We start from the raw sequence: 72,089 nt of genomic DNA on the forward strand, positions 1-72,089 counted from the left end.
TGGTGGGACCAGAGTCCCCATGTTCTGGTTTACTAGTGGTGCCAAAATCCACGAGTAGAGGAGTAGATGTTCTACTACAAGTGGCCTCGTATTCGCGAAGCGCCTCAAGGCAATCACGAAATTTGTCAAGACGAGGGCAACAATGGGAGTAGTGACCATGATGATCACACAAGGCACAAGGGTGATTTGTGCGTAACGTTCTAAGTTTCTTGGGTGGACCTGGTAAGTTAACATGGACTTCAAGGATATTTGACTCAGGGAACGTTTCATGAACCAAAGGTTTGAGATGAGGAAGCTCGGGACAATTATTGGTGGCGTGCCCAACAACTTTACACAAAGTGCATGGAGGTGACGGCTTTGGGGCCTTGGGGGCTGGAGGAGCTTGGGGAGCCTTGTCCTTAGGTTCTTTCCTCTTAGCTTTTCCCCCCTATCCGGATGCTTTTGCAACAAGAGTGGGTTCCTGTTGAGGTTGTGATGGAACTAAAGCAGTGGCAGGGGCCGTAGGGACCGGTTGAACTGGGGTCAAAGCATGATAAGGTCTTAGCTGACCAGGCGGAATGCTTGCAGGGGGATCAATGTACCATACTGGGATCCCCAAAGTCATGTTAGGAAGGACCAGCGAAGCCATGACAGGGACATAAAATATTCCCGGAGGGGGAAATAAGAAAGGTATATGGCCTGCAGGGTAATGTCTCGGCAGAACAGCTCCTGGATGGTTGAGACCTGGAGGAATAGTTCTTGGTGGGAACATAGGAGAGGCACCCACAAACAGAGGAGGACTTAGTGGGGTGGATCCGGATGGCTCGGCTAGGATGGTAACCGCAGGGTGCTAAGGAGCTGGTTGCGGATCAGATGTACCAGACTGCTTGAGAGCAGCCCGTGACGCTTGTAACATGAAAACACTCAAAGAGTTAGGCTCTAAGATGAGAAGGGGAGGACCAAGGAAAGCACCCAACAATGAGGAATATTTGTAGACTCCAAGTGAAACACCGGTGAGAGGGATTGACGATTGCTTATCTGACATTGACGAGATAATGGACTTGGGGGAAGTCACAGATGTCGGCTCGTAGTATGTCAATTGATCGATGGTAACAATATTCCCTTTATGGGGGGAGCACATCTTGCGGAAAACCGCAGATGTGACGGCTGACATGGCATATGTGTAACTACGACCCAAGAGAATGTTGTAATCTAAAGGGGCATCAATAACCTCAATGTCTACATGGATAGTCTTGCCCGCAAGAGTCACTGGACAATTGCGGTACATGTCGAGAGGCTAGGAGGAGTGACCGTCCCAAGCACGCAAAGTGATGGTGGATGGGGATAGCTCAGGTGACTTAAGTTGTTTCCAAATAACAACGGACATCACACAAGTGGATGCATCTTCGTCAATAATGCATCGGGAGATGATGGCATTACGAACTCGGATTGGTATTTGGAAAGCAACGGATGAAGGTAATGGGGAATGTTCTGATGTATCAACTGGGAAGACAATCAAACGATCATCAGAAGGATCTACTGTGCCCAAAGCAGTTAGTAGAGCTTTCTTTTGAGATGGGCACGATTAGAGTACCTCCAGCATCAACATGGCAGCAAGTGATTGTGCCAAGTCGTATACTACATTTTTTTGGTGATAGCAACTACCTCACTATTGAGGTCTTTGTTTTTTTGTCATAAATGTCATATATGTCTCTTGATATAAAGGTCATGTAAAGACCCATGATGTAATCATTGTAATACTTAGTCATGTTTGGATTATTGGGGTCAAGTCAATTATGTATGTAATCCCATTATTTTGGACATTTAATGTAATGTTGAGTCAAATATGTAACCCCACTATGTTGGGTGATTGTTGTAAGCATGAGTCTTTGGTGATAGGAAAGGTCATATTTGATTGAGTCATAGAGTCATGTACTTCATTGAAAATCTTCCATAAGATTCAGCGTATACTCAGGGGTAGCATGGTCAGTGTTCATATCTAGTAGATCAAACCTACAATGATTCTCTCTACAAAGGGAGAAAGAAGTCTTCATTTAGCGTTGGTCAGCGCTTTGTCCTTGATGTCAAAGGGGGAGAGTAGCTTGGTGTTTGGAGAAGAATGCTTGGAGAAAATATTTGTGTGCTTACTAATGTCTTTGCATCTATTTACAGATGGTGGTGACCAAATACCAACGTGGTTGCTATCAAGTCCAAAGGGGGAGATTGTTGACATTATGACTAATGTGTTGTCTTTGATGGCAACCTACTTGATAAAGATTTCAACATTATGGTAGCAGGATGATTGTACCAAGTTGGTATAGATGTGACAAAAAGAATGGACAGAGGAATATCAGTTCAGAGATAAAGGGATGATAAAGGTGAAGTTTAGGAAAGTATATGCGGGTACTATAAAGAAAAGTTGTGTGCATAAGCGGGTATGGTGAAGAAAAGTCGTGTACAGTTTCTACACCATGGTATTGTCAATAACATGGGTCTTTACCATGGTATCGGCCCATAGTAATGAGCGGACAATGGATATTTGATCCCATCAAATAATACCGTCAGCATTACTAAGGGATTGGCCTAAGGTATTGGCTAAGGCCTAAGCTATATAAGGAGATGGAGATCAAAGTGTTAGGTGTGCAAGTTATGGGTTATTGATGAATGATTTGATCTGAAACAGGTGTGCACCAAGGAGCATGAAGGAGTTTCAGATTTGATAGATCTGAAAGCATTGTAGTGACTAATGGACATGCTTGCTTGATCTTTTATGATTATGACTAACTATGATATATTTGTGATGGCAATGATACTCTGACATGAACATGTGACAATAAGGGTTGTGAAGTATGTTTTGTGATTGCAGTGAAGGCACGATTCAGTGATTACAGATTTGTACGCAAATTTGCTTCAGAGAGGTCGCATACATGCTCGAATCTACTTTAGCGGAGTCACGTATATATTATGCAAAAGTACAGAATTTGTACGTAGGTGTCAAGTATTAAAAGCGCATACATACACTGGTGTTCTTTATAAGAGCCGCGTACATCTGCTAGGGCTTTGTAATATGAATTATCAATGATGTTTAATCAATTATGTTATGTTTGTTTTTGTCTATCAATGGTGTTTCTCTCATGAGAATCTGTGTTTGACAGTACTGGTTGGGTTGAACTGATGAAATGTTGATGATATTGTTGGATTGTGATTTGTATTTGGTTCAGTAAATTGTGGTGGGTTCAGCATGTGATTCAATGGTTGATTCAGTGTGGCAATGATTCAGATTCAGGTATCAATGTTTTGAGATCTATACGCGGGTACTCTTTAGGAGAAGCGCGTACATACATAGGTATGATTAAGAACAGTACCATATACAATCTTATGCATGCTTACCCAGGGTTTGTTGTGGCAGCAGTTGGTTTCTGTGATGGGTAACAATGTTTGGATTGGTGTATTGAGTTGTGGCTATTCATTGGTATGATTTGTTCTGATCTAGTTTGATCTAGTTGCATTGGTTACATTAGTAGATTTGATGATTCAGTATTTGAATAATTGATTTCATAATTGTTGGGAGTGGATCCAGTTTGAAACATTCTGAAAAGTGATCCACAAAGAGTTGAGGGTAGCAGTCCTAGGAAAGAGGCTTGTAGCTCCCTTCCAGTAGGAGTTGGAAAACGAGAGAAGGTTGTAGCCTTCTACAGGTAGGATTTTGTGTACTTGTTAAAGTTTGCGTCAGTACAAGCCTTGTAAGAAGATTATTTTTAATAAAAGAATAAGACAGAGACGACAACAGCAATGGTTTTCTCCCGCATTGGGTTTCCACCTAAAAATCATAGTGTTCATATGGTTTTGTGTGTTAATGTCCTATATGCTTCTTAACTGCTCATAATTATTATTTAATTGATGAATAATGGAATAATAATGCACTAATTAATACTACACAAGTGATCAGATAAGTTATTTGGATATACGCAAGTTTCTATAGTAACAGTGGCATACATACGCTAGTTTCCTTTACAAAAGTCACGTATAAAAATCAGAATAAGAAATTGAAATTGAACTCTATAAAATATTGATTCACCTAGAATCATATTCTATTGGTTGTAGCTCCCTTCCAATAGGAGTTGGAAAACGAGAGAAGGTTGTAGCCTTCAGTAGGTAAGAGTCTGCGTACTTGTCAAAGTTTGCGCCAGTACAAGCCTTGTAAGAAGATTATTTTTAATAAAAGAAGAAGACAAAGACGACAACAAAAATGGTTTTCTCCCACATTGGGTTTCCACCTAAAAATCATAGTGTTCATATGGTTTTGTGTGTTAATGTCCTATATTCTTCTTAACTACTTATAATTATTATTTAATTGATGAATAATGGAATAATAATGCACTAATTAATACTACACAAGTGATCAGATAAGTTATTTTGATATACGCAAGTTTCTGTAGTAACAGTCGCATACATATGCTAGCTTCCTTTACAAAAGTCGCATATAAAAATCAAAATAAGAAATTGAAATTATGTAACATGGATACTTCTTGGATGAAGAATTAAATTTTTCATCCAACGAGTACTCCCGCTCGAAAATTGAGTAAAACCTTAGGGAGATAAATTGAAAATACGAGTTGAAAAAAGTAGTTTTATTATTTTATTATTTTTTAATATTTTTACTTTTTCACTCCAAAAATGGTGAATCATCCCCCATCGTCATCTTGAATCTTATTGGTTCTTATAAAGTTTATTTTGGTTGTACATTTTTCTTAGGAGGCCCATCTTAGACCTCAAAATTCCCCTAATGCTCGGTTATCCTTTAGAATTTTGATCTCTTGGATCTGATCTGCAACTTTGGCCCCAATTCAGAAACCCTATTTGAGGTATATGAGAGAGAGACACTTTGATTCCCTTTGCTCTAGATGGAGGTCTTCTCTCCTTCAACTCGGCTTGAGAAACACTTTGTTTTTCTCCCAAAACTTCCTCCTCACTATGATTGTAGTACCTCGGCCCCTTTTCTGCAATGGACAACTCTAAAATCTCGCACATGTGGAAGAGTTTTAGACCGAAAACAAATTCAAAATAACTTGGTTATCTTCCTCCCTCCTTCGCTTGATGATTAACCTTCTTTCTTGATGTTTTTCACACTTCTTATTGCAAACTTGCTTGACCGAATTGCTTGTTCTCAAATGGAGGTCGAGCTGCCCTATTTATAGTGGTTTCCTCATGTAAATAAGTCGACTTGATAGAATCCTAGGCCGACATGTCATTTGGTGTAGCTTCATTATTTCATTTAAGGCCGACTTGATGGAGGTGCTTGAGCTTGGTCTTGGAGGGTGTTTTTGACTCTTTCAATGACTCACATATATATGTAACGGGCCCAAGAAGGGTTTTCCATGCCCAATTTGGTCTTTTAGATCAAATAGACTTTTATGACTTGATGACAAAACCTAAAGGCTCACAATGGGAACCTTAACTAAAATAAAATTCCTTGATCATGAAACCCATGATTCAAGCATTACAAAAATAATTTTACTTTTTTTTTTACATCAATTACATAAAATCACAATTGCACATGCCATTATGAAGACCAAACCTAGTTACATTTTTCAACACCAAGACGGTTGAGGAACTAGTGTATGTTCATTCAAACCTTCACCTTCTATCACACAAGAGTGACGAATACAAATTTGAGCCCACCAAATTATGGGATGTGGAACCAGAGTTTCATAACTTGGATATGACATTGAATGTCATGTCTCATATGACTTTGTTTGATGAGGAAGCACCAATAATTAGATCTTTAAGTGGACATGGCAGCAATGCTCCCACCCTTAGAGAGGATTCAAATGTTGATGTGGATCTTAATAACATGGATGAAGACATATTTGATTATATGTAAATGTAGTTTGAGATAATGTTTTAAACTTTTGAACAATGAACATTGAATACCATAATATGTCATATTATAGTAGACTATCAGTGATATTCTTGTTGTACTTTGTACTATGTAGTGTGCATTATTATTTTTGGTGATAATGTTGATTATTGGAATTTGAAATAGAAACTTGATGATATGTTGAATGTTTGAATAATCATTGATGATGATGACAATGTTTACGTTGTATTTATGATGATGATTTGTTTATGTTGAATTCATGATGATGATTAGTATTTTTAAATATAAAATCTAGATTCTAAAAGATGAATGGTAATATGATTTGTTTATTGTCATATATATATATATTCCTTGCCGTATCATATCCAAATTTCTTGAAAATTTGTCATATCTTTTTCTAACACAATATCCGTATTTTTGTTCCCGTACCCTTTTTAGTACAACTTAGGTTGTAACCATACACCATGTTCATTCATTGCATTATCCTCTCATGGCTATGAGTGCCCTTCTAGAGCAAGGCTATTTATTAGATTACTTATTGAATCATGTTTTACTTTTAATTATTACCTGTGTCACCTTATTCTTACATGTATTGAATTATCACTAAATAAATTGTTGTATATATCTACAAGTTCACAAGAAATGTCCCCTATGTGTCCCCTCTATGGGATGCAAACACCCTAAGGATTAAGGACATCCCTTGTGAATTAGGGGCATCATCATAATGTCCCCTCTCCCTAGGGTCAGGGAAAGCAAGGGAAACATCCTTGTGACTTGTGCAACATAGAAAACCCTTGGATACGGTAGCTCAGCCAAAAAGACTATTATATTTGATAGTGCATTATTTTAGCGCCAGATAGGGAGTGTTTCAATTTCCTTCTGCCAAAACAAAAGCAATCAGATTGAATGAAAGGAAAGAAGGTTTGACCTCTTATACTGCCCTCCCCACATAAGTAATGTAATACACAAAACCTTGATGAATCCAAGGAAATCGCTAAACCTTTTCTATCAAACTGATTTTCATGACCAGGAACAACCACGCAAACAATTAAATGTGCTTGCTTTTGTATCTAAACACATGGATGAAGACAACAAAGATACATATTCCTCCAAGATATAAGTCTGTTTCCAACTTACAATCCATAAAACTCTAATACTCTACAAAATATTCATAAAGGTACATATTATTGTTAAATTTAAGGTAAGATCACACCCTTCCATTAGTATATAATCTTTCAACAATTTATTTGTTTTAATTATTCAACCTGACTATTGTTTTGGCAATCAAGTTTATATCCTCATAAGGAGAGAAAAACCCAAATTAATATGCATGACCAAGCAAGGTAGATATTTGTAGTGTCAAATGAATCACTTGCTAAGTTTCTGTACGTGTGCCTCACCTAAGGCAACGATTGATTGAGTTACTGGAAGTGTTCTGTCTCTCTATGCTGAAAGGAGCACTCAGGGCACTTGTATATATGAGTCATGAAAGTGAAACTAGAATGAGTTACCCGAAAAGACGGTTAAACATGCTTAAAGGAAGCATTAAATCCAATTAATCATAGCATGCTCATCTGAGAAGCACACAGCAATGAAGAAAATCTGATATACCAACAATGATGAAGCTACCTGTCCATGCTATATAAAAATTAAGACAATTTCCGTGCATACAAGAATAATAGCTCAGAGCACTTGTTTCATTTTGATATGTCCACCATCAGCAATAAACATAAATGCAGCATTAAATCCAATTAATCATAGCACACCCATTTGAGAAGCACGCAGCAATGAAAATGATCTGATATACCATCAAAGATGAACCTACCTATACATGCTATTTAAAAATTAAGAAAATTTCCACACATACAAGAATATTAGCTCAGAACACTTGTTTCATTTTGATATGTCCACCATCAGCAATAAACATTCTTGTAAGTAGTGAAATATCGACAATCAATCATTAGATCAGGCATCATAAGCGTGATGCTGAAATGCCAGGAAACTTAACACCAGGTCAAATGCTTATCCATGTTGAAGATGAGAAATTTACATGTTTCAACCTGAAGGTGGTCCATGCTGTGGTACTTGACTTAGCTGCATTATACAAATTAACATATGTAGAGTAGATTAGCACCACGAACATAATAGCAAAGTTGCAAGAATCATAAAGCTAAGTTTGTAAATTCTCAATAGACTAACAAGGATTCACCAACTAGAACAAAATCACCAATGACCCAAAAGAATGATTAAAGAATATTGATGTTGACTGTTACACTTGTTGGAAAATGTAACTAGTTTCAGTCTTCATTATTGTCATTGTACTCATGTCATTATGTATATCTTATGTTACAATAAAAAGAAGATAGAAAAGAATTATTTTTAAGCATGGGTTTCATGCTCCATTTTGTTGGTCAACTAGGTCAAGCATGCATTTCATGCTCCTAGGGTTTGTCAAGTCAAAAGAATATTTTTCTGGAGTCAAAAGAGTCTTTAGCATTTGTATAAGACCCTATTGGGCAAGTTGCAACATGTAAAAGATACTATCTTTGAGTTTATAAAGTCAAATTTGACCTCCACTGGGTTTCCACCTAAAAATATTGGTGTTCATATGGTTGTGTGTGTTAATGTTCTATATGCTTCTTAACTGCTCATAATTATTATTTAATTGATGAATAATGGAATAATAATTCATTGATTAATATTGCACAGGTGATCAGATAAGTTATCTAGATATGCACGAGTTTCTATAGTAGCAGTCGTGTACATATGCTAGTTTCCTTTACAAAAGTCGCATATAAAAATCGGCCCAGTTTGAGGTAATTCAACCTCATGAGAAGGCTGTATAAAGGAAGTAAGTTCGATTCATTTTGACACACTTCAACAAGTTTGATCTGCAACAAGACAAGAAGAAAGAAGAGCAAGAAAGTCAAGAAGAAGAAGGAAGAAGTCAAAGCAAAGAAGAAGCCTTGGAAAAACATCTTTTTTTGTCCACATGTGAAGTTGCATAGGGTTTTTGTGCGAGTTGCAGGGACCAAAGTTGCAGGTCCGAATTGCAGACCTAAAGTTGCAAGACCGAGATTTTGACAGAAGTTTGCTTTGACAAAGTTTGATCCTCGTTGACTTTGGAATACTTTGACTCGTTTGGAAGAGATCTTGTTGGAGGGCTGACTTGGTGCTTGGAGGAGGTCTTGACTTTGGTCTTGAGGTCTTGGATTTCTCATTTGAATTGATTCTATAAGAAGAGAAGAGATTCTTTCTGGGTTTTCCCCTTTGGATGGGTTTTGCCCTGGCTTGGAGCCTACATTTTGTGTTCATTGTGTTCATTAATCTTAATGTCTTATGCTCTTGATAATTGTTTCATGAAAAGAAACTAATAAAGAACAATAAGAAGTTAATATAAGTTCACAAGAAATTATCAAGGATAAGGAGAATTGTTTGAATAGCTGCCCTACTAGATACTCCAACATGGTATCAGAAGGCAGATTGAAGATCACATTATTGTTGGCATATGATATGTTCTTGAAGGATCTCTCTATTGCACAAACTCTTGAGAAATTACTATGAATTTAACAAAGCCCTGGATCTCTTGTGGATACAATTTAATTTCTATGACTTGAACAAAAACAATGATCTATTTCATGAAAAGAAACTAATAAAGAAGAAGAAGTTAATATAAGTCCACAAACAACAATTAAGAATAAGGAGAATTGTTTGAATAGCTGCCCTAGGAGATTCTTCAGCATAATATCAGAGCTAAGGTTGATAGAAGAAGGCAGAATGAAGATCACATTATTGTTGGCATATGATATGTTCTTGAAGGATATCTCTATTGGATGAACTCTTGAGAAATTACTATGAATTGAACGAAGCCTTGGATCTCCTGTGGATACAATTAATTTTTGTGACTTGAACAAAAACAATGATCTATGGCTTGCACTACTATGGAGGCACCAGAAGTTTATTCTTTGAACCCGTAGCTTGTATAAAACCTAGAGGATTGTGAAACATTGCATTCAGTATCGGGATCATGGCATGCAGTGACATTACACTATAGTCCTGAGATTTGTGTATGGCATCAAACAATACTTATATTAGTATGAATTCTACTATGTAAGAAGTTGTGACAGGGATTCTCATATGACTCATCTCGGTGATTCTTTGGGACAAGAATCATTGTCAAATCCTTATAGTCCTGTAGCTCACATTATTCCCATGACTCAGATCAACATCTTTGTGATAGCTTGTTCAAATAAATCTGGTGTTCTATATAACTGCAACAAAGACAGTCATGCGAGTTTCTTTATGAAGACTATTTGATGCAAATACTCATGGAAGCTTACCACGGTTAATGAAAGCTTCCACTAATCATCTTTGTGATAGCTTGTTCAAATAAATCTGGTGTTCTATATAACTGCAACAAAGACAGTCATGCGAGTTTCTTTATGAAGACTATTTGATGCAAATACTCATGGAAGCTTACCATGGTTAATGAAAGCTTCCACTAATGATCGATGCAAGGCTTTGGTCACCATTCCTAAGGAAAGTCATTATCAATGTATCTTAAATTTTTATCATTGTGGGTCTTCTCAAAAGTATGCATAATGGGTACTCGTTGGACATGGAATTTAATTCCGCATCCAACAAGTGTCTACACTTGAAATTCGAGTAAACTTGTAAGGAGATAAGCCAAAAATACCATTAAAAAAGTAGTTTTCTTCTTTTCCCTCCAAAATTCATAACTCTTATTCTATTATTTTAACTATTATTTTATTAGTTTTCCTTAGGAGACCACTTTTAGGCTAGAAATTTCCTCTAAAGAAAATATTGTATACATTGATTTAAATTGTGTTGATGTTTTGGGTAGCATCAGGAGTATTCTCACGTGTGGGGCAAGTGGGCTAAGTGTTGGGGCTTTGCACCCATAGACCCATGGTATAGACACATATTCTAGTGACCCATGGTATTGCACCCTTTGGAAAAGTATAAGTACAAGGGTGAGTGATTCATTCTTGTGGTTAGCAAGAGAGCATCTTGTGGAGGAGAAGATTGAGTAGACCTCAAACCCCTTGAGGGTCAAGTAGGCCTCAGATCTGTCATTTGGATGAGAGGGCCGAGTTGGGTCGAGAGGTGGCTTGTGGTCGACAATAAATCATCTTGAGGAGGAGAAGGTCGAGTAGGCCTTAGACCCGAGAGGGCCAACAAGGCCGAGTAGGCCTTAGATCCGAGAGGGATGAGAAGGTCGAGCAGGGCCGTGAGAGTCGCGAAGATCTGTGGAGGATCGAGAGTTCCTGAGCAGGGTTGTTTTGAGGAGGTCGAGTAGGCCTTAGGGAAGCCAAGTAAGGCTACTAAGTTTTCCCTTGTTTGGACAACAAAGAAGGGCTGAGTTTGCCCCTATTTGGACAACAGAGAATGGTTGTGTTTGCCCTTGTTTTGTAGCATTGATTTGACAGCTTGGAGGGTTGAGTTTTCCCTTGACTTCCATTGGTTGGACAACTATAGGAGCAACCAATAGTGAAGCAGACTGTAGCATGGAGACTGAGGACGGTTTCAACAATAAAGACAAGGGTTTTTATGTGGAAGACTTCACTTGTATTTGGCATTTTATTAAGCATTGTAAAAGGGCCATTTTCACTAGTATGGGAGCCTAGATTATTGTTCAAGGACTAATAAGAATTGTGTTTTGGGGCTGAAATTTTGTGTTTACTATGCATGATCTAATTGTTGGTTTTATAGGTTTTGTTATGCAAAATTTGTTTTTGTTTAGGCACATCTGTGTGTTTTAGTTAATTAGTTAATTTGAGACTATTACCAAATATGGTGTCTGCATGCACTGAGTCTAGTGCCCAAAATCTAACATGGTATTAGAGCTTGGTCTCTCATAAGAGCATTTGGATATGAGATTTGCACAGGTGACAACTCTAAGAGGGAGTTGTAGGAACTGTTGCAAGTAACAACAATGTTTTGAAGACCCAAGCCAAGAGAGTTGGCTATGTATGGTAGATTGTTTGTATTAGCCATGAAGGCCAGGATCAGCAAGCCTTGTGAGACATGGAGCAAATCTTTCACACAAGTAGTTGTGGATAGTTGCAACTTGGTGCGCAGACAGAGAGAAATGAATGAGAGATTCATTATGATCTAAGTGATTCATTATGATCTAAGTGTGAAGGTCTTGTGAAGAGAACTGAGCTTGGAGGGATTGAGTAAGGGCCAAATCTATTCTTGTGATAGAAGAGGGGCTGGGAAGGAAGAATCAAGATGATCAGGGGACTGAGATAGCCATTGGAGATACAAGTGAGAAATTTGGAGTGAAGATCAAGCATAAAACTTGAGGGTTGAGAAGGCTTGCGATTTGGAGTTAGGAGGAAGTTAGTCTTTAGAGGGAGCTAGCAAGCTCAAGGAAGAAAACCCTCAAGTTTAGAAAATCATGGTACGAGATGGCCATGCAGGTGGGAGAGAGTAGTCTTCCAAGATTGTGTCATGGTACAAGATGCCCATGCAAGATGCTCAAGAGCGGGAGGCTTCTAGGAGCAAGGTGTCTTCGAAGAATGGTCCCTGTCATATAGAAAGAATTGCTTTTGTGTCATATGGAGCAGTTGTGGTAGCAGATCAAGAGTGGATATGTGTTCCAGGTTCGACGGCAGAGCCACTTTGAGGTGGTGTTGTAGAATACATCCCTCGCTAAGAGTGAGTGTTGATGTTTTGGGTAGCATTCAGACAATTCTCACATGGGGAGTAAGTGGGCTAAGTGATGGGGCTTTACACCCATAGTATCCAAAATTGGAATCGGTGACCAAACCAGTCCACCTAATAAACCAGGCTTCAAAATAGAACCGATCAAACCGAGATTTGTTAGATCTCAATGAACCAGTTTTAAAAAAATACATGAAATCATTAATTTTTAATCAAAAAGAACTATTTTCAAGATTTAGAACCATGATTCCAAACCAATAGAGACAAAATATGCAAAGTTTGCTCATCTACTTACCATGTAAAGGTGAATATATCAAAATGGCACCGAGTGCAATACATATCAACAACAAAACACATAATCAAAGAGGCTCTAAATGGCCTCTAGAGTCCAAAAACAATGCTACAAGCTATGGGGCTTGAGGTAGCTCAGAACAGGAGACTGAAATTCGGTCAAAGACTCAATCAAACATGTCGTCAACCCAAGTCAACGAACCCAGAAATAGGAGCAAAGTCATGATCAAATAGAGTCAAAGTATCCCTGAAATATTCGACCTTCAAGACACTCAAAGAGCTCGGTTAAACAAAAGCAGTCTCTCCAAGTCAACATTGGTCAAACATAAGAATATATGGATAGTCAATGTAGAACAAAAACTTCCTTTGACTCCTTCACACGTGTGGATGTCTCTTGCTATTTCAGGTCAAATGATGTGCGATGAGATGATGCCAAATGAAGTCAATGAGCTCTTATTTATGGGTTTTTAGGAGGTGGCTTTTCCACATATGGGGTTGACTTGGTCAAACGTCAAAAATATAAACATGTCTCCATGATTTTCCAATGAAAATACCGACCGTAGCAACTACCCATTTTTCAACAATTTTTCCACCCCTCTTGTGCGCCTTTTACTTTTGTTTGTTTTTTCTTTGTATTATTGTTCGTAGCTCAAAGTATTAGAGCTTGCTTTGAATGATATTGCAGTTGTACTACCCCTTAACATTGATTCAGTTTATCCCTCATCAAGGTTGGGACATGCAAGTTTTCACTTTTATGATGTAATGGAGCAACATGTGCTCAGGAACCAGGTGATGGCTATGTTAAATTTCCATGAAACTCTACAACTACTTAGATGAATATCTGAAAACTGAAATCTAGTTTAATCTCACTAAGATATAGAGCCTCTTAACAATTCATAAGCAACGGAATAAAAACACTAGAGATATAAAAACACAAGCACAAATCGACACTTATTTTTCCTCAAGAAACCCAACAAGGAAAATATGCTTGCTTGATGTGGCTAATTTATTGATTGTTCTTGAGTACTTGGATTTATTACAAAGCAATTAGTCTATGTTGAGAAAGCATTATGCTTCTCACACAAATCCTCGTCGATACAATTGACCTTGGTTGGCCTTGATCCTGCGTAATCTCGGCCCCTCTAGCACACAATTCTTCCTCTACTGCCTCCTTGACTGGCTCTACAAAACTTGCTCACTTCTGCTTGATCTTGCGCACTTGTGACTTCCTACTCCTTCGGACACAAGCCCTACGCACATCAATCTCCCATTTCCTAGCACTCTTGTTCCTCATATTTCTTCGGACACAATTCTTGCGCTCTCCACAATCATGGCTCCTCTTACATACTCGTGAGTTGTCTTTTCATAAAAACCTTTGTGCACAAAACTTATTATTTACTCGTGCCTCTGTCCTTTCTTTTATAGATTTGATGCATGCTAAATTAGGCTAGTTCAAATTTAGAACTCATGTTGTGATAGCAAGTTAACTGGGAGCGTTACTCGCTCTCCTTCCAATCATCACTAGAGTTGTGCTCTCTCCAATCAACATTGGAGATCTAACTCGCTCTTCCTTCAATCAAGACTAACACACTCTAGTTGAACTACTAACTGCCACCTTTTTCTTGTAGTCAAACTGATTTAGACTCCACTTAACTGAAGCTCCAACACTACGCATGCTAAATTGATGATTATTCTAGTAAACTGGAAATAAGTCACCCTAACTAAAGTCTAACTCATGAAGACAAATCAAGGTCTTTACTGGCTAAGGCACAAGTCAAAAGACCTTGCTCACTACATTTTCAATAGGCCATAATGAGTGAGGTAGAGATCATGCTAGGCTTTTTCCCACATGCTAATGTGTATGTCCCTGGCCATTTTTTCCATTTTGATATTTTTTCTTTATTTTTGTTGTGGCCATGATATGCTCTTTCTATTTCTTTTAGCCGCATCAACCTCCTAGGAAAAAGTTTCTAGGCCCTACCCAGATATGAGGATGCATGGGTGTCAAATCCCAAAGAACCAATGATCAGTTGAACCCAAAGAATGGATGTGAGATAAGGGCTTAAAATGCATGATGGAAAGTGGTAAGTATGGAATAGGGATAGATGGAACTACACTATCTCAATCAATGCTTCCCAAGTAGTGCCCCTCCTATACCCTATTGGGCCATTAGGGGAGGTCCCACTGGACTGGGATCAAAGATTATCCCCCCATTTAAGGTGAGAAAACAAGATCACAGTCAAAACCCTCTTTCTTCTAAGTCACCCCATAATCCATGTCAAATGCCCAAATAGAAACAAACATAAGCACCCAAATGCAAAATGAATAAAGTACCTTTTGATCAGATGCCCAGCTTCATCCATGTTCTCTTGTTGCGTGGGTGAGAAGCATATCGCTGATCCAAGTCGTAGAGAAATATGGCATATCATCAACTAGTGGTCGTTGTCAATTGTTGTTAGCTACATGGCTGACCAACTGGTTCAAAGGATAGGAGAACCCATTTTGGTGGGTAACAGTCTCATCAACATCATGAGCTTGCGAGGAAAAGGAATATGTAAAAATATTTGACATGCGATCCCCGAATTTCTATCTCCTAAAAAAGCAAACTGCTAAAAAATAGCAGTGTCTTGGAATCTAGGGCAATGTTGCAGGAAGCGTCCCCCCCCCCCGGTTCCAAGGCCCGAAGCGCATCCCGTGCGGATGCGTCCAGGAAGCGTCCCCGGAAGCGCGCTTCTGCCTGTTTTGGACGCTTCCTGGAAATTTCGGAAGCTTTCCTCCGAAGCGCGCTTCATATGACACTTCGGCAGTACAAAGTGTGGCGCTTCGGAGGGCGAAGCTCACGCTTCCCGTACGATTCCAGAAAAGCGCCACGCTATTTAAAAAATCATTTTTTTTTCAATTTTTTTTTTATTTTAGGTGAGTTTGCTTGCTGGGGGTGGGTCCACCTTGGGTTAGGGTGAGGAATGAAGGCAAAAAAATATATAAATATAGCAGATGCTCCCTCATGGTAATGTTAAATTCTTAAAGTAAAAGTGACATTCTCCTTTATTTTTCATTTTCATCCTTTTACTTAAATTTTTAACATTACCATGAAATGACTCAGGATGTTTGAGAGTGGTTCCAGCCTCATTGGACTTCATATGGAGAAAATAGAAATTCATATCCTATTCAAAATTCAGCAGACTTAACAGTTTTCAGGAATTCAAGATCAATGGGATTGTGGCATTTCATTAAATTATATCAAGTATGAAGGTATGCGATTAGCATTTAATCAAGAGCACCAAGCCCTATATGTACCCTAGTGTTGGTGGTGTTAATTGTTGAACTCCTTTGTCACGCGGCACGCCCTTAGCAAAAAATTACCTTTCAATCAAGTCAAAATCATCGATCAAGCATGTTAAGCTTTTTCTACCATATTTTAAGTCTTGAATTAGGTAGTTTGATCAAAATTGGGCAATGTTGACTAATATCCCTAGACAATCGAGGTAGAGGCAAAGGCTAGACAAGAGGAGAAGAATCTAGATTCTAGATGGTTGATGCATCTAAATGGTTGATGCTCGAATAATTAATCATTAATGTACAATGGATGTTATATCTATCTTGATTTATGCAAAAATATGCATGTTTTCATGTCTTCTACAACTAATTTGGTATTTGGGATGTTTATTTTGAGTATAAATGCAAAAAAATATAAATATATATATAGCAGATGCTTCGCTTCCTAGATTTCTGGAAAATGACGTTTCCGCGTCCCCGCTCCCAAAAAACGTCCCCGCTTCGTGCAACATTGATCTAGGGGCATTGACTTTGAAACAAGCTCTAATCACTAGCAGGAACTAGATGCACCTATAATGGAACTTCCCTAATGGAATCTCACTGGATCTTATCCCTCTAGTTGTATGAGCAAATTTGGGGATTAACACTCTTCCAGTAGAAAGGAATAATAAGAATTATCATATAACCTAATATTATTTTGTGCTAAGGAGTTCACATAAGTGTAACAACCAATTATTTGTCTCGCCCAAAGTTGGTAAAAGCCTTGAAGAAGTGTGAATAGTTCACCAAGTTCTTTGACAGACTCCCTAATCTACCTTTTATGCTTTCGCAAAATTTTATGGGCACTTGGATAGGAGGCATTTATTATACTTGCCCTACATGTCAATAGTAGTTTGACCACCATGGATTACATCATCATGTTCCTTTGCATTGAAACTTCATAATCGTCATAGAGTTTGCTGTTCAAAGACAAAACATCAAAGTATCCAGTGGAATATACCCAAACAAGTCAAGATTTAGATTATATTTCTGAATTTGGATGAATTGTGTAATTTGGTATTCCTTCAATTTAAAAGAGCCTCGACTGTTTTAAGAACTTGCTCGACTTGACTATCATAAAAACATAGGCTCTCATTTCTAAGACAATCCCCTATTTAGTTAGCTTTAACACACTAAACATGATGCCATACCTCTGGTTGAACTTATAAAGTGCTATCTGCAAAGCCTTTTACTTCAATGAGTGACTGCAATTATTCTTGATCCATGCATGAAGGCAGCATTAATGTTATCCATCTCTTCATATCCCTAACAAATTGGCTAACAAATTGGCCTGCATCACATCGAAACTAATATATGCAAGACATCTTATAGTTTTGTAAAAATTTGTGACAAATGCTCATGGGATTTCACTGAGCATAGAGATACAACAAACCTTATGCTAATCAGACTCATATTCTGTACAGAAATTAAGAGAATGACTTTGCATGCTTTATATTCTAGATAAAGGTATACTGACTTGTAAAGTATCAAGCACCTGCTACACTTTCAAACTGCATGAAACTTTCAATCCATTGGAAAAAAATATGATCTATTGTCAATGGGATTGTAGGTCAGTGGTGAAGTATGGGGCAAGTCAGGCCACCCACCGAGATTGAATTCCTCTAAGGACATGAATAAGCAGTTGGAGGCAGGTGCAAATCCTAGGTAAATTTTATGAAACACTACCCTCCCTATTGCAGCAGTCACATAATGAAAGTGCCTGTGATCATCAATTCATCACTTGAGGACCCTTTTGCCCACACAGGCAGACTACTTGTGGTGTCCAACATATTTGGGCCAGTTGCAATGCCTTTGGACTGGTTGCAATGCTTCTTTTCAGTTTAAAGGAAAAGATATCAAAAGAGTAGAAAGATGAACCAAAAGTAATACAAAGTACTACCCTCCTTGCAAATCAATGTACAATGTGGTTTACTAAAAGGTAAAATGTGGTTTCCTGCTGCAACAAATAAAGTTATTCGAAAACATTAAGCCTAAAACAATTAGACAGACTGCTCTCCAAGTGTTCAACAAAACAATGAGAAACATTTCCCTTGCAACGATTCCAAGTGCAATAGGGCAAAGGATGATTACATGTGATATAATGGAAACCCAATTCCACCCCCGTGGCTTCTCTCCGCCAGCACCAAACCGATCAAAGTATCGCCTCTTCTGTGACTTTGACAGCTTCTCTTTCGCATCCTTTTTGCTTGATGCTACATTCTTGGCATCAGGTTGACTCAATGCATCCATGTTTTCACTATCATGATCCTGCAACCAATCCCATGTTCAATTTTAACTCCATTTACTTGATAAGTCTGATCTACTCACAACAATAACTTCTCAAGCCCAATGTTCTGAAAGTTTGCAAACAAAATCAGATATTGGTGAAAACAATCCTAAGTAGAACAGTTACCATTTCTTCCTTGTGAGTTTATTCTGCATATAAATACATAAAGCCCTTTTAAAGGTTTCAGGAAGAAAAATCTAAAAAAATAATCAACCAAATAAACCTCAAGAAGCATTGTTTGGAAATCACTCAAATAAACCTCAAGAAGCATTGTTTATGGTGTTAGAATTCTTAAAAGAATCTGAAAAATAACTAAAAATTGGCTTACCTAAGAAGAGCACTACCTATGAAACTTATATCATATAAAGAACAATTTGTTTGGTTTGACACCAAGGTTGATCCAAGTAGTGAAAAAACATATTAAATTCAACAACAGAATCTTACACCTCATCACAATGCCATATAAATAAAGAGAAATAGGATCCACTTACATTCAGGGATACTATAAGTAAATTCTGGAAGATAAAATTGAAAAAACAAAATTGCAATAACAATCATTGAACAAGAAATTAAAAGCCAAACCATCAATGGATCTGTAGTGTAAACTATCACCATGTGATTTTTCCTCAGGTAATGCAAAAATTGAGTTAGAACTATCAGGTGCTTTAATAAAGACTCAAGAGGTCATGGAGTGGGGGTAAAAGAGAATTTAAAACAAGCAACAAACCATTAGATCACTTTCATTTGAACACGACTTCTGGTAACCAACAAGACTAAAATCAGGAACTGTCAATTCTATCATGACTAGGATATACCAACAGTTAATACTACTATTAAGAGGAATAGAACGTAACTGCAGCCACATTCTTCAGAATAAAGAACCCTGGTAGGTTTTCCTTCAACCATTCTGCAAGATTGTAACACATATTCTCTCCAATCTGATTTGATGCCTGTGAACAAGAAGCAATGAAAATTTAAAATCAAGTTCTCCAGTCTGATGCAATCATTTGATGCCATTCTGTAAAGCACAGTAAAAGAAGGAACATTGTCAGAAAACTCACCTTTCCATCATGACATTAAAGTTCTGACCTATAATTCTGAATCTATCATAATGAACTTATTTTAATTTGAGGCCTCAACTATCCTCTCTAAACATCCTATGAACAAATTGATAGCAGTCAAAAGAAAAGTGATGAATGAAATGCATACACCAGAAAAAAACCAATTAAAAACAGCAAACTAGCTCAATTATATGCAGAAAATTCTTACACCAGACTTACACATATTTAATGTCACAGATATTGCAGCGTTCCAAATAGTCTATGCAGATCTAGAACAACTTATGGTGGGATAGCTAGAGTAGGAAGTAATGAGTCCACTGGTGACTGGGCTCAAACCTACAGTAGGATGCACAGGAAAGATGCAATTACACTACACAGGAAGGGGACAACAAGGTCCTCTTTGCTCAAAACCTGAAAAAACATATGATGTAAATTTGGACATATATTTAAGTTCCTAGTGGAAGCCCAAGGCCAAGGCCCAACTAGAGAACACATTAGACTTGTACATCAAAAATTTTCCTAAGTTGAAGTCCTAAAAAGGGAAAATTAAGGAATGAAATTTATTTTTACGTCTAGAAACCCTGATGAATCTTACTAGTCCTTAATATGTAAACTGTAAAATATTGGTGATATTTTTGTAAAAATATTCAAATTTCAAAGGATTTTATATTGTTTCTATAAAGTTTGGCAATTTTCAAGGTTAAGTAATTTTAACCTCTAGAATTTGGGTGATTATTTTTACAAAAATGGAAATTAGTGAATCCCTTTTTGGGAAAAAGCATGGAAAATTAGCCCAAGGGTGAAATTTAGCCCCTAAAATTTTCCCTGGTATTAAAGTAAGTTTTTAAGTGACAACAATATAAAAGTATGAAATATAATATAAACTATAAAGTGACTGGAATATTGACTTGCCTAGGAGAGAGGGAGGTTATGACACAACAAGAGAGGAAATGGATGTGAGATGAAAAAGTAAATCGTTGACTTTGCCAATTGTCAAACTCCCATACACACCCCCAAACATAGAATTGATTAGTGAAAATGCACTCCATTTAAAGTGAGAAATCTGAACACCTTCGATGCTGCAACATATGTATATCAGGATTGATGTTCCTCCTCTTCATGCATGCTGAGTAACCTTATAATATAATAGTTGTTAAATGGTGGCTAGGCTGGTGTTTATGGAGTACCATAAATCGCACAAGCACCTGGTTGTCATATCAATAATTCATGTCTTGAAGGATTATTAATAAGAAGCGGAAACCCATCATAGCTGATGTTACTGCTTGCTACAAGAGAAGCAAAGGTTATATAGTTCACTTCTGAACTAGAAGTGATTATCATGGTGAAAAAATAATTCAAAATTTGAAGAGTTGAGGAAGGATTTGGCTGATCAAAATGCCTTAGGAAAAAGAAATGGTAGCTGCACCTTTGGGAGTAATTTCAACACTTTTCTATTTGCAAAATACATTTTAAATTTACAGAAAAATATTTACAAAAATTGTACAAAGAAAAGATGAAAGGGTATATATACTGGGGATCATATCCTCTTCCTCAAAGCAACAAGAGCTAAAAGAAAGTCAAAATACTCAGCTAGGTCCTATTATCACACAAACTCACACTTATTGTAACGAACAAAGTCCAACAAAGCTCAAGTGGGATCGGAGAGAAACTAAGAGGGGGCCACTGTTACCTCACCAACCTTCTACACTTCAAGTAGGCTCTCCTCCAACTCAAGGGGGGTTTCCCTAGCCTAAGGTTGCTAGGGTTAAGGCAATGAATATTAACGTGATATGAAGAGTAAACCCAAAAAAATAGTTTTAAAAGAATTTAGAATATGAGAAGTCATGGGAGGACCAAAGAATAGTGTATTTTCATTAGGCATATAGGATCAACTAGGTCTCTTGAAGAAGGTAAAGAAAGGATATTGAGCTAAGGTTGTCCACTACTAACCTTAAGAGATCCTCCTATAGGGTGATAACTAAGGTTGTCCACTACTAACCCTAGAAGATCCTCCTATGTCCTTTAACAAGGTTTTAAGACAATATCAAGGGAAGGTTCTCCACTAGAAACCTTCCTAGGGTTTACAAGATAGGATCTATTCAAGAAAAATACAAGGAAAAAGCACCTTCACCACTTGAGAAGCACATTTGCACTTAATACCTCCAATAAATGAATTCACAAAGACTTGAAAAGGCCACTTAATACGTACATCAATGTTCATCCATAAAACCTAGCCATGAATCATCCACCAAACTTGAGAAAGCATCCACAATTAGTCTCCTCAATAAGGGTGCCTTAGTCTTCCATCCAAAGCACAAATTCAAAACAAAAGTACTCCAACAAATTTCAGAAATTTCAAACTTGTTAAGGATTTCTCCCCCAATCCAACCATGAGAAAATGAGAGGGAGTGCATCTCTATTTATAGAGGAGATGCTCAACTTCCTTTGCATTAAAATATTAATTTCTTAGACTAAAAACCCCTAGTCTAGCATATGGAGGGTCAAAAGACCCTCTTCATCAATTAACTAATCTAAAATACACAAAAAGTGAGTTTTTCATGCCACATGTTCAATGATTTGCACCCAAAACCCCTCACAAAGAGGGACACTTCCACAAATGATGGAATCAAAGGGCTTCATTGTGTAGCATCCAGCTTCCAAATGCCCTTGAAGGTGGCAGTGTCCAGCCTCCAAAGGCCCTTCCAAATGTAGATGCCCCACCCATGCTTCACCATGTGCTGATGTGTCCCCTTAGAATCTCTCCAAAGTGAGCCTATCGACATCAAGAATCTTCAAATGACCCAAACCTTCTCCACCTTAATTTCATGAACCATGTATGAAGCAACCTGAAATTTATTTAATTATCCCCTCAATATCAGCTCCACAATCAAGAAATCCAAAGGTCAACCCTAACCTTCAATATAGGTCAGTCCAGTCAATTTTTTTTAAAGTGTACAGTGACATTAAAGCCCATATCAGGTCAGCAAGGTCAAAACTTTGTTTCAGTTTGGCCCAATTCAATCCTACATTTTTTACATGTGCACCTTGAACTACATTAGAGCTACTCTGAAATACCTCACACAGGAGCGTATTATAAAGCAATGGAGTATTGTCCTGGACGGTGCTAATCTCCAGTGGTTTCACGTTGTAGTTTCTGCCTCATGTGAGCTATCCAATCACCATGAATCTCAACCAGACCAAGAAAAAGCCAGCCAGGCCCAATTTCCCTCAGATTTCTGTTCACTTCCTTCAATCAGCACACTAGGGCACAGTCACAGTCAGGGTGACTAGGGCACAGTCAAAGAGAACAAAAAAAAACTTATTTGCAATCAATGTCAACAGATGCTCAAAAAATACTCAGCTTAGGAAACAAAGATATGCAATCTATTACAATTCCACGACAAAGTACTTTAACAATTACTTGAAAATATTTGCAAAATATCTAACATATAACACAAATCAAATAATTCAAGCAATGACGATCAATTTCAATAGATGCAAAATATTCTAGCAATTAAATTTCTAGAGATCCAAATATTTTAAAAAACCATGAAATTTAAATGCTAATCAATTCACAATCCTAAAATTAAAATGGTTTATGCTTAGTGACCCAAATCTAGGGAAAAATTCCACCTTCCTATAGTCAATCTTTAGATACAAAAAATTTATGTATGTTTGACTATGGAGAAGTTAAAATGCTTTATACCACCAAAGTTTTCTTTAGATTTTTCCCTTAACACACAAAAAGAACACCAAGAAGGAACTATAGATTAACAATTTAATTAGCCCTTAGGAAAAAATTTCGATGTGCTAAGTTTTATGAAGCAAGACTAATGTGGTAAATGATTAATAAAGATTTTTTTTTTATGCGACCAAAACAAATCAAAATGGTTTAACAATTTTTAAAAAAATTTAATGGGGCAGAGGCCGCATAAAAAAATTAAAATCTTTTAATGCAAAAAATTACTTTTGATTTAAATTTTTTAGAAAGTCTCAAAGTCACATGAAAAATAAAAATGGAAATGAAGCCTTTTTTATTTTTAGGGTTTTTGATTTATATTTTTTATTTTCAATAAAAAATCCAAATCAAAACAAATTAAAATGAAATTTAAAAATACAAAAAAGGTCTAGGTCAAAAATAAAAAAGAATTAATTTTATATTTATTTTAAATAAAGAAAATCAAAACAAATAAAAACAAAAATGAAAGCTCATAAAAAAAGATCGAACTATCTAAAAGAAACCTAAACTAAATGAAGTCAAAACAAATTAAAACAATACAAAACAAAGGCAAGTCGACTCTCATTTGGTTGTGCAGTGCAAGACAGCGGGAGAGAAAACGGTGACAGCAGCGACAAGGAGAGGAACAGGGATGGTGGCAGCAAGGAGATTCGAAGAGGCAGCGACAGAGCAGTGTGGGAATATAGCGAGGGCTTACAAGGTTTAGGCAGTGAGAAACACGCGCGGAGGGAAGAAGGCATGCGAGAATGAGGCAGATATCGGGCAGTGAGGGAGCACATAGAAGGGAAAGGGGATAGGGTGCGATGGCAGTGTTTGAGGATGGACTGACAGTGAGGAGGGTTTGGAAAGGCTGCGGATAGGTAGATGGAGCTCGAGCAACAAGTAGCAAGAGAGAAACGACAAGGGGGCAGATGCAAAATTTATTGTAGGTTGAAGGAGCTGCGAAGAGGGAGGCTACAACAACGTATGGCAAATAAATAAATAAATTGAAATCTCCCAGAGAAGAGAAAAACGCAGCAAGAGAGAGGAATAAACCCTATGCAACAAACAAATCCAAGCAATTTCTGTTGGAAAACTACAGGCAACGAAAAAACTGTAGCCCAAAACTCAAGATGAACCCAGAAAAACGAATTTCATAGCAATGCATTTTTATGCTTCAGATTTATCAATGAAACCCTTATAAGATTTTTTCCAGAATAAGAACAACAACAACAATAACAATAACAAAAATCCAAACCCTTGGACTGCAAAAATAATGCCCCTGCAAAAATTGTTTTGAGACTAGATCTTACCCTCCAGGGCATAAGATCTGGCTTCAAATCAAACTTCACCTTCAAATCTACAACTTGTAACTGAAACAAAAAACACCTAGAACCCAGATATACAAAAAACAAATAAAACCCCAAAAACCCAAGTCAGAAAAAAACAAAAAAAAATTACAGATCTATGCACAGGAATGGCAGATCTATTAGATCTTAGGAGAGTGAGTTCAACTCCGCTCTCAGATCTGATAATCTACGGCTCTCAACAGTCAGATTCATCAACTTCGCACATAGAAAATTTAATTGATAAATTTTAAAGGAGGTGCTTAGCCCAAAACCCTTCATGTCTCACCAATAAAAATCTTATGATAAGCTCGGGATTAAATTAAGTTGGGCTCTTCAGAAAACACAGATCGGGAGTTGGCTGGTCCAACTGAAAACTTCCCCTAACGCCCGAGGATCTAAAAAACAAGACTTTCCTACAAAACTCAATTCAGCCATCAAAATAGAGCGAGAAAATAATAATAAAATTCAGATAAATAGAGATACCTGCTATTACATTCAAAATTTAAATTATCACTTAAACCCCAACGACTGAGCAAGATACCTGTACTCAAATCACTCTTCAGAAGCTATTATCAATGGCTAAAAAAAATTACGCATAAAAAAACGACACATCTTACAGTATTTCCATGAAGAGTAACACTAGCAAAGATTAACCCCAAGGTCTTTCTTTATTATTCAAAAAAGATTACACGAGAGCTTTTTGCTTAGCACACGACTCAAAGATCGGATGGATCAACTGACAAACGACCTCCTATTTAAAGATAAATCCTCCAACAGCGAGTTCAAGTGATCCTCATTAAAGCAATCTCGACCGTTGATGAGGATTAAAATTTCTTTTAATCTCATCCATCGAAATATTAGATTCATGAGAAAATTCAAATTTTTCAATTAAATGCATTTTAATTAACTCAAAAGTAAAAAAATTTGAGTTAATTTCCTAAAAAAATTGACTTTGAAATAAACCCCAGGGACCAAAGGCTTAAAATTTAGCAAAATAATTAATTTACCTTAGTCCCGAGACCTTTTAAAATTTGATTTTTAAGGAACGACGAATTTTGCCTTTGAAGAATTTAAATTTACCTAAAACTTAGAATTAATTAAATTTCTGGCTTAGGATTTTAATTAATTTTTTGCCAAAAAATTTAATTAATTAACCTATGAGAGGATAATTTATTTTTCCAACTCTCAAGACACTTTATATCATGATTTTCATATTTTTTACATCATAAGGGAGAAAATTAGTTTGTGATAGACCCTCACAAACTACCCATTTCTGCGACACAAATATAATCCAGCAAACCAAGCAATTTGTAATAAAATAACCTAACCAAATAGTTAGGATTATTCCCAAATCACTTTTACATAGACTCGATCTATAACACTAGGACTCGCCTAAGATCCCAGTGACAAGATACATTCTGGCTTTGGGGTGAGACTGAAGGAAAACTCTGCCGACCATTCGAGAATGAATCAGTGAGACAAAAAACCTCCCAGAATGTATATCATCACCAGAAAAGTAGGTTTACCTAGGCCATTACATACATGACACAGTTCTGCTGAGATTAATTACATCATTTACATGCAGAATAGATTTACAACTTTACATTATAACATGATAATCAGGCTGATGATGATAGTTGAACGGTATGGACACATCGATCAGGTGCTATCCCTTTTGCAAAAAAATGGGGTGTACTGCTATGGGTCGTTGACACGTAATGGTCAACAGGCAGAAGTAAAGGTCTAACAATGCTTCCTATTTTTGCCTTGACCCTGATCATTATCACTTCCAGTTTCCTATTTATCCATGTTACCCACAATTTGTCAAGCACAAAATTGTGCCTAAAAGAAGCATCCAGGGTACACAATGATGATGAAAGAGTAGGTACATTCACCAAAAAAATTTGACAGGAGCTATTTTAACTACAAGGTACAAAGTTGAATATGAACACTACATATCTCCTCAAACGAATGGTCAAACAGGATTGGTCAACAAATGCTTAGAAACCTAATTGAGATGCTTTGCTTCTGAAAAGCCACACCAATGGACACAATGGCTTCTTCTTGCAGAACGGTGGTATGAAACCACTTATCCTAGAGAGACCAAATTAACACCATGTCAAACTGTTTATGACAAAAACCCTTGTCAACGACATCCTATGTGACCAAGCATATCCAAGGTTCATGCAGTAGATAGAACACTTCAAACCAAAGAAGCCATCATCTGTACCCTCAAGGACAACTTGGTTGTGGCCTGAGTTACCAGGATCCACATATGGATCCATCAGTGTTTTGAAAAACTAGGATCTAGATAAAAGAAGGAAATGGCAGGTACAAACAATATAAATATATTTTTATAACTCCTAAAAATAAAATTTACATCAAAATAAATAAATATATATAGCATAATTAGGATATAACTCTTATAGATACTTATAATTAATATTGTTAAGATTTAAAACATAACTTATATATAATTGAACAAGGAAGCAATTGAGTTCGGACTTAAACCAAGCACACAAGATATCTCAAGAGACCCCCTCTATATATATATATATATATATATATATATATATATTTGTTATCAAAATCGGACCGGTCATCGAACTGGTAGACCCCCTGAACCAGAAACCGTTAAAAAACAGACCAAAAAACTGGTCTACCAAAAACACATAAAATATTCAAATTTTAAAGAAAACCACATATATTCATGTGCATCCATATGAATCCAAACCATTTATACATAAATAAGCAGAAGTTTTCATTTATAGAGCATGAGTGCACATAACCAAAATAACACCAAGTGCAATCCATATTTGAACAGAAAATACATCAAAAAACAAGAACTAGATGGCCTATTGCATCCAAAAAAAAACCATGATACAACAAATATCTACATATCATCAAAATATTTGCCTATATTGGAATCTTCGTTATGAATATCACCCACTAAGCATTAGAATAAGATAAAAATGCTTAGCATGTCAATCAAGATTTTGTTTATGGGTACATTTTTAGTAGGATCACAATAGAGGATTTCAACAAACAATGTCACTAACATCAAGGTACATAGAGGGATTGGTGTTCTTGATTAAATGCTAGTTCAATACCCTCATACATGACAAAATCCAATGGAAACATTACGATCCCCCCAATCCTGAAATCCTGAAAAACTGTTAAGTCTGTTGGATTTTGAGTAAGATCTAAAATTCTACTTTCTCCATATGAAATCCAATGAGGTTAGAACCTCTCTCAAACATCCCAAGTCATTTCATGGTATGTTAAAAATTTAAGTAAAAGGATGAAAATGAAAGATAAAGAAGAATGTCACTTTTAATTTATGATTTTAATATTACCATGAATTGCATAGCAATATTAGGACCATAGGTTTGAATATTAAGCACCTAGATCCTACTATAGGCTAGTACCCAACCAAGACAAAAATTAAAAGAAAAACAAGCCCCACTTGTTGCATTCTACACGGCTTTACTGAACTAGTACCGAACTGGATGGTTCGGTGAAAATGACGAGTTTGGTATCGAACTGGCTGGTTCCATTACAAAACTGGACGGTTTGGTACCGAACCAGCCAAAATGGTTCAAGTCACAAATTCGAACCGGTTGTTGCCTCAAAACGGTCGAATCGGTGGGTTCAAATTGGTTCGCTCTAGTCCTAATAACATTGATAATTAATAAACATAACTTACAAGGGAAGTAGGAACGGGAGGGGTTATCATTTGCCCCGACGAAGAAATAGAGATACAATTTGCATGGGGTTTAAGGAGTGCCACTAACAACCAAGTTGAATTTTTAGCCTTGTGGCAAGGGTTAGAATTGGCTATTTCAAGGAGAGTTCGGCAATTAATGGTGTTTGGAGATTCGATGATAGTCATCCAACAGGTGTGGAAGCTCAAAGAGAATTATAATCAGGCTCAATCTTTAATTCTGCAACGAATAAGCTTGCAAATAGCAAAGTTTGAGGTGGTCGAGTTCTATCATGTCAAGAGACATCTCAACTCAAAGGTGGATGCATTAGCAAATAAAGGAGTGTCCTTAGAACAAGGTATATTGTCCCACAACGAAAGAAGCATTGAGTATAAACCTTTACCATGAAAATCACAAACATAAATCAGAGTTCAAGAGTATTGAAAGTTTTAAATAGTGTTAGAAGAGGAATAATTTGGTTGGCGGTCCAACAACCTTATGTCAGGCCGCAACATAGTTTTTCGATCCCTCAATTTCTCTCTTTAGTGTTTCAGATCCTCTATTATGCTTGTTTTTGGGTCTGTATGCACACTTGGCCTCCCCATGCGATCACATTCAAGGTCTAAGACAAATGGATGTTTGATCAAACACTTAATAAATGTGGGGGAAAGTTGGGAACCGTTATTTGCATATCAGAGAAGCAGCATACACACCCAGAGTACATGGCTTTAATGGCGAGGGAGGTAAGTAACAGTGATAATAATTATGAATTTGATTGTTTGGTTAGGAGAATGTACAAGGCATTCTGTCACATTAAAAATGGTGTGAGAAGTGATGACCTGGTGGGGGTAGGCACATTTGGTTATAAGGCGAGGTTGCTATTCACCAGCGCATCTGGAATTCGACTCTAGCTCTTCAAAGTCTCTACAGGAAAGAAGGTTTTGTTGAAAAATGTAACTAGTTTTGGTCTTCATAATTGTCAATGTACTCATGTCATTATGTATATCTTATGTTACAAGAAAAAGAGGAAAGAAAAATATTATTTTAAGCATGGGTTTCATGCTCCATTTTGTTGGTCAACTAGGTCAAGCATGTTCTTCATGCTTCTAGGGTTTGTCAATTCAAAAGAATATTTTTCTTGAGTCAAAAGAGTCTTTATCATTTGTATAAGACCCTGTTGGGCAAGTTGTAACATGTAAAAGATATTGTTTTGAGTCTAGAAAGTCAATATAAGCCTCCAAGCACAAGTCGTCCCAGACAATAAAAAATCGGCCTAGAAGAGGCTATTCGACCTCCTTAGGTTGCCAGTTGGTATATATAAGAGCAGCTTCAACCTCATTAGCACACACTTCGATCTACAAACAAGACAAGTTCGATCTAAAGTAAGGTATAAGAAGAAAGGAAGAGCGAAGATCTAGGAGAAGGGAGCATCTCAAGAAGAAAACGAATTTATGAATTTTTTTGTCATATTCTCTCACAAGTGTGAAGAATCGAGGGTTTACGTTGTTGTTGCAGGGCCAAGATTGTAGACCTAGTTGCAAGTCTGAAAATTTGTTGCAAGAAGGTCAAGACTTGAAGCCAAAAAGTCTAGAAGCAAAGGAGCAAGCTAAAACAAAGGAGACCTCAATTTGATCTCTTCTACCCACACATGTGGTGTTAGGGTTTCTATAGAAGGGCCAAGAGTCGCAGGTCAAGATTGCAGATCTCTGGGCCGATGTTAAGATTTGAAGTAGGTTGAAGCAGATTTGACTCATGTTGACTTGGTTGAATTTTGACCTAATTGGAAGAGATGCTTAGAAGACTGACTTGGTGCTTGGAGGAGGACTTGATCTAGGGTTTTGGGTCTTGGTTTTCTCATCTGATCGGATTCTATAAGAAGAGAAGAAGTTATTTTGGGTTTTCCCCTTGGAGGGGTTTTGCCTTGGCTTGGAGCCTACATCTTGTGTAATTTGTCTTTATTGTTCATGCTCTTGATAATTGTTTGATGAAAAGAACATAACTAAGAATATAAAGAAGCTAATATAAGATCACAAACTTTTATCAAGGATAAGTAGAATTGTTTTAATAAGTTGCCTAGTAGATTCTCCAACATGATATTAGAGCAAAGGTGAAGAAGAGAAGGCAGCTTGGTGATCATCTTGTTGACATAAGAAGAGATTGCTTGTCTAAGGGAATCATTTGCAAAAGGATACAAGGAAAGAAGAAGACCTATTGGCCTAGACGGAAGATTACTACAAGCTTTCGTTGAAGAACTCACCATCTTAAGAAGTATCAAGCTCTTGTTGAAGGCTCTTTGGTGCATTCCATCATCTTGAAATAAGAGGAAGCATCAAAGAATCTTGGGATCATCATTCTCTCATTAAAAGCAGTGTGAAGACACTATTGTTGAAGGGATCCTAGAAGTCATCATTCTAGGGTATCTTTGAAGTCTCTTTGAAGGTCTTGAAAGCATCAAGATAGTTGGAAACATCATCAAGAAGGAGGACTCTTGGTTGACAAGTAAGTATCATATTGTCTTCTATGTCTCAACCTATAGATCATATGGCTACATTTTGTAAGGAAAGCAACAAGTTCGTTGGATCAGCAAACTTCCTAGCATGGAAGAAGAGAATTGACTTGGCACTCATAGAAAATGAAGTCATGGAATATGTTCTTGGTGAAGTTGTTGTACCAAACAAAGAGAAGACTCAAGAGTTAGCAAAATACAAGAAGGGAGAAGTGAGGGCACAAAGGATCATTGTTGAATTCATTAAGGATCATCTTTTTCCTTTTGTTGTTGATTGAAGACATCTAAAGCTATGTATGATAAGTTGGTGAAATTGTACTCTATAAGTACATCAGGTCAAAAGATATCCTTGAGGAATCAATTATATAGAATAAGGAAGTCAAAGGATGAAGACATGGCCAATTATCTTATAAAGATATCTCAAATAAGAAAAAAATTGCAAGGGCTAAGGGAAGTTGTTTCCAATTCAGAAATGACTACTTGTGTATTAAACGCTTTGCCACCGAACTGGAGCAATTTTGCAACTAGTATCTACTCAAAAAAGGATACTACTCATTTTGATGAGTTATGGGCTCAATGTATCTTAAAAGAAACTAGGATAAAGGCAAAGGATGACACTGAATCAAATGAAAAGTCTCAAGCCTTTATTGCAAGGTCCAAGAAGAAGAAGAAAGGGAAGTTTGGAAAGTCCAAGGGAAAACAAGATACATCCAAGATTCAATGCTTTGGATGCAATGAGTATGGACATTTTAAGAGAATTGTTCAAACAAGAAGAACAACAAAAGGAAGGAGTGAAGCTCACATTGCTAAGGAAAACAGAGAACTTGAGAAAAAGTCGAAAGGAGAAGATCCCAAGGATCTTTACTATTAAAGGAAGCTCTATCTCTATTAGGTCCTTTATGCAATTTGTCTTTCTTTTATTAAGTAGAAAGTAGAGTAGCAAGCATTGTTGCATTGTCTAAAAGAGTCTTGGGTTTTGTAAAAGTGTGGCATCATAGAAGGAAGCATATGATAGTAGAAGAATTAGAGTCTACATAATCAATTTGCTTTGAAAGGAATCATCTAGCTTAAAAGAATGGAAATATTGGGACCATATTGCATATTATAGTTCATCCAAGCATTTTCTAACATATTGTTAGAGGTAGTCATCTTGCAGGAAGCATCAATTAAAGATCCTCCTATGAGAACTATCATTTAGGAAGGTTCTTGGAAGAAGCATTATTACTGGTAAATATATTCCATCTAGTATGGAATAATACTTTTGAAGGATGAAGGAATGTAGATGGTTGAGTTGCAGTGTGAAAGGCATAATTAAAGTCTTTCTCCTCTTGGGAAAAGAAACATATCTTTGATAAGTATAAGAAGCAAGCTCGTTCAAAAGATGGATAGATGGTTGTATGGATGCAAAGGTATGCATGTTTTAAGTAACTCTTCTCTAGGGTAGGGTTCATATCTACAAGAATCTTGCAGAAAAAGTTGGTTATAAAAGTGTGCTCGATAAGTCTTCCATGTGATTACTCGATGCTTGAAAGAAGAAGTCTAGTATATTTTGAAATAGCTAAAGATCAAGACTCTTCCACAAGATAGCATGGCATAAACACTATGATATTGATCAACATTAAGTATGATCTCCGGAAGAAAGAAAGGGAGTTAATATTGACAACTCCAAGGAAGATATTATAGCCTGTTGATTAGATCATTCCATGGGCACCTTGATTAAAAGAAAATGTATGGAGAAAGACTCGTGTACGATATGGAGATGGATCATACAAAATAATGTTGATCTCAAAGGCTTCAAGTAAGCTAATACTTTGATGAAAGGGCCATCATGATAAGGTAAGTCTAATATTAATATTTTCATATTGGTTATATGGTTGACATATTGTTTTGCTACCTGGAAGGTTATGGCAAAAATTCATAATGACAGTTGAGGCAAGTTCAATTGTTGGTGTTGAACTCAATTCAAAGAACATATGAATTGAGTGAATGGTCTTGGTAATCCTTTAAGGATTAAGTAGTCAAGAATCAAGATGTTTACATCATCATCTTGGAATTAAAAGGTAGCAATATAAGAAGGTAGCCTGATATTTTTGTAACAAACAAAAGATCACTTTCATGTTTAGCGGGAGTTATGATTAGCTCTATTTTGATAAGGCTCGAGATAATGCCTCCATTGATGATGACTAGAGGAAAGTGATGTGTAAGTTTGATGGCATGAACCATGTCACAAGAATAAACGAAGAGGATGACTCCATAACATCAAGACAGAAAGAAGCTCAATATGATGAGATGCAAAAGAAAAGAGGAGCCATGCAGCTACTACTTGAAGATCTCCATGAGGAACTGGTAGCTGACACAATTATGAAGACAAGCTAAAAGGCTTGTGGTTATGACTTCCCAATTGAAAGGAAGTGAAAGAACCTCCTCTATGCTTTAGAGGGAGTAAAAATTCTCCTTAAATGTTTAAGAAGGAGCAAGGATCTATTCCCTGATCAAGTGGGAATGAGGATATCCTCTTTGGTTGAGAGGGAGTGATGTTAGACATCATATTCTCTTCTTCATGTGTCATGCACTAGGCCAAGACTAACAGTGGTACATCTAAGTGAAGGCCATGGAGGGAGAATGGTGGACAGAGGATTGAATAAGCATTTGAGATTAATATTCCTTAAGGATATAGAACCCAATATAGGAAGTAGTCTTATTGACCAACACTCTTTAAGGATTGGACAATATCCAAGACAAGAGCGGTCAAAGAGGACCAATATTCTTTGAGGATTGGGAATCCAAGATAAGAATAGTCCTAAAAATCCGGATTGGGTATGTACCTTGAGAGGTAGGGTGGTATCTCATGTAAAGCCTCCAACATTATGCTCTGATATAAGAAGAGTTTGTCAAGTTAAGGCCTTACTATGTTGACAATGTTGGTTATGATGTTGATGCTTAAGATGGCTTATCAATCCAACTCTTCTTATGAGAACTCTTCAGTTTGAGAATATCCTTGTACCAGTTGTACAATTATGAATACCTCCCCAGTTAAGAGGGAGTGTTGGAAAATGTAACTAGTTTTGATCTTCATAATTGTCAATGTACTCATGTCATTATGTATATATTATGTTACAACTTACAAGGTAAACAAAACAAAACAAAATAAAGCATGGCTTTTATGCTCCATTTTGTTGGTCCACTAGGTCAAGCATGTTCTTCATGCTTCTAGGGTTTGTCAAGTCAAAAGAATATTTTTCCTTAGTCAAAAGAGTCTTTATCATTTGTATAAGACCCTATTGGGCAAGTTGTAACATGTAAAGATATTGTTTTGAGTGTAGAAACTCAATATAAGCCTCCAAGCACAAGTCCGCCCAGTCAGTGACAAGTCGGCCTAGAAGAGGCCATTCAACCTCCTCATATTGGTATATATAAGAGCAATTTCGACCTCCTTAGCACGCAATTTGATCTGCAAACAAGACAAGTTCAATTTGAAGCAAGGTATAAGAAGAAAGCAAGAGAGAAGGTCTAAGAGAAGGGAGCATCTCAAGAAGAAACCAATTTTTATATTATTTTGGTCATACTCTCTCACACGTGTGAAGAATCATGGGTTTTTGTTGTTGTCGCAGGGCCAAGATAGCAGAACTAATTACAGGTCTAAAATTTTGTTCCAAGAAGGTCAAGACTTGAAGGCAAAAAGTCTAGAAAGCAAAGGAGCAAACTAAAATGAAGGAAAGAGACCTAAATTTGATCTCTTCTACCCACACGTGTGGTGTTAGGGTTTCTACAGAAGGGCTGAGAGTTGCAGGCCGAGATTGCAGATCCAAGATATGGGTCGAAATTAAGATTTGAAGCAGGTTGAAGAAGATTTGACTCTTGTTGACTTGTTTGATCTTTGACCTAATTGGAAGAGATTCTTAGAAAGCTAACTTGGTGCTTGGAGGACTTGGTCTAGGATTTTGGGTCTTGGTTTTTTCATTTGATCAGATTCTATAAGAAGAGAAGTTCTTTTGGGTTTTCCCCTTGGAGGGATTTTGCCCTAGCTTAGAGCCTACTTCTTGTGTCATTTGTCTTTATTGTTCATGCTCTTGATCACTGTTTGATGAAGAGAACATAACTAAGAATATAAATAAGCTAATATAAGATCACAAACTTTTATCAAGGATAAGGAGAATTGTTTTAATAAGCTACCCTTGTAGATTCTCCAATAGGTTTGTTGCATTGGTGCCCATATGAAGAGGTTGTCTGGCTCTGAGAAAGAAGAATTCAGTCAACACTTGGATTACCTCACAGCAACAATGGAACACATTTTGTCTTTGCTACCTAAGCAAGGGGAAATGGGGAATGTAGAGGTCCAAACTCTTTTGGCCCTTGTAAATCAAAAATAGGTTTGTTACAGATCAAGATGGATAGATTGCAAGTGAATTACGACCTCCTGAATCTCTGCCTTGCCAGATTAGAATCTTTATATGGGCATAGTGCAACAGTAGTTAGTGGGGATGAGGATATGAGAGTGTTGGTTGAGGCACAGCAAAGCACGGCTACGGAATGGAAAATGAAGGAAGCTGAGATGGCGACAAAGATATTGGTTACAACTCCTCTGCATCCAGGGCAGGGTGACGAAGGAAATGAGTCAGTCAAACATGAACCTAGTCTGAATGTCGCAAGTTAGTTTACTACTAGTTTTAAATTATGTTGTGCAAATATATATTAGTTTTAGGAGTTCTTCGGAGGATATATAGGAAATGTCAACTTAGAGTTGCAATCTGTAGACAACGTGTTAGAATTACAAGCCTTTTTTGGACACTCTTGAATTCAATTGACGAAGATCTTGTAGCAGATGTAAAAGGTTCTGACCTTGAAACCAGATTGCTATCAATAGAAAAATCCTAACCGTTTCATTTAAAAGAATAATAATAAACATAACTTACATATAACTGAATGGGGATGCAATTGATTTTGGATGTAAACCAAGACCACGGAATACCTTGAGAGACTCCCTACTAACCGAGCCGCACAAAACTCAACAATCACTCAATTTACTATGCAATTGTTTCCCCGTGCGTATTTTGATACCTCATTGATTGGCCCCCTCTTGATCATATTTTCTATATGAAAGCACTTCCTCTAATTCTCTAATAGAGACACTTAAGATCAGCTCATGCAATTGAAATGAAGGATCTTTTCCCAGTTGTTAGAGATATAGCAAACATAATAGACATAATGGCAATTTTTGTGGACCAATCCTCAGTGGATTTGGATCCAAATTTGTGCCTGATTTGGGGATTCGCAGATCGAGCCCCTAGAACCAATGGATCCAATATTGCAAGTTATGTCACAAAATCAAATGAAATAACAAGTTGATTAGCATAGATCTTAATGTTCTTTTACTGAAGGGGATCAAGTGTTCCTTCACCTATAGCCTTATAAATAGTCATCACTCAAAGATAAAGTTCCCCAGAAGCTAGCTCCTAAGTTCTATGGTCCCTATCAAATCATACAATGCATTGATCAGGTCGTCTACAAACTACCCACTCCAAGATGCATCCAAAATTTCATGTGTCTAGTTTGAAGAAGGTTGTCGGATAAAATTGCAAAGTGTAGATGAAGTGAACAAAGTTCATTCTTCAGGTTAAATACTCCAAAAGACTTGAAATATAAGGATCTCCATTGAGATACAAGATTATATATTACAAAGTATGAATAAGAATGATTATACAATGAAAACAAGAGGCTTGTTTATATACCAAGCAAGTGTCTCTTCATGGAGAGTCGTGTCTCATTTAGGCATGACTCTTCATCCTAATTACTAATTAACTAGTAATTATTTATGGTTATTACCATTTACATTATTTTACATTATTTCCTATATATTTATTCATAACATTGCCTTCCTCCTCAAAAAGCTTTGTCCTCAAAGCTTGTCGATGAAAAGGGCTTGATCTCTTTTTCGGCTTTGAATGTCCTTCTCTCTCGAAACAATCATCTTCGTCGATACAAGCTGATATGATCTTCTAAGTGACAAACAAAATTGTCGCACTGAGAAGGGATCAGACCATCCTAAATTAATCTTCTGTGGAATATTCTGATCACTGCAATTTTGTAACGACTTGTCATCATAGGACTGGATTGATGTTATGTCATTATTCTCTAGAACATCAGTTTGTTTTTTCTGGTCTGAATGGTCCCAATAAGTAGCTTGGTTGATTTGTATATTCTCGTGATCTGGATGCCGATATGGAATTTTTTTGGTTTGACACTCCTTTATTAAGTGTGGAATTTTTTTGATTTACTTCAGGGGACGATGTTGCTGATTTTGTTACCAAACATTCACTTCGGGTGTTTATCATCCGAACTGCAACATCCAAGTGCGTCTTTTCTTCAACTTGCTTGTCTTCTTCCTGAGTTGTAACATTCACTGGATCGGTATCTGTTGTTTTGTCATCAACTTGAATTCCTACATTTGATGCTTCCTTCTCGATCAGTTGTTGTACCTTGTTTTCTAATGACTTCTTATCCTTCTTAAGTTTCTTAATTTGCGTCAGTAATTTTTCACTATTGTTTTTAAATCGAGAAACTTCTTCATTTTTGTCAACAATGATTTTGTCAATTTCATTTTGCATATTTTGTAATACTTTTTTACCTTCTTGAGAAATTACTTTTGAAATATCTGATATATCTTCTGGCGTTACTGAATTTGGTTTCAATGTAACATCTTGGAGTGTTATTTTCTTCTTCTTAATCTTGGAAACTCTTCCAAGAAAGCGTTAGCCGCCCAGCAACAACCAAATTCAAAGAATCCCAAGAAGTCATATCCTAAAAAGAATGGTCCTAAACCAAACAAGGGTCCTAAGCAATTTCAGCCCCAAAATGAAAAATCATTTCAACAAAATGATAAGACAAATAAAAACAAAGGGAAGAAGACTGATAGACATTGCAATTTTTGTAATCGAGATGGCCACTTAGAATCAAAATGCTTTAAGAAGATGGAAGCCTTGGAAGCAGCAATGAAGAAGCATAACATCCATTTGGGGCAATCTTCAACTTCAACTTCATCTTCAGGAATGGCACTTTCTGCATGTGGTTGTCAAGCATCTCGGTCTGGCTATGCATTAAATGTATCTTCTTCTTCTCATTCTCATGAGTGGCTCATTGATTCTGGAGCTTCTTATCACATGGCCAAAAACAAAGCCATGTTTTCTTCTTTAAATGATTGTAACACCAAAAATATATATGTTGGTGATGATAGATCTCTTAATGTTGTAGGGACTGGAACTGTTCATCTAGACAATGGTCAGTTTAATGATGTATTATGTGTTCCAACCTTATCCTGCAATCTTCTATCTATATATCAGATAACTCATTCAGGTGAAGGTAAAATCGTTGAATTTTCACCTCATGATGTTGTAATCAAGGACTTAAGAGATCCTAAACAGATTTTGGCTACTGGCATTGCTGATGATTCCACAAGGTTGTATAAGTTTCACAACTTTGGGTCATCAAATCTTCCCTTAGTATTTGTTGCTCATAATGATGAAGTGAGCAAACTTTGGCATGAGCGATTTGGTCACTTAAACTATCGCTCCCTTCAGCATCTATGTAAAGAAAATATGGTGACAGGTCTTCCTATGGTATCTTGCAGAGATGGTGTTTGTTTCGGATGTGTACTCGGAAAACATCATCGGGACAGTTTTGAAAAACATGCCTCTTGGCACGCCTCAGCCCCTTTACAGCTTGTGCATAGTGATTTATGTGGTCCACTTCCAGTTGTGTCATTCTCTGGTTGCAAGTATTTCTTAACTTTCATTGATGATTTCTCCAGACGCACTTGGGTATACTTCTTAAAACTCAAGAGTGAAGTATTTAACACTTTTTTGGCCTTCAAGGCCTTTGTTGAAAAACAATCTGGACATCAAATTCTTAAGTTAAGATCTGATAATGGCGGAGAATATGTTAAAAACACATTCATCAACTATTGCACTGAGAATGGAATTCAAATGCAACATACTATTCCATATACTCCACAACAAAATGGTGTAGCTGAAAGGAAGAATCGCACCTTAAAGGAAATGGCTAATTGTATGCTACAATCTAAAGGACTTGGTCTTAGTTTTTGGGCAGAAGCAATTAACTGTGCAAATTACATAATAAATCGCACTCCTACTAAGGCTTTAAAGAATATCACTCCAGAAGAAGCATGGAGCTCAATCAAACTAGATGTAAGTCATCGTGTTTTTGGAAGTGAAGCGTGGGCCCATATTCCAGATGAAAAGCATAAAGCTTTAGAACCTAAGAGTGAAAAATGTACTTTTGTTGGATATTCTAAAGATGTCAAAGGTTATAGACTTATTCCATTTAAGTCCAAAAATGTTATCATTAGAAGAGATGTAAAATTTGATGAAAATATATCGGCCTGCGAGCCTAGTCCGGCGGTTGTGCCACCTCTCCCTATCTCTTCTACTTTTGAAAACATTTCTTCTTCAGATGATGAAAGTGAGGATGACAATCCTCCCCCACCATCTCAGGATCCTCCTTCAGCTCCTGAGCTTCCAAAATGGGTTCGTGCTACTCGAGATGCAGCAGGTGATCTTGCCGGTGATCCTACAGATCAGCGACGTACACGTTCTCAGTTCGAGAGAGCCTGTTCTTTACTGGCTCAAGCTCCAGTAAATTATGATCCTGACACCTTTGCAGAAGCTTCAGGCCATCCAGATTGGGAAGCAGCTATGAATGAAGAATATCATTCATTATTGGCAAATGATACATGGGATCTTGTTCCTCTACCAAAGGGACGAAAACTTGTTAGATGCAAATGGGTTTACAGAACCAAGTATGGACCAAATAGGAAAGTTGATAAACATAAAGCTCGTCTTGTTGCTAAAGGTTTTTCACAAGTTGAAGGCATTGACTACACTGAAACCTTCTCCCCTGTTGCCAAAATGAACTCTATCCGCCTTGTTCTTTCCCTTGCTGCCTCTTTCAAATGGGAAGTCCATCGGATGGATGTTAAATCTGCCTTCTTGCATGGGGACTTGCATGAAGAAATCTATATGGAACAACCCATTGGCTTCATACAAACAGACTCCAACCTTGTATGTCGACTTAAGAAATCCCTTTATGGTCTCAAGCAAGCTCCTCAGGCTTGGTATGCCAAAATGGATAGCTTTCTTTTAGAATCTGGCTTTTCTAGGTGTCATTCTGACAATACTGTCTACACCAAGAAAGTGGGCAACTCTCTTATCATCCTTGTTCTTTATGTTGATGATCTTATCCTTACTGGTAGTGATACCAACCTTATAAACCATGTGAAGTCTAGCCTTAAAAGGAAATTTGAAATGACAGACTTAGGACACTTACACTATTTTCTCGGTCTTCAAGTCTTGCAATCCAAGGAGGGTATTTCCCTTTCCCAGTCCAAGTATGCTTGTGATATTCTACGTCATTTGCACATGGAAGACTGTAAGCCAGCCCCTTCTCCCTTTCAGTCTGGAGTCAAACTTTCAGTCACTTGTAATTCTCCTAAAGTTGATGCTACCTTATACCGTCAACTTGTAGGAAAACTTTTGTATCTAACCCATACTCGTCCTGACCTTTCCTTTGTTGTTGGCCTTGTTGCTCGGTTCATGCAAAACCCCCGTGAAAGTCATTGGAAAGCAGCTAAAAGAATACTTCGTTATGTTCGAGGTACAGTTCAGTTTGGGATTCATTACAGTGCCGAAGTAGCTCCTCTATTGGTTGGTTTCACTGGTTCCGATTGGGCTGGTGACCCTGATGATCGGAAGTCTACTGTCGGTTATGTGTTCACTCTTGGTTCAGGACCTATTACATGGGCTTGTAAGAAACAAGCTGCCATTTCTCTTTCATCAGCAGAAGCAGAGTATCGTGGTGCCGTAGAAGCTAGTAAGGAAGCCTTGTGGCTTCGTCAGATCCTGTCAGAGTTTGGCTTTCAGCAGCAGCATCCTACTACACTTTGGTGTGATAATCAAAGTGCCATTCAGCTATGCAAAGATCCAGTCCAACATCAGCGCAGCAAACACATTGAACTGCACATGCACTTCATCAGAAAGCTCATTCACGACCATGTTCTTGAAGTGCAATATTGTTCAACAAATGATCAAGTTGCAGACATCTTCACAAAGGCTCTCACAGAGGCGAAGTTCACTAAACTTCGATTTATGGTTGGAGTTCAAGAAGTTGTCACTAAGGGGGGATAGGTTCTAGTGCCTCCTTCCTTCTCCTATTGTGTCACATTTGTAAATCCTTCAATCCTATCCCAAGTTGTTCTTAAGGGGGGATGTTAGGATATTTCGACACATAGGAAATAGTTAAGTACAACTTGGTCTAGTGTAGAGTTAGGTATAGAATTAGGTAAAGTGTGTTTCTTTACCGTTGTACATTTTGTAACTTACAATCCGACGGTCACGATATGTAGTGATCCGACGGTTCACTCTCTCCTCGGTATTACCGACACTTGATCCGTGGCTTGACACCCGATTGGTCCATGAATTCTATTTAAAGCGCATGGAGGGTCATTTGTAGGGTAATCCGTGCATGAGAGAAACATATGTAAATTTTCATTCTTTTATTAATAAATTGCCTGAAGTGGCCGCGTTGGCTCAAGCCGTGGACTGTTTCCCTCTTTGAGGGTTTTAACCACGTCAAAATACTGGTGTATTGATCTGCGATCTGGTTGTGAGCGGTGTCCTTTTGGTGTTCTGTCTGAGGAACTTACCCTGTAAATTCCTACATAAATGGGGAGACATCCAATGGTTTACTATTCTAACACTCTCTGTTAAAATTGGCAACTAGGGCCAAACTCCATGTGGGTCATCTTATATATGGCAGCTGAGATATGAATTTATTTGTATTTCTTGACAATTTGTCAAGGTAGGCCAGCAAGCATAATAGTGTTTTACACCCCCAGCTTATCCTCAACGTGGCATATAAGAAGAGGAGACCTTGAGGCATTAGCACACTCATCTCACCATCTCATTCCTCTCTCTCCTAGTCTCTTGGGTATGCATAGGAGGAGGAAGGGCACTCACACATGGGAGAAGGAAGGACGCAGGTCTGTTTTAGGGCAGCATTGACCTAGGGCTGACCGTGGAGCAGCAGGACTGTTTTATGCATGCGTTGACCAGCGTGGAGGCTTTCTTGACTGCGGTTTGGGTTGGGCAGCCTCTCCTAGGCTAGCCGCATTGCTGGACAGCCTAGCGTTGACCTGTTGGAGCATATGTTTGACCAGTGTTGACTGGTTAGGGCTGACTGCAGTATTGCTGTAGCATTGACTGCTGTTTGACCTACTTGCGTTGACTGTTTTGGGCTGCTTTCTATTGCTGTTGGAGGCCAAGTTCTCCTAGGTTGTCTTCAGGTCACTTGGGAGCTGTTTGACCAGCTTTGACCTTGCAAATTTGGATTATACTACTGCTGTTGTAAAATCACAGATTTGGGATATTGTACTATCTCTCTCTCTGCTGAATTATTGAAGAATATAGAAGAATTGATCAAAGGGTTTCCCCACATTGGGGTTTGTCCCTAGCTGGTGCCACATCTTGTGTCTGTTGTCTTGGCTTGTCTTCTGTTGTTTACACTTATGTTCTATCTGCATTTTACTATCATGTTAATGTGATTGCCATACTGGAAATTGACATTGAGCTAATAAGAATATTTGAAGTAAATTGCTCTTAAGCATAGAACATACCATAAATTAACACTCTCACATGATAAAGAGTTCCACCAATGGTTCAAGCACTCCAAAAAATTTAACTAAATTATTAGAAGATGCACTCTGACATATTAAGACCAAAACTACACAAAGCAAATTGAATATTACATACTTGGAAAGGCTAAATTGTAAAAAATAACTTTACAATATATCCAAAGCATAAGGAACAACTATACTAGCTATGAAAGTCTACAAAGCTCTAAGCGGAAGACCTATTTTTGTTCGCAATCTCCAATACTGTCAGAATTTTCTACTAGATTGGAGAGGTTTGTACTATTAAGATAAGTCATTATGTGATTCTTGTCAAAGTTTTCTACTAGATTGGAGGGTTTTGTACTATAAAGATAAGCCATTATGCAATGCAAAGGTGATGAATTCCAAGTAGTCACCTCTACAAATTCCCAGCTTCCATTGCACATGCTTACATAACAAGCTCATTAAGCATGCTTTTGATATGTTCCCCTTGATTTCAAAGAGAGTATTTTGCAAAGGGAAAGATCCAAAATTTCCTTGGAATTTGCCAAGCCTGATTCTTCAACCATTCAATGGAAGGGGACCTTTCCATTATGAGGTGAGCATCTAGCATCAACATTTGAATTTTTTGAACCACCATCTATCCACTCTGGAAAATTCAACTTCCTCTTGAGTCTACACTCTAGAAATATCATGAAATAGACAAGTCATGCAAATTCTGAAATTTCACCTCATTTAATTGAGATTTCTAGCTCTATTTTGTATGAACTTTCAGCCTTAGGGCTGTATCTGAAATATTAAGTTACAGCAGCTAATATTTCAATGCCAACAGGTTACAGCCCTTAGGGCACACTTTCCGAAGCATGTAACATATCCGAAATGTCTTATTACAGCTAATTATAGCATCAGAAAATCTGCTCCTTTATCTTCTAAATATGTGTTGAATCACTTAACCAATTCAGCTATATTTTATGTCAAATCAGGATGAACAACAAGGGCTGAAAGCTACTCATCAAGAAGATAAAATATGCTGAAAATCAAATCTGCAAGTACACATTGTTTGGACAGCTGGAAACTTTATATATATATATATAAGATAAAGTACAAGTACATACCACAATTTTACCAAAAGCTAGTATAAGTCAAACTCTCGAAACCCTCACTCCACCAAAGATCCTCTACATGCTAGCATCAAAGCTAACAAATCTTTGGCAGATCCAAAAAGCTTGTGTCACACGAGCTCTGCATACTAGCATTCTTGTCTTCCTTAGGGTTTACAAACCCTAGCCATGTTGCATCACACATGTACATGGCAAGAAAACTCTAGCACTAGCCTCCAAATCTAAATGTCCATCCTAGGCTTTACGTCCTCAAATCCTATGTCTTCAATTTTTTATCAAAACAAGCACCAAGACCTCCATAGAACATTGAGGATAAGATAATTCAGTCTTCTTCCAAGCAAGGCATCACACCAAGGTCAAGACTCATCAACCTAATCTCTCCATGATTACTTCCTATCCTTACATCCCACAAGAACAAGGCTTCAAAATCATGTAAGGTGTTAACTACAATCTCCATGTCTTCTACTAGGGTAGAAACCCTAGTGTTATAACAAGAAACATTATAACCATTGTGATCCCCAATGCCATATTCTTCTCTAAGGTATACATACATGGCATATACCCTAGCATCATAAGAACAAACCCTATCATCACACAAGAAAAATCTCTCCACTAACATCAAAGACATTTTTCTCTCCTTGTCTTCTCCTAGGGTTTCCTCATGAACCCTAACATCATGCTCCTAGGGTTTTCTTATGAACCCTAGCATCTTGCTCCATACAAGACTTCTCTAAGAAAATACAAAAAATAGAGTACAATGATGATAATGAATACAAGGGGTGACTGCACTCTTTATATATACAATAGGTAAAGAAGACTAACATAAAACAAGGACATGCACCCATACAAGTAACCAACAAGGCAACCCCACATGGAGCGCTCTATAATATGAGAACAAACCAGTGTCACACAAGGGTAAATCCAATAATCCTACCCCCAAGGTCAAAATCCCTCTATGCATGACGCTCCTTGGGGCTCAACATACTTCCTCCAAATCCTGTGCTCTATAACAAGTTATGAGTCCAACATTCCCTCTTCCATGGTGGTTCATTATCCAAGTGTCCTCATGCAAGGCGCTCATCCACTAACTATGTGCCACATGTCCTCATGTGCCAAAACACTCCTCAACAAGTGTGCCAATGTGGTATTGTTCACAAAGCGCCAACACTCCTCAATGTATTTGTTTCATTCCATCACCAAACTCCATGAAGTATGCTCCTCAACCCAAGTCTCCTCAAGTCAAGTGTCCAACCTCCAAGGTATACATTACATGATCCCAAGATCCAAGGGCTCAATGCCTTCCTCCAAGTGCCTGACGCTTCTCAAAATGCTCCTACTCATCTATCTAGAGACCAAAAAGAGGGGTAGAGAGAAAACTTCTCCACTTAATGTTAACAGCGTTGCTGATATAGTCTGATAAATACTAGGCTACCTGGAAATGGCCCACAATAGTCTCATAAAGTCTCATGATATCAAGCACTCTCATAATGTTTCGTGATATCAACCACTAAAATCTTGGAAACTCCAAGAATAGGAAGTTGTTCAAATAGAAAGTGCCTTGATAAGGATTTCCTAATATCAACAAAACAGAAGCAAACCTTTGACAACCTATATTTGGTGTCCTCAGTAATGGTTCAAGGCCTACAAATACCATCCATTGTCTGGTAATCCTGATTCCTTATAAAACCAGACTTGCCCTTTAGTCCTGAGCTTTCTCTTTTCCATTGGGTCAAACAGGACTCAGGAGCATCTTGGTGGCCAAGGAATAAAGTTTGGAAAAAATAAGCCCAATGATAATCGTTTGACAGTTATTTGGATTTAAAATACCACCTAGCTTGTGGATACGATGTATGATATATCACACGCTCTGACTAAGTTGGAGGGAAGATAGAGCAGACTACATCATTGAAAAGATCGACAATGGAACCTGCCAAAATATCCACTCCATGTTAGAAGAGTTTGGACTGTAGTGCTTGACCATCTGCCACTTAGTTAGTACTCAACTCAGAAATAACATGTTGGATGATTCTATGGTTGAAAAAGTGACAGCAAGAAGGTGGGGAAGAAACATGCACAAGAGACTAACCAAAGGTATCATTGAAAGCTGAATCATGCAAATCCCAAAGTATGAGGATTAAAATTGGAAGGACAAACCTTCTTAGGTAGAAGGGCCCTTCAAAAGGTCTTCCAACAGCTATGGAGGAAGGTAGCCATATGCAACTATAGTAAGGTTGCGTGTAATTATGGATGTCACATAGATAACAACCACAAGCCAAAAAGAGAGCTCGCAGAGCATGACATTGAAACTTTAAATTTAGTATCGAAGTGAGGAGGATGTTATGACATCAACCCAAGGACTTGCACCCACTAAAGCTAGCTTCCAAATTGTGAGTAATACCTCATAATCTCCGTTTCACAATTGTTATGGTTCGTCCTGAATTTTATTAACTTGTGAAAGAAATATGGGCAAGCAGCCTCAGAGATTTCTCTATACAGGTGAGTTATTAGGAAACTATGTCAAACCCGTCACTTTTAGATACTGAATTGTATTGTAGGCTTCTTGGGGGCTATTAAAATGCACTGTTTCTAGCTTTTAACTTGATAAGCATGTTCTTGTGTGTATAACCAGATTCATATGCCTACGTGTATGTGGGTGGGTATATACTTACCTGTGTGCAAACAGAGTTAAACTCTGACAATATATGCTCAAGTACTTCCAATGCAGAAACACAGAATGATTATATAACATACATGTGCATGAATTATGTGGGCATTTTTAATCAGCGTTATCAGAAATGAAATAAAATGTATAGAACAACACCTTATTTTTTTATAAGTTATAAACATTAATGCAAACAGACGGACGAAGAAACCGACCTGAGAATGGAGACCTTCAAGGATCGCTCGCTTAGCAGCCTCGGAATAATTCATGTTGTTGAGGTTGCTTATGTCAAATTCTGGGATAACCTGCGGATACCCATCTGGCAACAAGATCTCCAAGAACAAAGGAGGAGGTCCTCCCGGATCACTGGTATCGTCATTACCCGGATTTGGATCAATTCTAAGCCTGAAACGACGGTCATCTATCTTAGAGAAACTGTCATAAAAGATGGCTTCCAATGCCATCATCTCCTCCTCCACTTCTTCGGCCATCGCTGCAATAACAAGCAGCCTCCAATAGCCGTGGCTATTAGATTTGATATGTAGAAATATGACACATCTGTTCTAAATCCGTCGAGCCAAAACATTTTTGGGGGTTTGGTTTCCTTATAGGCTGAAGGCATGGCGGAATATGCTAAAGAAAATATATACGAAGAATAAAATAATAAGCTTAATTGGGAGGAGCGTTGAAAGAAGAGAATTTTAGGAGGGTGGAAAGCATCATATGCTCTTCAAAATAGATGTAGAGAGGCAGAGTTACGGAATTGGAAAATGATTAAAGTATTTTTTGCATTGCTAGTTTGTCTAGTGATGCTATATGGGTGTGAATTGTGGGCTAGTAGCACCCCCGCCTCAAAATGGAAACAATTTGAGAAAATCCAAAAAGGCTTGATCATAAGCAAGTTCAAAATAGAAAGTTTGGTTCCTTATGAGATAATGTTGAGTGAAACAGGAGTAGCTCCCATCGAAGCAATTGCTATGGTGCATCCCATAAGATATCTAAAAAGAATTAAGTAAACAGTAGTAGATAGATGGCCTAAAGTTATCTTCAATGGAGGCATGAGTCAAAGAAAGAAAACATGGATGAGACAAAACAACAAATGGATGTAAAAATGGAATATCTACCTCAATGTCTACCCCACAAATAGCAAGGAGCTAAAGAATTTTGTGGTGGAGAAGGTCCATAAACGTAAATGGAGAAAAGAGTTGGGTAGAAAGAAGAAGTACTATGTTGAAGAATTCAATCCCACTTGTAATCTCCAACAAAAAGAGTACATTGGAGCTAGCATTTCGTGGAGGACAAAGATTCTTATTGCTCGATTAAGAACTAACTCGCATCAACTTCAGTGTGAAACGGGACGGTGGAAAAGTCCTAAAGAAGCTTGGGAAGAATGGGTGTGTACATTTTGCATGTTGCATGTCTGGGGCAATGAAATCGAAAAAACATTTCATTTTGGAATGTGATGCTTTCAGAGACATTAGGGACAATTATGGCAATGTGTTAGCATTGGTCCCTTGGCATGGTCTTTTCAGCAAGGGGACCATTAGAAGGTTGGATCAACTCATCATCATTTGAATATGAAAATGATTGAATTACAAAAGGAAAAAAACATGGAGATTGGTGGCCTTACAAACTATTTTTAGTCTCATGAACATTAAAATGTCATTCATTAGTTATGATCAGAGAAATATTTACAATGTCTTATGTGTATCAATAGTTTTATTTTTGTTTATAATAATTAGATTAAATTTAAAATATATATATATAAATAGACTTAATTACATGTATTATTATTATGTATGTTTTTTCTCCCATTATAATAATAATAAAAATTACTATTAAAAAATCACATTTAAAATTATACATACATGAAAAGAATTAATTAAAAAAATTGTGCATTATAACAATGAACAATAATTAATTAAGTAAACCTAAAATACATATATATGTGAGAAGAATTAATTAAAGAAATTATACGTCACAACATTGAAGGGTAATTAATTAAGTAAACCAAATTAACATAGTAATGAACACAACTTTTAGATTAATCTAGTAGTGCATGACAAATCATTTTACTAAATTTCAGAAACAAAATATCATCGTAAACAAAGAAATTCACCATCAACAATCTAAGATCCTAATTGCATGTGATGTATATGTCATTTCTCATTCCAATGTAAATTATATTGCACATCTCTCTCAACTATAAGGAATATTACTTATGGAAATTTTACTTATTATAATTGGTTGGATTTAAACTTAATTTACTCAAAATTTGATGTAATTTTAACATATTTCTCTAAAAAAAATAGTCATTTCAAATGCCACTTATCCAACTCCTTTTTATACAAAGATAACAAGTAAATAACAACATAGCCATTATAATTGACCAAGAGCATTTGGACTAATACTCAATGGAAATATTTGCCCTTATAATTGGTTAGAGTATAAATCCATTGGAAAGTAGAAGCAGAAGGATATGATTCATTAAATAGAAGAGTAAACATATAAAATAGATTAGGCTTGTGTCAATTGAGGAAGGGTAGTTTCTTTTCTTAGGGCCAAAATTACTTTGATATTTATAATATCAATATGAGGAGCTATCCTAGTTGTGTTGATATAATGTGCTTTCAATGGGTTTCCTTTTGTTGGTGGTATTGTTCTTAGAGTTGGCATTGTCCAATTTGGGTTGGCAAACAAATGGTTATATTAATGGTAGTAATTGGCATATGGCTAGAGGTATTGATGTTTCTTTCAGGGCTAAGATTTTCTATGAATTCATTAACCGCAATAAGTAATTTTAAACTCTACTCCTAACTAATGAAAATGCCAACTATTACACACTTGCATTTTCTCCCTCAAATAGAGGTTATAAATACAATTTAATGCCAACCAAAATAATGAAGGGAAAAAATTATACAATGTTCAAATACTACTTAATATAAGCATTGTTCGGGGAGGTTTGGGGACTGTTGGTGTTAAATGAACTTGGTTGTTTGCATTTGATTCAATGGGTTCTTTCTTTGATGTGATTCCTTTGGAAGTGAGGAGAGAAATTCTCCTCCTAGAAGCAAAAGAAATTGAGGATCGCCCCTTTCACTCTGACTTTGAGCTTCAGATGACGGGTTTGAACCTGCAAAGGGTTCCAGATCTAGGTAGATTTCCTATGAAACATTTACATTTTTTCTATTCTCTTACCTTGCATTAGCAAGCGGATAAATTACTATGTTTAATCTTTAAGGACAAACAGGTTGAAAGCTATAATTTGTTTGTTGGCCTGGAGGATATTAAATGTATGTTGTGGAACCAACGGTTTTGTCTTGATAGTGTTGAGTCTCGACTGGCCCAGGTGGAAAATTTCATTGTGTCAGATTTTGCCTCCAAGGATCTCACTGACCCACTCGGAGATCACAAGGATCACATTGACCCTCTTGTTAATAACGTACATGACCTTACCATCATTTCCTCAAATCGGGATTAATTGTTGGCGAAATATTTTTTTGTCACTCTTTTGCTACATCGATGGCTTTGGGCCTTTTTGGCTCTCATTTTGGCACTGGATTGGGATATAATGCCTTCTCTGCTCGTTATGTGACCTAGTTTTATTATGGTGCAGTTTGGTTGTGGTGTATATTTTTTAGTAGGTGGACTTACTTGTTTAACTGTTATGGCACTAATGTATTGGTCGCTCTTAATCCTCCTTGTGCGTTTAGTTGGTGATACATTTGGGCACGATTGCTCTCCGGTCTGGTGGCTCAATTCATGGTGCTTGAAGGGTACACTTCTTGTTTATGTAATGGTGTGGCTAGCCTTTGGATGCATAAACTAGTTGGCGGGTTGACGTTCTGGTTTTGGATATGGGATTTCTATGGGTCATGGTGTAAATCTTACTTCTATTTCTGATTTTGTAATGCTCATCATCACCAATTTGATTTCAATGTACTATTGCCTTCATGCCCTTTGCATTATCAAGGATATTGGTCTGATCATTGTAGCTTCTATTATTGTCTTTTCTGGTCACAATTCATAGTATTCTATTGATAATTGTTAGTGTTTGTGGTTGATGAATCTCGATGTAAAAAATATGTTTCCTTTATATGATTAATAGAATTTTGTAGCAACTTAAAAAAAAAAAAAACATTATTTAGATACTTTAATATAGAGAAAGTTATTCCATAATACCTATTATAATGTATTATAAAGAAAGAAATGTGATCAATTTAGTGAATAAGTGGATTTTTTTTGGTAATATTTTATAATATTAAATTATTATTATTATATATTCGTAAAATATAAATTAAATATAGATATGTATAAAAAAAAGGAAAGATTTATTAATATATAGAAAACAAATCAAATAATTATTAAAATTAAATGTAAATATTAAAAATATATGCTATTTAGATTAATACTATTAGACATTTGGAATAATTCTAATGACTTTGTTTCTATGTTATTAGTTCGGTTTCCTTAGTGGAAAACCAGTAAATATACATACCTAATGCTTCCTCTTGATTAATTATACAAGTCTCCCACACACACATATATTAGCATTATAATGTAAATATGAATATCAATGTCAATTTCTCTTTTTGAGTGCAAACTATAAATATGTAATGTTTTCCTTTTAATCAATAGTACAAATATTTCTAACTTATATGTACACACACACACACACACATCAAATGGGTGTAGCTCAGGTGGTAGGGAGGAGTTACTATTATCCTCCCCACTCAGGTTCCGGTGCCACCGAGATTGACATGATTGCTCCTTGGGAGTCATTTCTACATGAAAGATAATCGGCTCACCTAGACACAGGTGGGTTTTTCGTGGATGTAACTAGTATTGATCTCCGATATAATATAAATATGAATGTCAATGTCAATTCCTGAGTGTAAGATCCTTGTCTGTGGAACTAGATAATTATTTGTATGTTTAGCCTAGATACATTTTAACCTTGTATCCATGGATAAAAAAGTTTACTCTAATATATTACGCTCTCAATTATGAATAAAGAATAAAAGAAATCACATATGACATTAATATAAGGGGTGTTATTATTATCCTCTAAGAGCATCAAGGCGTACTCACCATCAACAAAATTGGTGATCCCTATAATATGTTGACAACACATATTTTTCTCTATATGGTTATAATTAGTTAAAGATTGAAAATAGGCATAAAGAAATGGTATGTGGGTCATGTTACAGATCAAGTTTTATCAATAATCACATCTACATAGATTATTATGAATCAATACAAAACTAAGGGAACCCTAGATTCTAAACAACACACAATACCTTCCCCTTACACCGGCGATCAAATTATGGATAGTAGAGTCATCATAGGTATAGTTTTGTTGTTCAGTGTATAGGATTAGATTATGCAAACTAGGTTTTCAAAGTTATATGTCATGGGATTATGCCTATAGATGGATTCAATTTCCACCAACTCTATTAGATTAAGATTCATTGAACAAGTCAAAGGACAATAGTTGGAGTGGTAGCTAATAGGTTTAATTCCCCCTCCAGCTTGGTTCTATTCTCCAAAGACATGTTAGCCTACTTGGAAAAAATTTAAACATGTTGAAATCGTGACAAGTTATTCCTATCTGTTTTAAGAGGCATGAAAAAATAAATAACTTGATATTGAGGTGAATAGTGACAACCATTGTGATTCGATCATAGGTTTTCCCTGGAAAAATCCTCAAAAGTTACCAATTCACCAGTTATCGCTAAAAGAAGGATTCACCAAACCAGGTTTAGTGATCCATCTATAGAAATTGAAATTGATATATACAATAAAATCAATGAGTTCAAAAGAAATGTACATTAAAATCAACAATTATATGTACATCGTCTTCAATATAATATGTGTATCAATAGTTTTATTTGTATTTATAATAATTAGATTAAATTAAAAATAAAAATAAATATAGAGTTAATGTAATGATTATTATTATATATATATTTTTGTAACTTGTCATAATAAAAAACAATTTCATTACGAGGAAAAAATTATATGTAAAGTCATAGATACATATAAAATTTATTAAATTTAAAAAATTTAAATAATTGAAAAGAATTACTAAGGAAGTTGAATATTAAATCAGTGAAAAAGTAACTAAGTAAAGAAATCAAAGCAATAATAAACATAGATTTTAAATAGAGTTTTTATCATAAATTAATCTCACAATATATAACAAATATTTTCAACATTTTTAAAAACAAAATATTATCATAAACAAAAAAAATCCACCATGAGATCCCAAGTGCATATCAATATCTATGTCATTTTCCTTTTCAAAATAAATCCTATTTTACATCCTGTTAATTATAAAGAACTTTGTTGGATTTAAACTTAATTTACTCAAAATAAATTTGACATAATTTTTTTAACATATCTCTTTTGATATAAAGATAATAGGGACTCCTTTTGATAGGAAGATAACAGGGACACAAATAAAATTTGTTGGATAAAAAATAACAACTTAGCCCTTTGTAATTGACCAATAGCATTTGGATGGACACTAAATGGAAATTATTTGCCCTTATAATTGGTTTGAGCATAGAAATTCATGGGAAAGTAGACATGAAAGAATATATCTCATTAGAATGAATAGTATACACATGAAATAGCTCAAGCTTGTGTCAATTGATGGAGGGAAAATTGTTTTCCTAGGACTAAAATTACCGTGATACTTGTAGCACCAATATGAGGAGCCACCCAAGTCGTGTTGAGATATTATCTCGGGTTTCTTTTGTTGGTAGTCTTCTTTGCAAGGGCGACCTTGTCCACATTTAGGTGGGCAACCAAATGAATATATTAATGGGAGTGATTGGCATGTGGTTAAAGGTATTGATGTTTTTATACAAACTTAAGATTTTCTACAAGTTCAACCACAATAAGTAATTCTCAACTCTACTCCCAACTAATGAAAATGCCAACTAACTAATACATAATGGCATTTTCTCCCTCGAACAGATGATATAAATACAATTTAATACGAACCAAAATACTTCAGGGAAATAATTGTCAATTCGCCCACAAACCCGCGATTCACAGAGGAGAAGGGTTTTCGCTGAAGGGGAATGTCCCTTATTTATCATCATCAAAGGCAGATGGAGGTTGGAGGTTTTGGTATTGGAGGCTCTTTTAATTTATCACCACAATCTACAAGCGTTTTATGGGGAGGAGTAATGGATCCTTCCATTCTGCATTGGGCCAACGTCGCATCAGTAAACAAGCCTCAGATCTAGCCTTCAAGTAGTTAACATTTCTTTTTGAGTGAGGGTTTCTTTCACTTGACGTGAAAAAAAGTGGACAGGTTGATGGAATGGGGCTACATCAACCCTAAAATGGGTCATTTGCGCTCTACACCTTTAGATCTGATTGAAGTCGATTGAAGTAAACTTGTCTGCAAGCATATGTTCAAACAAGAGGATGGTGAGGTCATGAAAACGGGGTCACAGAGGGGATCCACCCTTCTAATGGATACCCATTGGGCCCTCTATCCTAGATCTGGCCAAAAAACAAGATCTGGAAGAGATATTCCATATTTTTGTTAAAACCCTAAGCAAGAAATCAATCCTTATAGGGGTTTGGGGGTTAGATAAAGTGGAATATTTGCGTTAGACCATTCAGAACAACTTTGGTATACCAATGCTTTTACAAATTTTGATTTATGAGTGGAAATTGTTGCAAGAAGCTGCACAGATGAAGGATTATAGCATAGAAATGAACTCCACCATAGTATTAAATATGAGGTTGAGGGGTGGAGCTATAGGTATCAGAAACCGCAACAAACCATCCTCATTTAAGGATGCAATAAAAGGGAAGGTTATTTTTCTTCTGGCTCAAATCCAAAATCTATCAGGCCCTTACATAGTTGATCAAGCAAAAAAAGCACCAACTATGGATGTTAAACCCCTAGAGGTAAAATTGTTTTTGCAGATCTGCAATCTAAGGTGTTAATCTGCAAATTTAATGGCTTTTGGATGAGATATGAAGATTTACATCAATGGGTATATTAATCTTGGATAACTAACTGCAATCTCGTCTTATGTTCCAAGGGTTTTTTCATAGTCCAATTTGACACATAGAAAGACATGGATCAAGTCCTAAATGACGGTCCTTCGTTTGGGGTAGAGTTGGGCTTTTCATTACCCCATGATTTCCTGAATTTGATGCTACAAGTATGGCAATTACTACAATGTCTATTTGAGTGAGATTACCAAATCTCCCTATCCATATTTGGCACCATCAGGTTTTGGAAGATATTGGAAACACTCTTGGAAAATTCAAAAAACTAGAATATGACAAAGTAGAAAAAGGTAACTACACTTTTGCCACAACTTTTGTGGAGATAGGCCATAGCAAAGGCCTACCTTATTATATCCATCTAAAACACAAAAACCTTCAGTGGACCCAGGTTTTAGACTATGAGAATACAACATTTAGGTGCAAAATTTGCTACCAAACATGACATCTTCAGACCTCAAACCCACAGGGAAAAGAGTTCCCAAAAATTAAAAAGAGGCAGGGTCATAAGCCAAAGGGGTTGCAAGTACCAGACACTTTCGAGGATGAAGAAGAGACAATGAAAAATTCACCAAATATGGTGGACTAGGCACAACATGTTAGCCACAAAGTCGAAGGAGAAGGTGATTAGTTAGGACTTGTGACTCATAACTAGAAGGGTACATAATTAGAAAATATCAAAGCACCAGAGCAATAAAAGGAGGAAACACTCATTGAAAATGGATTGTGGTTATAAAGAGAACCCATGCATCTAAGAGCTCATACTCAGACAACGAAGCCTCTCTACAGGAAATTGGAAATCAACTGGCAATTATAACAGTTAACCCCAACCATGGGTTTGGAAAAAAGTACTGAAAAAGGAAGGCAAAAAGGGGAAGCTAAGTGATTTTTATCACACTTAGCTTCCAACAATATTTATGTCATTTTTTTTTCATTTTCTTGTTTTCTTGTGCAAAGCTGAAAGGTTGGCATTTTGAATACATAATGGAATCTGCATAATGCAATTTTATTCGTTGTTTACCTTAAATGTACATTTTTTCCCTCAGAAAAAAATATAAATGTGAATATCAATGTGTGTGTGTGTGTATATATATATATATATATATATATATAATATAAATGTGAATATCAATGTCAATTTCTCTTTTTGAGTGCAAAACTAAATCCACGTGTATGCAAATGGATAATTATTTGTCATTTAACCTAGATACATTTTAATTTTGTATCTATGTATCTATGGATAAGGAGGTTACTTTAGTATATTGCTCTCTAAACTGAGGATAAAGATTAAAAAATTTCACATATGACTTTAATATAAGGGTTGTTATTATTATCCATCAAGTCATACTCACCATTAATAAAATTGGTGCTCCCTGTAATATGTTGACACCACAAATTTCCCTCTATATGGTTATAATTAATTATAAATCCAAAGAAGGCATAAAGAAAATGTATGTGGGTCATGTTGCAAATTGGATTTTTATCAAATCATCTCTACATAAACTATTATGAATCGATACAAAACTCAAGGAAAATTAGATTCTAAACCACATGCAACACCTTCCCCTTACTTTGGAGATTAAACTATGGATTTTAGAGTCATCGTAAGTCACTCGTAAGTACAGTCTTATTGTTCAGTGTATGGGATTAAATTATTGAAACTAAGTTTTTTAAGTAATATGTCACAGGATTACGTCTATAGATGAATTGAAATTTCACCAACTCTATGGGATTAAGATCCATCGATCCACCTATAGAAATTGAATTGACATATACAATAAAATCAATGAGTAAATTGAAATGTACATTGAAATCAACAATTATATATATATATATATACTCAGTATAGAAATTGATATGTACATTAAAATCAATACATTATAAATTGACGTGTACACCAAAATCAATATATTATAAATTGACATGTATACTGAAATCATTGCATCTAGAAATTGTATGCACATTGAAATTAATGTGTTAGAAATTGAAGAGAAATTAAAATAGAAATAGAAATTGACTTTGAATAAAATTGACATTCAAATAGAAATAAAAATTGAAATAGAAATAAAAATCGACATTAAAATTGAAATTGAAATTGACATAGAAATAAAAATAGACATTTTTCGGAACGAAAAAAGCTTCAATATATTATATGAGAAATATAAGAGTCCAAAATAATAGATACATCCGAGATGGTCTAAAATAGTCTATAAGCCACATTATGTCTTATATGCTCCTATAATCTGCATGGATGATATAACAGACTATCAAAGTAACTAAATACTACCTATGTCCTGTAACCAGTACAGAAACACATGATAAAGAGGGGTATTATGAAACTAAAATAGAAAAGTATATGCAGATGAGACAAAACTATCAAAACATCTGAGACTAAAAGTCCGGCAATGAAAAATCATGGATCTGGAATGTAACTCCCTCCGAAAAAATCTCGAGAAACCATAGTCCAGGAGTGGATAGGAGGCCCAATTTAGAAAGAGTATCAGCTGTAGAATTTTTGACCCTGCTGATGTGCTCAATAGTACTACCAACCAAGCAGTCCCAGTAATAGTTGATCCTATCTCTCCAACCGGTCAGGTGTGGCGCCAATATGTGATTTCTCCTATTAACCGAATCAACCAAAATTTTCGAATCTCCAAAAATAGCAACCTGCTGTATGTCAAGGAAGATACAAAATTTTAATAGTCCAGTGAGTGCGATGGCTTCAGCCATATTATTGGAGCCGTGACCGCCGTGCCAGAAGGAAGAAAAATGTGTGGATTCATTTATCTTGATGAAGAAACCACAACCGCATTGACCCATCTGTGCGGCCCCGTCGAAGAAAGCAGTAGGCTGAGAAGACTGATCCGATGAAGGCAGGGTGGGAATATTTTTCTTATGCTTGATAGTCTTCTGAGGGAGGGATTCTAAGTTTACAGAGATCCAATCCATGATTTGTGCATATGATAAGCTTGAGTTGTTGAAAATGCAGTGGTTGCGCCATTTCCAAATAAACCACAAGGAGAGAATGCAGATCCTTCGCCATTGTATATTCTGCCCGCTGCACCTTAATATCCACTCTTGAATTGAGTCCTGCGCACCAAGAATAAAACCAAATACTCTTTCTAATTCCTGCCATATCTGATATGTCTTTTTACATTTTAAAAATATATGGAAATTTGAATCCTCGTCCGATCTGCATAATGAACAGACATTAGGTCCATGCCATCCCCGTTTCATTAAATTCTCCCAGGTTAGGTTTCTATTGTGAAATGCAAGCCAAGCAAATAGGATCATCTTCGATGGGAAACCATCCTTCCAGAAAATCTGAGGAAATATAGAGAAACCGGGGGACTGCTGCATTATCAACTGATGGTAAATCTCTTTTACTGTCACATCTTCCGCCTCTTTCGATATGTTCCAAGAAAGGAAATCCGAGTCCCTAGATCTGAAAATACCGTCGTTCTGAAGCTTCGACTTGATGCGATTCCAATGCTGCGCGATCTCATGTGGCATATTCAAATCATCAGCGTCTTTCCACCGCGGGATGGGGCCTAGCCATTCAGCAATCAAACTATCCCAGTAAAAGAATCCTCTTCTGTGGAAATAATTTAGTAAGGGATCAGGGATATCTACTACTTCAGCACCACATTTGAAGCGGTCTTTGCCAATAAGGATTTTATTTCCCGATTGTAGATGCCAGATTAAATTCTTCAAGCAGTATGATTCAATCCTCCGGAAACTAAGCCATATTGGGGATCCATATGATACACCGATAGAACCTTTCCGGTACCAGAAATGGAGGCTCTTCTTACCTAAATACTTTGTCTGAATCATGAGACTCCACGGACCCTCACCCTGAATGGCTCTCCAAAAAGACTTGCACAGAAGAGCTTTTCCAAAAATACGCAAATTGGATAAACCCCAACCCCCCATATTCTTAGGAAGTGAAATACTAGAGAGTTTTATAAGATGAAATTTTCTCCTTTCAGCATGACCCCCCCATATGAAATTAGCAGATAGCCTATTCATGCTGTTAATGATACTCACCGGAAAGAGAAATAGGTGCGCCCAGTAAACAGTGAGCTGATTTAAAACAGATTGCACTAATATAATTCTCCCTGCCAAGGAAAGGCATCTAAACTCCCAAGCTGAGATTCTCCTGTAGAATCTGTCCACAATCCAGTCCCAATCGGATCTCGAGTAGCCATTTGCTTTAATCCGGAAGCCCAGATACTTTATTCCACTGCTGATATGTTGAGATTTCATACCAAATAACTCAGATAACCAAAGAACATCTTCCTGTTTTAAATCAGAATGGTATATTATAGATTTCTCCAGGTTAACTTGAAGACCCGTAGCCCTTTGAAAGTTTTCCATAATATCATAGAATCGCATCCAAGTGATCCTGCAAAACATGCCGAATAATATGATATCATCAACAAATAGATTATGAGTTAATGAAATGTTCCTGCAGATTTTGAGAGGCTGCCATGCATTTTCGTTTACAGCCTTTTTGATATGTAAGCTGAGAGAATCCATCGCCAGTATAAATAACAGCGGAGAGAGAGAGCATCCTTGACGCAGACCCCTCTCCGCACTGAAAAAGGAGGTTGGAATGTCGTTTATGATAATTGCGTATTCCACAGGATCAACACATGCCATGATCCAGTTGATCATGTTGGATCTCAATCCAATTCTTGCTAGTAAACACCTGATGTAGCCCCAATCTATACAGTCATACGCCTTCCTGAGGTCGACTTTGATAAAAACCGCCTCTCTTTTCTTTGAGTGGATGGAGAATAATGCCTCTTGTGTACCAGCGACAACATCATGAATGTATCTCCCTTTAAGAAATCCATACTGTTCTTTTGATAAAGATTCAGATAAAACTCCTTTCAATCTCTCCGCAATGATCTTAGATACTATTTTGAAGGATATATTACACAATGATATCGGCCGATAGTCCTGAAAAGTCTGAGCATCCCGCTTTTTGGGTATGAGAGTGATGTTGGTGGAGCATAGTTGTTTGCTGATACTCCCCTTTATCCTGATCTCTTCCACCATCTTTAATAGATCTGCCTTAATGATATCATAGAAATGTACTCCCCTTTTTTTTATAGAAATAAAAATAGACATGTACACTAAAATCAATGTGCTAGAATTTGTCATGTACACATAAATCAATACATATAGAAATTAATATGTACATTGAAATCAATATATTGATTTTAGTGTATATTTTTCATCATTCAATATTGTTGCATTATTTCTATTTAACTTATTATATGTGTTGCAAGCAATGTACAATGCATTCAGTTTTGCATTGACTAGCTATTAGTTGTGTTTAACCAAAAATAAAATTGTGACTCCTCCATAGTTCAACATTACTAATTGAATTTTATTATTTTTTCATAATATTTAAATTTAATTATCTAAAATCTAATAGGTTCAATTCTTATAACTCTTATTTTGTAATTATGACTTGTGAATAGATGTAATTAATAAAAGAGCCCCAAGAGTTAGCTCAATTGGTCAAATCAGTGCCTCGCCAATCGAGAGGTCACAGGGTCAATTCCCAAAAGCTCTTGGGGTCAGGTCAGTAAATAGGCCGAGGGGTGTGATCCCCTTCGGGGTTGATCTACCCTAGTGTTTACCGTGGACGTAGCGGCTACCCAGTGACCATGGGTATCCGTGAACCACACGTGAAGAAAGAAGAAGAAGATGTAATTAATAAAAGAATAAAAATTATTGTACAACCCACATGAGAGTACCAGCAACATGTCATAGTAGTGTATGTAATTGTTGGAAAAGACAGGTGCATAATACCTTAGTCCACAAGTTGCAACTAGGATTTATGCGGAAATTCCATTAGCTTCTCAAGTTGAATATGAACTTCATGTTGTGAATGTGTGACATCAATACCAACACTCACATATAATAATTATGGATGCTCTTATTATCCCTGTTGCAGGTAGAGGATAACTCATTTGGTATTCAGTTGACTTTAAATTAGTTTTACATTTAACCAAAATTTAAATTATTATCCCTAAGTTAACATTAACAAAACAATTCATGTTATTTTTTAAAATATTTTATTTTTATTTTTATTTATCATAGATTTGATTGGATGAGGCCTTATTTATCTTATTCTGTAATGATGGTTATTTTGTACTCTCCTCCTCAGGTATAATGGACTATTGTACAACCGAGAGTACACCTCAGGCGATTGCATGAGAGACGCTGATTGGAATAGAGTAGCTTGTACAACATGTAAGATATGGAGTACATTACATAATCGTGTACTTTCTGCATGCACAACATACCCAAAAGGTAATATATAACCATCATGTGACAAACACATCATTAAATATTATTTTTGGACATATACATAATCTGTGAAGCATTTAATATTGCGGTACCTGATACTTCACGCAAGATACATGGAATTTTCATCTGCCAAATTCACAAAATTTATCCTTCTCCAATAGCGATTGACGAAATTTTGAATAGTCTGGATAACTTGGCCATAACAAAGGTAAGTTAGTAATTTTTTTAATATATATATATATATATATATTTTTAATTATTGAAATTTATAATTTTATGATTACAACTTAACTAATAATTTAAATTTAAATATTATCTATTTTTTTTAAATAATAAAGTTATTTATAATTATGTATTGATTTAATTTGACAAATATTTTATTATATCACGAATCACTTCAATGATTTTGAGAAATCAAAGAATAATATTCCATGCAAGTTCTAATGGGACGCACCCAATTGACTATGTTATTGATAAGTATGGTCAAATGATTAATAACCCCTTAAAACCTCCAATATGATTGACTAAAACACTACTATTCATGTCAAAGTCATAAAACATACACATACCCCAATAATGTGCTTGCACATACCAATTCTTCACACTTTGTATGTGCCACAACTTATGTGGCATCATCATACACATTACACCAAAAGGATGAATAGACCTTAATATGAAGAATAGAATAAAAAACCCCATGAATAAATATATAATTGAATATTTTTTATTTCACAGTTTAAATATATTATTTAAAATAATTTAAATATATTGTTTTCATTTTAAATAATGGAAAAATGGGTAAATTATCACTCTTTGTTCCCTGCAAATGTAGATTGGACATACTTCCACACCTATGAAATACCTATATGTCTTAAGCCATTAACCTATTTCTTTACATAAAAAAACAAACTCTTAACCAAATAAAAATAATTTTAAGACATACTCCAAATCCTTAAAATATACTATTATATAATAAAAATATAAAATATTATTATTAATTTTTTTTAAAAACAACTCTTATAAATCTATTATATAAAACATTTACATAGTAATACAAATTGCATTGTATACCCTGTAAACAAAATAATACAAACGCTAATATCTTTTAATATTTTATATGTATTTTTAAATATATGATTTTATATTTTATTAATTTATTAATTTAATAATATTAATCCAATTTATGATTTCATATATATCTATTCTGATAAATTTATTTTTAAAAATATGATTTTTTTTTGGGAATACGATGGAATTGTAAGGATATTGGTCGGGTTACTAATATTGCATTTTACTATCTTGTTCGTAAGTTCTTCAAATGATAACGGTCAACTTTATTTACTTTACCATTTGTTTAATAAATAATGGGTTTTAATTTTGTCGGTTTGAATTACATAAATCTATTTTATGTCTTAAATCATTTCTTAGTTAGTATATATGTATAAGGCTGTTTGAATAAGTTAAATCTATTTTATGTATAGGGATTAATAATGTTATACGTAATTTTAATTATTATTATTTATTTATTATTTTTTTCTTCTGTTCTTGAAAAGGTACATTATGGGATTAAAAGTGGCTACGAGGCCCTTAGAAACATGCTCCCACAAGAACACATGTGGTTACTTCTAAATACACATGTTTTTGAGTGTCCAGCTATGAGAAACCACCACTTCAAAGACCAACTTAGTGCCAATAATTATTCCCTTTTGGTGTTAATTTTTAAGTGGTGTTGGTTTCATTTTTCCCCACACAACAAAGATGAAATTGTGTAGTGTGTTTTGGAGAGAAATTGAGCAAAGTTGTAGAGAGATTTTGAGGGGAGATTGAGCAAATTGTTGCATAACTCATCCAAGGCATTTTAGGTAAATATTTCAATGGAAATTATTTGTTTTTCAAAATTTATTCAAAATGAAAAGAAACCACAACTCGACCATGTCCGTTGATCAATGTTGGAAAAATTGTGAATTTATAATTTATGTAAAACAATTATATAATATGGAAAAAACAATATTAATGAACTTGGTTCTTTGCAAAATAAGTGAAACCTTTCCAATGTCAATCTATATTTTGCATTGTTCTTACCTCTCATAAAATATTGTGCGTCTTGTCTAGATTAATATTACCATTAATTTGTGTGAGTCTATTTAAGTGCAAGCAGTCGGGAACGCTAGCTACGTGACCTTGTTAATAAAGTTGGATACTTTTATAAGTTAAATATTTCTTGACATATTTTTTTTTTTGGTTATTTTTATCTCCACGTTTCATAATTCAAAAGGCAATGTATGTACAGAGATTCCTTTTTTCATTAAAATATTCAAATGTAATATTGTTTTATATATGTATTTTGTATTTTATTTTGCTCTTAATAAAAAAACCCACAATGACATTAATTACCAATTTTATTTAAAGGTGATAAGTAAAGATAACCAAAGAAGACATTGTTTTAAAGAATTTTTATTTTTATTTCTTTATTTTATTGTTTATTATTCTATCAACAATAATTTATATATTTGTATGTCACTACTTACGCAGTAATGTTTATGATCAGTTCCAAGCTATTAGTTTTTTCGTACTGGTGCAATTTTTCAAATTTCTATAGTTAACATTAGGCTTTTGGCTGAAAATTTTGCATGACGTCAGCGCGTCATTGCATCCCCGGTTTCGGATTTCGAGGGTTGACGTCATCCTGCCATGCACGGTAGATCAGATTGTACAATGTAGGTACAGGGAAGGGCGATCCTTCGTACAGATGGGAGTTAACTTGGGCTGCTTTGAGCTCTGGTGGTGTTAATTTCGTTTTAAGAGTGTTGGTGGAGAATTTATTATTATGGTTGATGGATTATCGAGAAGCGGATTTAGTTGTTTTTGGTGTTCAAAGTGACTTTTTATTTTTTTCTTGGTGTTGTGGCGCTCAATGAGGCTGGATTTACTGTTCTTGTGCCTGTATTTTCGGTGTGACATTATTTCTTGTTGTTAGGTTTTCCTTGTTACCAAGTGAGTTGTTTTTTTTTGCTTCGGTGGATGCGAGTAGTAGAATTTTTTTGCAGAATGCTAAAGTTGTTTGGTTATGTTGCGGGACACAGGTTTTCCAACCTCCTCGATGATGATTTGATAGGTTAATGTATGGATGTTGGCTTAAGGGGGCCTAACCTAGGTTCAAAGTTATTTAGCCAAACAAATCCCTACACTATTGGCCCTTTCGGCATCAACCCGTGGAGCGTGGATTGAAGTCTCACCCGAAGCAGTATGGGGTGATGCTGGAACCAAGTTTCCGCACCCTTGAGATGTCTGAGGTGTTGATTTAGTCCAACTGTGCCTACCTTCGCGCAGATCACTTCACGCACTGTGCTGACCTGCGAGGCCTTGGCTATTTGTTATAATCACCTTCGCGCATCCCTAGCCAGGGACTGAGGTGCTTTCACGCTACTATGGCAGCGATTTGCACTATGTCCCCAAACTATATCGCGGATCTTACTTATCTTCTTAAAGATGTCAGTTAACTTCGCGTAACAAATACTTTATCTCACATTCACTTAATTAACATAATCATATATGTACCTTCATTCACATGAGATCAAGGTTATAGCACATATAGTGGATCCTCTGAGCACCAACATTTTCTCTCAAGGATGGAAATCAGCCTTACAGCTTGATATTCCCCCACAGTGGCAGCAGGAATGGCAAGAATACACAAATGCACTATGTGAATCACACATCAGGATCAAAGAAGGACCAGATGAACTGATCTGGAGTCTTGCAGAGAATGGTATCTATTCACCAAAGACTGGATACCTCAATTTGATCTCACACAAACAGCCAGAGCAGACAGTTTTTTGGTGGAAGAGCATCTGGAAATTAGTATCGCCCCCAAGAACTAGGTTGTTCTTTTGGTGTATCCTCAGAGACAAAATTCCCATGGGCGAGTCACTTACCCACCGATCTTTCCATGGTCCTCACTGGTGTGTCTTATGTAAGAACTCATCTAAATCGACCCCTCACTTATTTCTACATTGCACCTCCCTGATCAATCTTTGGCAGAATATCTCCTCTACTATTCATATCACCGGGCGTTGGGAGGGAGACAACATTGGTCGAGCATGGGAAAGCTGGTGTAATCTTCATCAAGGCACAAAACTACAATGCCTTCCCTTAATCATTTGCTGGCATATATGGCTGGCTCGGAACCGAATTATATTCGATGACAGACCTGTTTGCTGGCCTCATATCACTGCTCGAATTATATCTGCCTATCATGAGTTGCCTGAGCCTCACAAACCTCGACCCCGTAGACCACATGATCCTGCTCCTATTGATAAAAATTCCCCATGGGCCTTTTTTGATGGTGCTGCACAACATCAAGGATGTGGCGGTGGTTTCATTCTTTACATTAATGAACAACATTACTACAAAGTAAAGATGGGGCTGGGTGAGGGCACAAATAATTTTGCAGAGCTCATTACACTCTGTCACCTACTGCATTTCTCACTGGGTCATAATTGCACGGATTTGAACATATATGGCGATTCAAAAATCATAATAAATTGGTTCAATAATATTACTGTTTGTCACTCACACACACTCAGTAATATTCTGGATGAAGTAAATCTTTTCAAGGCTCAGTTTAACACTATTACATGCAATCACATTTACAGGGAACATAACAGTAGTGCTGATGGGCTTTCCAAGGTGGCCACGATACTTCCCCGAGGAGAGTGGATGATACAGGAACAACGAGGCCCCAACGGATACCATTACTATCATCGGCCCTACATTGATCAACACTATCACAGGGTAGAGAGCCCTTAGACTACAGTTTATTTTTTGGCAAATTTTGATGTATTTACTTGGCTCATACATTGTATATACTTTTCACACAGGCTATATCTTTAGTGTATATAAGCAAGAACTATCAGCAAAGACATCACCCTGCGTGGTGTATGTGGAATCTACTGTAGATGACAAACATATTTATAGCTCCTTTTTTATGCTTTTTTATTATAGCGAACAGTGACTGAACACCCTGTGTGGTGATGATTGCACAAAAAACTCAAAGTTTTTGACAAACTGAAACATTTTTTGAACTGCCCATAGTGGCAAAGATCGATATGGCATATGCTGATAGCATCTACAATATGTAATTTTTCAATCATAATGAAAGATTACGATTTTTCCAGTGGAAAAAAACATAATCATATATGTTCATGCATCATATAAAAACTTCTCTTTATTAATGCTTGAACGGTTACAGACTCAACCTGCCCTGCGCACTCAGATGTGGACTACTAGACCTCTGCGCACTCAGCTGCATAGCCTTCTCCTACTCTATGAGCCAAGACTCGACTTTACACTTTAGATACGACACAATTCTTCATCCTTAGACTTCTGATTCCTAACTGATTTCTTTACAACTTAGAGCCTCACTCTATTTATACAATCCCATGGTCCGCGGACCATGGGTAGATCTCTATAGCCGACATTACATTACAAAATTAAGGGCGGACAACCCTATGACTCATTTACAAGCTACGCGCTCCGCGCCCACAAAATGTGGAGTCTTTACATCAAAGATACAATTTATGACCAAAATCTGGGCTCTAAGCCCCAAAAATTTCCTTGGGGGATCCCTCTCCCAACAGGCCCCCAACACAAACACCTTGACTTGACCTCAAGTCACTATGTCGGTGCAGAGATCTTTGCGCGAAGACCTGTCAACTCTGCCTGGACTACTGCAAGATCAACAATGCACTGAGCGGCTGCCTGTTGCACTTCCTGGACGCATTGTTCAGAAATCGATGTAGCTGAACTACTTCCGTAAACCTGTTTCTATGTGCCCTGCATCTGCGCGAGCTTTGCTTCAATAGAGGCTATAATTTCGAACGCCTCATCAATCCATGGTTGTACGCGTGCCTTCAAAACAACTTCCTTGTGTCGAGCAGCATCCACCTGCTCCTTGAGCGCTTTTTCCTGCTGCATCTGTGCGAGCCTCTGTGTAAGGGCAACTGTCTGCGCGATCCCTTTTATCTCATCATATTTCTGCTACAACTCGCGCTCCTCTGTTTCTAAGCACTGTATGTTTGAGTCCTCCTATAGAGTAGTGAGAACCTCGAACGACCCCTCAAATAGCCTGGTGCAGTCTTTCGTTGCATTGTTGACCTCTGTTATGGCCATTGTAATCGTGTTGGCGCGTTTTTCCTTAACCTCCGGCGGCGTTGAAGGTTGCGCCTTCAATTGTAGCTCGATTATCTGAAGGTTCAGCTCCAGCTGAACCTTGGCCATCTCTTCCTTAGCCTTGCGCACCCCTGCTGCTAGTTTTCGGATGCACGCCTCTGCTGGTTCCTTTGCTTGGATAGCCAACTCCGGGACCATTTGGCAAGCTTCGTTGACCACCTACACAATCTGTCGGTTTTGTGCCACTACCTTGTCACATTGCAGGCTCAACTGTTCGATGTTGATGTGTTGCTTGCTCATGACTTGGAGCGCGCGACCCTCCCTAGCTCGTAGTTCTGCAGTAACTCCATCCTGCAAAACATAGTGTCTCCCGAGGGAGCACAACCATGTTTATCCTAATCCCCTTTAATCCACTGACCATAGGCCTGTCGGCCTCATTTTCTGTCACGAGTGCTCCCTCTGGCAGCACTATGGTGTTGGTCATGCGGGCGCGCAACATTTCCTCAGTCGCTGTTGTGCCTAGTGCGAGGCTGGTTGACACAGTACCAGCCTGTGGAGTGCGCACCTGCAACTCCTATATCTGCACTCGAAGGGCCCCCAACACCGTTTGGTGTTCCTCCACAAACTACTGGAGGGCCTCTGCGGTGACGTCCCTCACCGTCTCCCTAATGTCATGTAGATCCCCCTTAGTGAGGGTGATCGGGTCGAAAGAAGTCTTTGAGGCCTTCGACTTCTTCCGCGGCCCCACCTGCTCTCTTGGGCGTTGTCATTTCAATTGTGTGGACACTATCTGCGGGTCTGCACCACCTTCCTCTGGATTTGTTTCCTATTCAGGCGAAGGCGACTTCTGGCCTTCACGCTCCTTCTCGGCTACCTTCTGCCGCTCTTTTGCTGCCTTTGCACCGTCACACGCCTCCTGTGCCTTAGTTGTTGCTTCTTCATTCCTTCGCTTTTTTGCCAACTGCGCCATCCGTAGTTTTGCCTCCTCCTTCTTCCTCTGTGCAACGGACTTCTCTACTTCCACCGCAGAGCTGGCTAGAGCGCGCCACTCCGGTGACCACGACTCAAGCATGACAAATATGACATCATCTATCGCTAGATACAGTATCTCGTGCCACGTCTTTGCGGGGTCCTTTTGCACCCTGATATAAACATGGTGGAAGTTCGCCTTGAACTCCGCGAAGCTCTGCAGACTGTTGTAAACAGTGGGCGGTAACTGCGGCTTGCAATTAATCCCCATTCTGATGTTCATCTCCATGAACACCCAGAATATTTTGCTTTCTCTGATTCGCTGCACATCTCTGGTTGCCCACAACGAAGTGTACATCGCTGCCTCCAGAAGATCCTACGCAATCGTTGGGAACTGGCTGTCCTCGGGCAATTCCCAAGCCACCAACATTATGGATAGCAGAAGCCATGCATAGTGGAAAGTCTTCCCCTGCTCATGTGCCTCATGACAGTTCTCCAGGAACTCCCTGCACAAGTAGTCTACCCAGTTAAATTGGACCCCTTCTTCTCATTGCATGACAAGTGCAACCACCAGCGCGGGCACCTCATCCGCGCGTCACTTCCGCATAACATTCTCAGCCAGTATCTGCATCACGACTTTGACCGTTGCGTTGTTGATGCTGGAGATCGCGTACCCTCTTTTCTTCTTCTCTAGCTTGAACTTTTTCTTCATGGCCTCCGCGATGGCCAAATCATCACTTTTACCCTCTGAGATATTCGCTGGATCCTCCCCTTTGCAAGGGAGCCGGGTAATTCTGTGAATCAGATGATCCGTGATGGGGATGGGCTCCTCCAGCCATAGGCACCCATCATGCACCAGGCAGAGCAGCTGCCTGATGACAAAAATAGTCACTGGGGCACAATGGTAATGCGACACCCAGAGCAGGTTTAACAGTCCTGCCTTCTCCACACCTCGTAGCCATTGGCGCGGCTCTAACTCTATAACTCCCGGTGGTGTGTTTTTCTTCTGGCGCATGAGCTGCACGGTCGCCAAATGTGGGAATTTCTCATGGTTTGCGAGATCCCAGTCTTCAAATTTTAATACTGGCACTCGCCCCAAGTGTGCTTCATAAAAAATGATGTCGTCGGTGAGCAACGGGGTCTGTAGAGAGCTCTTGCTCTCATCTAGGTCCTTGGGCACCCTTGCTTTCCCTTTCCGCGGAGGAACATATGCGGTCAGCCTGGTCAGAGGGTCTGCACCCTTGGTTTCCATCTCTACGTCCTCCTCCTCCTCTACCAAGATTTCTTCAAAGTCTTCCTCCTCCTCATCGGCTTCCAAGTTGATCGCCTTCCCCTTTTCTTCCATGGTGAGCCTTGTTCTTAACGGATTCCTGGGGGACACGTGCACCGGTACCATAGGCTGCTTGTCTTTCTTGGGTCTCGGCGTGCGCGACGATTTAGGGATTTCTGCCACTATCTCGACACTTTCTGGGGCTTCACCTACCGTCAGGGCCTGCGCGGCCTCCTTAGTGGTCATTGCTCCGGTATCCATGGCTTCCTCAGGCGTTGCCATACTGTTATTCCACAATTCTCTCAACGGCTCGGGTAAGTGCTCAAACAATGCCTTTGACTTCAAAAGATCAAACAAATCTGGGTTCATGAATCTCTGGGCGCGCAACAACTCAATTCTCAAATGGCCAAGTGTTGTTTGTTGGGCAGCCCTTTGCAATTTATAGCGCCTTTTGAATTCGAATTCGACCGTTCCCCCCATTTTCGGTCCATTAATGCTCCCTTGGCAGTAGATTTTCCCAAATCTAGCCCATAAAGTTCACCTTAAATGCCTTCCGCCCACTCCATTTGGTCTCAAACCAAGCATCACATCGTGAATAGTGATTGTAACAGTTACTTTCTAGCCAACCCGAGTGGCAACAGAGCTACCCTCGCGCTGTCGCGGACCCTGTGACTCTTCGCTTTGCGCGGTCCTGACATCGCGCAGCTCCCGGGAAAAGTAGTTTATAGTCCTGCACCTCCTTTCAGTTCCCTGGAGTGCTAAGACTGTGCTTCCTGCAGCTAGTCAGATGGGCAGGCCACCTGTGTATAGCTTCAAATGACTGCCATTGACTTTTCCTGGGAAGAGTTCTCCATTTAACTTTACCAACTGCACCATGCCACCATCTGTGATCTCCTTAATAACATACAGTCCCATCTAATGCATTCTAAGCTTCCCTGGGAATTTATCAAACTTACTATCGTACAACAATACCAAATCATTCGCCTTGAAGGTGCACAACTTAATATGTCGACCGTGCCAGGCCTTTTTGCGTTGCTTTTGCACCTGCTGGTGGAATCCAACAAACAACCATTCTTCTTCGATCTCCTCCAACTGTGCGAGCCTCTCCTCCAGGGCTCCGCGATCCATCATACCTGTGAGTGCCACTATGCGCAGACTAGGCATGATGTATTCCATAGGCATTATAGCTTCCACTCCATTTGTTGGCTTGAGGGGGCCTGACCCAGGTTCGGAGTTATTTAGCCAAACAAATCCCTACACTACTGGCCCTTTCGACATCAGCTTGCGGAGTGCGGATTGAAGTCTCAACCGAAGCAGTATGGGGGGATTCTAGAACCAAGTTTCCGCACCCTTGAGATGTTTGAGGTGTCGATTTAGTCCAACTATGCCTACTTTTGCGCACTATGTTGACCTGCGAGGCCTTCACGATCTGTTATAATCGCCTTCGCGCAGCCTTAGCCAAGGGCTGAGGTGTTTTCGCGTTACTATGGCAGCGATCTGTACTATTTCCCCAAACTATACCGCAGATCTTACTTATCTTCTTAAAGATGTTAGTTAACTTCGCGTAACAGATACTTCATCTCGCATTCACTTAATTAACACAATCATATATGTTCGCGCATCATATAACCAGTAGAAATGCAATTCATACCCAATACATTCAATATAGAAAACAGGAAATAAATACAGAGGAATGATATAAAAACTTCTCTTTATTAATGCTTTAACGGTTACAGACTCAACTTGCCCTGCGCACTTAGCTAAAAGGGTCTGCGCACTTAGATGTGGACTATTAGGCCTCTGCGCACTCAGCTGCAGAGCCTTCTCCTACTCTACAACCCAAGACTCGACTTTACACTTTAGATACGACTCAATTATTCATCCTTAGACTTCTGATTCCTAACTAATTTCTTTACAACTTAGAGCCTCGCTCTATTTATACAATCCCATGGTCCACGGACCATGGGTATATCTCTATAGCCGACATTACATTACAAAATTAAGGGTGGACAACCCTATGACTCATTTACAAGCTACATGCTCCGCGCCCACAAAATGCGGAGTCTTTACATCAAAGATACAATTTATGACCAAAATCTGGGCTCTAAGCCCCAAAACTTTCCTTGGGGGATCCCGCGCCCAACAATGGACATTATTTTCCTGTTTAATGGTCATTGTGCATAATTTGGAGTTCTAATGGTTCACTGTTTTGTAGAATTTGCAGGTGAGACTTTAGAATTTAGAGAATAAGAGTTGTTTGGATAAGTGGATTGCTAGATTCTAGTGGCAAAAGCCTGGTAAGTTTTTGAGTTCTCTCTATCGACAAACTCTAGTTTAATGGGTCAGAAGTGTTGAATACATTGTCGGCTCAAGTTTCAATGGTTTGGATGCAATGTTGTAGGAATAAACCAGTATTGAATGACTAAATCTAAGTCGGAGGTCAACCCATCTTTGCATTTTTAGAAGTCTTGTGGGTAAAGTGCTGACCCCAATTCCATATGTTTTGGTTTTAAATTGTCTGTCGATCCTGATTCCATGATTTTTTGTAATGGTTACAATGAAGATATTCCGTAATTTACTCTGAAACTTGTGAAGTCGAGAGTATAGGCATCTTCAAATTTTCAAAAGGCTCGTGAGCAAGGTGGCGAATCCTACTACACATCATGATCTTTTAGATAGCTGAGGGGTCAAATTTTTATTGACATAAACATCTAGCTCAGGAAGAAGATAAGTCCGACCTCAATTGGGAGTGACACATTGCGATGTCGGAAGTTGATGCATGTTTGTGTTTTAACAGACTCGTGTATGCGAGTTTTTTCATGCCTTTTACGTTCAGTAGATTGTCATAGGGTACATACCTTCTATTAATTTGTTTTTCAAAACACTAAATTTATTAGAATAAAAGTTATACTTTAAGCGACGAGAGATTATAGTCTCAGATAGTTGCTAACTAGAAAAACAAAAACATAAAAGAATCGATGGTAAAATTTAAGTTTCAATGGTATTAGAGACTTTTGGGAGCAATGTTACCAGTATTCTGAGTTTCCAATGGTGGGATGTTGTAATGTACA

The 72,089-nt window shown here is 37.3% G+C and overlaps 2 protein-coding genes across 3 annotated transcripts; both read right to left on the reverse strand.

Annotated features, from left to right (window-relative positions):
• Nucleotides 1–7,664: 7,664 nt before the first annotated feature.
• LOC149172254 (uncharacterized) lies at nt 7,665–46,842 on the reverse strand. 2 transcript variants are annotated; one of them, XM_089424277.1, is made up of 4 exons: nt 46,460–46,841; nt 19,298–19,393; nt 18,248–18,424; nt 7,665–7,954 (listed from the first exon to the last, which is right to left on the reverse strand). In XM_089424277.1, the coding sequence occupies exons 1-4, from the start codon at nt 46,733–46,735 to the stop codon at nt 7,916–7,918; spliced, it is 588 nt and encodes a 195-aa protein (XP_089280403.1). In that variant the 5' UTR covers nt 46,736–46,841; the 3' UTR covers nt 7,665–7,915. The 2 variants fall into 2 exon arrangements, with proteins under 2 accessions (XP_089280403.1, XP_089280404.1); XM_089424278.1 differs by lacking the exon at nt 19,298–19,393 and having other exon boundaries at nt 46,460–46,842.
• A 9,833-nt stretch (nt 46,843–56,675) lies between these two features.
• Nucleotides 56,676–59,348, reverse strand: LOC149172255 (uncharacterized). Its single transcript, XM_089426247.1, has one exon. It carries the CDS (start codon nt 59,346–59,348, stop codon nt 56,676–56,678), a length of 2,673 nt encoding a protein of 890 aa, XP_089282373.1.
• Between the last annotated feature and the right edge of the window lie 12,741 nt (nt 59,349–72,089).

This window comes from Pinus tabuliformis, chromosome 4_2 (assembly GCF_031772625.1).
Source record: "Pinus tabuliformis cultivar Carrire ecotype Pingquan chromosome 4_2, CPIR1, whole genome shotgun sequence".
In the NCBI taxonomy this organism is placed as follows: Eukaryota; Viridiplantae; Streptophyta; class Pinopsida; order Pinales; family Pinaceae; genus Pinus; species Pinus tabuliformis.

Excerpts from the sequence above, each read along its gene's own strand:
- LOC149172254 (XM_089424277.1), bottom strand. The coding sequence starts at position 46,735 with ATGGCCGAAGAAGTGGAGGAGGAGATGATGGCATTGGAAGCCATCTTT. Across the intron at positions 19,394-46,459 it reads TTGAAGGTCTCCATTCTCAG|GCATCAAATCAGATTGGAGA; the intron begins GTCGGTTTCTTC and ends TCTTGTTCACAG. Across the intron at positions 7,955-18,247 it reads GGGTTTCCATTATATCACAT|CTAAGTCAAGTACCACAGCA; the intron begins GTAATCATCCTT and ends TGTATAATGCAG.
- LOC149172255 (XM_089426247.1), bottom strand. The coding sequence starts at position 59,348 with ATGGTGGAAGAGATCAGGATAAAGGGGAGTATCAGCAAACAACTATGC.